Genomic DNA, 72,089 nt, shown 5'->3' on the forward strand with positions numbered 1-72,089 from the left:
CGTTGAACCCAGGCCACTGCATATGCTAGTGAAGCACTCTACCACTGAACCGCCGCTTCCGACTAGTTTTTAAAGCATTAAAAAAAAGATATAGTAGGAATATTACTATAGATTATTTCAGTGGTTTTGAATATTTTTTCACTCTCTGTTACTAATTTTATAATCATGTAAATAGAGTGTGACATTTTTCCCTCTCAAGAAAAAAATTAAATGATATTTTTGTATTTTTTCTTTTCTTTTTCTTTTTGAGAACAGAGAAAATTAAATGTACTGAGGATTAATGAGTATTATGATCCTAGAAAAGGCAGATTCAAACAGTCTGGAAGTTAGGCTCCAGGCTTTCTCCCAATGGCAGCAGTGTTTATAACTAAACCACAGCAGAATGGAGGATCGTGGCTTTGTTAGGTGATATGACTGTTGGGGAAGGGTTCTGTTGAATAGGAGGAGGTCAGCAGAGATTACCAATATGCCAAGGTCATCCACCTGGAAAGGTGGGTTGTGAGTGTCTGTGACCTAGGTTTAAAATGCACTTATGGACTTGTCTGGGCTTCTGGAATCTACTTTCAGTGCCCTGAACCAAGGTGGTCCCATTTTTATTTGTTTCCTTTGACACCTCTAATCTAGTATCTGTATTGAAGTCCCACATTGAAATGATTTATAATTCAGTAATTTCTCATCCTCTTAGGATAAAAACCAAGACTCTTTGTGACCAAGAAGTAAGGTTACAAACTTGCTTCCCTTTCTGGCCACCTCTTCCCTACTTCCTCATCTCCAGTCACATGTAGCTTTTCCTGCTTCTTGACTTTACTTTATTTCTCATTTCTCTCAGGTCCCTCCCCTCAGCTCTTATCTTGTTAGCTCTGACTAACACGATCTCCTGAGTTTTGATCTAAGCAATTGTAACAATCTGTCAGTTCCTCAGAACGTGGGAAATAGCTCTACCTGAAGACCCAGCTATATCACTCCTGGACATATACCCAGAAGATGCTCCAAAATACAACAAGGACACGTGCACCACTATGTTCATAGCAGCCTTATTTATAATAGCCAGAAGCTGGAAACAACCCAGATGTCTCTTAATGGAAGAATGGATACAGAAAATTGTGGTACATCTACACGATGGAGTACTACTCAGCTATTAAAAGTGCTTTTAATAGCTTCATGAAATTTGCAGGCAAATGGATGGAACTTGAAATATCACCCCAAGTGAGGCAATCCAGTCACAAAAGAACACACATGGTATGTATGTAGTCACTGATAAGTGGATATTAGCCCCAAAGGTCAGAATACTCACGTTACAACTCATAGACCATATGAAAGTTAACAAGAAGGAAGACCAAAGTGTGGATATTTCAATCCTACTTAGAAGGGGGAACAAAATAATCATGGGAGGGACCTGGCAGTGAGAGAGGAGGGGGAGGGAAAAGGGGGTGCAGGACCAGGTATGGGCAGAGACAGGAGAGGAGTTCAGAGGTCAGGAAAATGAACAGAAATGTGTAGCAGTGCGAACAGCAGTGGGGAGGGGGCTACTAGAAGTTCCCAGATGCCAGGGAAGTGAGAGGTTCCCAGGACACAACGGGGGTGACATTAGCTGAAATACCCAACATAGGGGAGATAGAACCTGTAGAGACCACCTCTGGTAGATAGGCACGGCCCCCAGTTGAGGGATGGGGCCACTCGCCCATCTCAAAATTTTTAACCCAGAACTGTTCCTGTCTAAGGGGAACACAGGGACAAAAAGGGAGGAGAAACTGAAAGGAAAGGTCATTCAGAGACTGCTCCACCTTGGGATCCATCCCATCTGCAGACACCAAACCCCAACACTATTTCTGATGCCAAGAAGTGCTTGCTGACAGGAGCCTGGTATAGCTGTCCCTTGAGATGTCAACTAATACAGATGCAGATAGTCCCAGCCAACATTGGGCTGAGCCTGGGGACCCCATTGGAAAAGTTAGGAGAAGGACTGAAGAAGCTGAAGGGGATTGCAACCCCATAGAAGGAACATCAACTAAACAGACTCCAGAGAACTCCCAGGAGCCAAACCAGCAACCAAAGATGATACATGGATAGGTCCATGGCTCCAGCTGCATATGTAGCAGAGGATGCTTTATCTGGCATCAATGGGATGGGAGGCCCTTGGTTCTATGGAGGCTTGATGCCCAGTGTAGAGGGATGCTAGAGGGGTAAGAGGAGTGTGTGGATGGGTGGGTAGGGGAGCACACTCTTAGAGGCAAAGGAAAAGTAGCAGAGGAGAGACCAGGAAGGGGGACGACAATTGAAATGTAAATAAATAAAATAACCAATTTAAAAATATGTGAATGGAAATACTGAATCTTAATTTAAGTCTTTATATTATGCTATAACTTCATCAGGATCTTCATCAGGGAAGGGTAAAGGTGAGCAGCAAGAGAGTTAAATCCCCTCTTATAGAACAGAAAGTTGGAGGAGGAAATAGAGATGGGAAATATCAAGGATCACGTTTTGCAAATAAGGAGGTAAACCCCAGGAGAGAAAGCTGAAAAAATTAAACTCTATTTCTCTGAAGAGAGAGGCAGTTGTAGCACAGATGGGCCAAGGAAAGGATGGGTGTATTTCAGTAAAACAGGATGAGCATAACTTTAAAAATGATAGCCACTAACAGACATGACAGGGAAAGGGTAGGAATCAGAAGTGCATCACCATTGTGTGATGGCCCCAGTTTTGTTTGACTTTCAAAGTCATATATTGAAGTCTTCCCTTCTAGTGCTTCAAAGTGTGGTGTATTTGAGACAGCTTTTAAAAGGAATCAAGTTAAAATGGGGTCAGTAGGACAGGCCCTAATCCAGTATGACCAGTGTCCTGTGAAGAATAGGAAATTAAAGCACAGATGTTCGAAGATGTAAACATGAGTTCACGCGAGGAAGATGACCATCTTTACCATAGGTCTCAGAACAAATCCTACCAACACATCCACCTTAGATTTTCTGTCTTTAGAAAACTGCAGGAAAGCAAGCACATTGTTGCAGTCCAAGGTCCTGTGCCCCAGAAGCTTAGGGAGAGCCCACCAGCACACCCTGCTCCTCTAGGTGGTATAGGATAGAGTTGGGTATGCTAAGGCCAATCCTAGTACCAATCCAGGACCTAGGCTTCGGGGGCCATAGCCTTGGGTGCCATAGCTGGGCTGAGCTTTGTTCTTTCACCACCCCACAGTCAACAAGGTACAGGGGTTGGTTTTATCAATACAGCCAGCGGCCTATGGAGCACGGATTTTTGTTACCAGATCAACAGGGCCTCCACAGGGAACGGATTTGCCCAGGTTTCATGCAGCACAGGAAACCCTTCATGGGCCTCTTTGCAGAAATCATTCTCACCCACAGGGCTTCAGTCTTTGGAGGCCAGAGAACACACGGTGAGTGAAAGCCAGCTGTGGTTGTTTTCTTCTGTTTTGATGTCCGGGTTGTCTCGCTACACACAGTGCGGATGCTATGATTCTGAATGAACCTCTGCACAGTCCTGTGGAATGTCAGGGCTTTCTAAGTAAAATCACTGACAGTACAAACATTTACACCAAAAAGAAGAAGGAACTGAAAGTCTTGCAAAAGGTTCCTTCTCACTCCAGCAGTATGATCACTTTCATGATGCCATACGACAGAAGCCAAATCACAAGGGAAGGTGCCTAATACTAGCAAACTCTGCCTTCCTCCTTACAGCTTGTTGTGGGTTCTAGGGACAACAGGTACAGACAGACACACAGACAGGTGAGTGTTCTAGCTCAGCTTTGTCTTCGGCCAGTATCTTAGTGTGAGAATTGGTTGTTTGAGTGTTAGTGCTCTTACAGTATTTACGGTATTTCATGGAGATGGGGGTTATACTTCCAGGCTCACCTGTTGTTTAAAGCATCGGAGATGGCACTGAGGAGAGCCCCGTAGGCTGTACATGTACCAGTGTGAGAACAGGTGCCACTAGTCCTGTCGCTGATGCAAGCTTCACGCTTCATACAACACAAGCATTAACAGGAAAATGTGGAAAACATGGTGGGTTCTGGCTTTGCATTTCTATTGAGATGTGCAATTGTTAGTTTTTGCTGTTTGCCTTGGATTGACGGCTCTGTGTTTCCTAATAAAGTGGCATGTGACATTCTCATGCTTAGGCTTCCAGTGTTACCTAGTCAAGGATGACCCTCCTTCCACACAGACTAAACAGCCCCAGCTTTGCACACACACCGGTCAGACCAGCCACTAAGACACATTGGAGACAGCTTTCTTGATTTGTAAAATTTTTTGCATGTACTGTGTTTGTGCCCATTTGCTTTTCTTGACTGTCCTTCTAATCCATCTCAGTAAGTGGAAGCCAAGGATGGTGGGTGGCAGACTGCCCGCCTTTATTTGCGGGAAACACAGCACCCTCAAAAATGGGCTGACAGCCTCTTTACACATGAGATGTCAAGATCATAGAGAAATAGATAGTTGGAGCCCTAGGTTCGGTACCAGATACGACCTACAGGTACGTGAGTGGCGGGGGGAGGGGTACAAGCACCCGGCAGTGTCACATGACCACCTACAGCTATGTATGTCACATGACCACCTACAGCTATTCAAGTGAAAAAATGACAGGCAACCCACAGTATCACGTGCACATGGCCAAAAGCCACCAGCTTTTCAAATGCCTAAAGTGTGTCTTCTATATATTTGTTTTCTTCATTTTATTGAACTTGCTGTGTTCATTTCATCAGGACTCTAGGAAGTTCCCACCCAGAGCTGACTGAAAGAACCAGCTTTCTTTACATACCTCAAGGATTCAGCTGATGAAATCATTCGTGCTAACCCAGACAGAAAATGCCAAGGTTCTCAGAGTCTATTAAAAAGTAAAATTCGTATTATGCTATGAAAATGTATTAAAGAAACCATCACGGTAAATGACAGTGTTTTTATAGATGATTTGTTTCAATAAACTAACAAGTGGTCTATACTGTTGGGTTTTGTGGAATACTGAAGAAGTAACATCACAGAAAAGCATGTGCGTTTGTGAAAATCTAGTGAGGCTTAAAGATAATTCATTCTTTAAATAGAATATGTATACTATCCTTTAAGAAACTTACATAGCATCTAATAGTCAATGTCATTAATCTGTGGCAATATGTGACCAATCTAGCATAAAACACAGTTGAATCGATTTATATCACCATGCATTTGGTTTGGTAAAGCCTTGCTCCATTTCGAGATTAAAAAACAAACAAACAAAAAAAAGTTATTCACGTTTCAATTGAATATTTTCCATGACAAAATGATTAAAGTCAAAGTGTCATGATTATTTTCATCTAAAATGTAACTTTGAAGAATACTTTCCAATTATTCTTTGAACTTTCATACGTGTATACAATGGATCTTGAGCACAGTCATATCCAACTTCCTCCAGGAACTGTGAACATGACCTCCTCCTACATTCATTTCTTCTCCTTATCCTATTGTGACCAGTTATCCCACTGAGTCCAGTTAGCCCCGCTTGCTGGGATGTTAACCAATCTTGTTCAGGTAACCTGTAGATGTGGGATTGCAATGTCCATATCCTGTTGAGAAGGTAGCATTTCATGGTACTCTCCTCATGCTCCAGCCCTTATGTTCTCCCTGCCCTCTCTCCTCCCATATTCCCTGAGCCCTGTGGTAATTGGTGTCCTATTTGGGGCTGAGTATTGCACAGACAATGATTCTCAGTTCTCTGGCTAGCTGCCCAGAGCAGAAACCTTTTCTGACCCAGGCTGAGAGTGGCGTTAATGTATGGGTACAAACATGAATATTTAGAAGATATTTGCTTGATAACATATTCATTTAGTAAAACAATAGTAATAGGCCCATTTCAGGCCTATGACCTCCCAAATTATGGACTTTGACCAGGCATGAATTTCTTACTGGAACAGGCCTCATGTTCAATCAGAAAGTGATTGGATGGGTTATTGCCATAACGCAACTATTTTTTTGTGGTTTACATATATATTTTTTGTTGTTTTATATATTTTTTTCATCTTTCTTAACTTGAGTATTTCTTATTGACATTTTGATTGTTATTCCCCTTCCCGGTTTCCAGGCCAACATCCCCCTAACCCCTCCCTCCCCCTTCTCTATGGGTGTTCCCCTCCCCATACTCCCCCCATTACTGCCCTCCCCCCAAATAATCATGTTCACTGGGGGTTCAGTCTTGGCAGGACCAAGGGCTTCCGCTTCCACTGGTGCTCTTACTAGGCTATTCATTGCTACCTATGCAGTTGGAACCCAGGGTCAGTCCATGTATAGTCTTTGGGTAGTGGCTTAGTCCCTGGAAGCTCTGGTTGGTTGGTATTGTTGTTCATATGGGGTCTCAAGCCCCTTCAAGCTCTTTCAGTTCTTTCTCTGATTCCTTCAACGGGGGTCCCGTTCTCAGTTCAGTGGTTTGCTGCTGGCATTCGCCTATGTATTTGCTGTATTCTGGGTGTGTCTCTCAGGAGAGATCTACATCCGGTTCCTGTCAGCCCACACCTCTTTGCTTCATCCATCTTATCTACTTTGGTGGCTTTATATGTATGGGCCACGTGTGGGACAGGCTCTGAATGGGTGTTCCTTCTGCCTCTGTTCTAAACTTTGCCTCCTTATTCCCTCCCAAGGGTATTCTTGTTCCCCTTTTAAAGAAGGAGTGAAGCATTCACATTTTGGTCATCCTTCTTGAGTTTCATGTGTTCTGTGCATCTAGGGTAATTCAAGCATTTGGGCTAATATCCACTTACCAGTGAGTACATACCATGTGTGTTTTTCTGTGATTGGGTTATGTCACTCAGAATGATATTTTCCAGTTCCATCCATTTGCCTACGAATTTCATAAAGTCATTGTTTTTGATAGCTGAGTACCATTGTGCAGATGTACCACATTTTCTGTATCCATTCCTCTGTTGAAGGGCATCTGGGTTCTTTCCAGCTTCTGGCTGTATAAATAAGGCTGCTATGAACATAGTGGGCATGTGTCTTTGTTATATGTTGGAGCCTCTTTTGGGTATATGCCCAAGAGGGGTATAGCTGGGTCCTCAGGTAGTTCAATGTCCAATTTTCTGAGGAACCTCCAGACTGATTTCCAGAATGGTTGTACCAGTCTGCAATCCCACCAACAATGGAGGTATTCCTCTTTCTCCACATCTCGCCAGCATTTGCTGTCACCTGAGTTTTTTGATCTTAGCCACTGTGACTGGTGTGAGGTGAAATCTCAGGATTGTTTTGATTTGCATTTCCCTTATGACTAAAGATGTTGAACATTTCTTTAGGTGTTTCTCAACCATTCGGCATTCCTCAGCTGTGAATTCTTTGTTTAGCTCTGAACCCCATTTTTTAATAGGATTATTTGTCTCCCTGCAGTCTAACTTCTTGAGTTCTTTGTATATTTTGGATATAAGCCCTCTATCAGTTGTAGGATTGGTAAAGATCTTTTCCCAATCTGTTGGTTGTCACAAAATGCAACTTTTAATGATTAGTATAAAGCCGATAGGATTTAGGAAATGTTACATGTTTGTTTGATTGCTGGTTAGTTTGAGACAGAGAGTATCTGGAGAAGTTATTCTAACTTTCAGATGAAATACCGATTCTTGTACATCTGCTACCCGAGATACAAAATCACACCTTCTACCCCCTCACTTTTGCCATCTGCCGCATTTACCCTTCAGAACTGGTTTCTAGGTCTTTCTTCTAGGCTCAGATGAACCATCTTGTCTGAACACCAGCATTTAGTCCCCCACCCCCACCCCCTGCTTCACATCTTCCAAAAGAGAACCCAAGGCTGCAGGTTAGCAAGATGGCTCAGTGGGTAAAGGTGCATGCAGTGCACGCCTGATGACCTGAGTTCAATCCCCAGGACCCATTTAAAGATGAAAGGAGAGAACAGATTCTCAGAGCTACCCTTTGACCTCCACAGGTGTGTTGTGGCATGCATGTCCCCCTAATCACACATGTACACGCTCTAGTAATGTCTTTTTAGAAGAAGGAAGAGGGGAAGGAGGAGGAGGAGAAGGAGGAGGAGAAGGAGGAGGAGAAGGAGGAGGAGGAGAGGAAGAAGAAGGAAGGAGGAGGAAGAGAGGAAGAAGAAGAAGAAGAAGAAGAAGAAGAAGAAGAAGAAGAAGAAGAAGAAGAAGAAGAAGAAGAAGAAGAAGAAGAAGAAGAAGAAGAGAAAGTTCAAGGTTCTACTTTGCAAGTCTTAACAATGGCCTCACAGAACAGTCACCCCCACAGAGTATATTTCCAAGGACTGAAGTCAAATTCTCATTGGAAACCCAAGTCAAATACAAGAGCACAGCCTTCAAACAGAGGAGCTGGTGTGTCTCAGAAAGGCAGGACCATTTACATTTCAAAGCAGCAGCAGCACTGAGTGAGTCCTAGACCTGAAGGTGAGGAGGCCCAGCTTCCGAGGATAATTCTTCAGGTGACCACTGCCCCCACATTGCCCTAGAAACCAAAACAAAGGAACAGGCAGGCTATTCTGTGTGTTACTTTTCCAGATTGATAAGGCTGTCATCATGCCTGAAATTCTATAATTGTAGATTCAATTTCCCCTTCTGGATAATGGTTACCTTTGTGGCTGGAGACAAGTGATATGGTGGCTCATGTGCCTTATCCCAGCTCAGTCCAGCTTGTGATTTCATCACCTACTGCCATGCCTCGTCCTCAGGCCCATCTCCGGATGCTCTGACTCCTAGGCACCTTTGCTCTCAAGACTTTGAAAAACAGCTTAGCAAAAGAAAAATTCCTGAACCAAAATAAATAAATAAGGAGAAACTCGAAGCAATTAAAGCTTTAATTTTTCATGACTCATGTGTCTATAAATGTAAATGACTACCAGGCACCATGAAATATTAATCAAGCCAGTAATCCAGGATTCTGTGTGATGCCAAATTGCTCCCTGCCGTCAGAGAGAAAGCTATCTATCAGGCAGTGAGTTCTGCAGTCACAAACACCAGCTTCTGGATGCCCTACTCAGGGAGTGAGAGGATGTGAGGGTTACTTCTAGTGGGGACCAGGCAGTGACATGGAACCCCACGAAATCTACCAAGGCAATGACCTGACTTCAGGATGCCTCTTGGGTTCTGTTTCAGAGAAAAGGTCCTCCCTGCAGAAGACTCAGTTGTTTCACTGTTTCCCATCTTCAGCAAAATCCCCAGTGTTTCTGTCTGTCCAGCATTCCCATAGTTCCTGTTGAAGCCCTTTACCTTTCTGTTAGAGAACATTTCTGTGGTTTCTGTTAAAAACCCAAATGTCCCATTCTCTGAGCTTTCATCTGTCGGCTGGACTGTTTTATGATGCTTTCTGGGGAAATAAAACTCAAATCCATAGCAAAAGGTCATCTTTGTTGCTTCTACGGCTACTCTCTCTACCCTCCCTCTCTCTCTAGAGCAAGCTCTTAGCGAGGGCTTACTTTCATGGGTGGGGTGAGGTGGAGTGGTATAGGGCCTTTGGGAGCTCTGGTGCCACTTTTGAGCTTCATAACCAGGAAGGAGGGCAGGTAGGAGTACTGTGCATATGCAGCCAGGAGAGGCTGTGGATATTGTTCAATCCCTTACAGTACACCAAACAACCCTTCACACCGAGGAATTATCCAAACTGTGTCAACATGCTGACACTCATGAGCCTGGTGAGTGGGAGTGGGATGGAGAACCATCGCTCTTGTTCTTACTGGCATTTTACCTCGACACAAGCCCTTATAAAGAATAAAGATATATAAATTCCACACCTCACTCTAAGCATGTTAATGCGTCCTTAGGAAGGAATAGGGATCAAGTCTGGGCACACTGAAAGAGATACCAAGCAACTGGGTCAGCTCACTAATGAAGTCTCTGAGGCGATGTTCACCTTTGGAAGAGTTGTAACATCCCTGCATGACTTTTTGACAAAAATTTGAAGTGTTATGGCACAAGCAGCATGCCTCCTGTCCATCTACTCCATTGCTGTTGAGCTTTGACGTAAGTGAGAGGGTGAGAGAGACACTGCCTCCCAACATCCTTGGCTCAAGTGGGAGTAAAAATTACCTCCCCTTCAGAGCTTTTATTCCCGATTTTCCTTCACTCTAGTATATCATCCAATGCTTATACAAAATGAAGAGAGAGAGAGAGAGAGAGAGAGAGAGAGAGAGAGAGAGAGAGAGAGAGAGAGAGAGAGCTCTATATGAGGAAAGGGAAAGAAATCAAGCATGTTTATAAATAGAATAGAATCCTCATCTTGCTTGGGCCAGAGTTGTCTGGTTTGAATGACATTTCTGTACTCTTTCCTGAAGTTGCCATTCTGGTAGGAGTCTACAAGAATGGAGGTACAAGTCCAGTTGTGGTTATAAAACCCATCCCAACCCATTGTTTTAAAGAACTTAGGATGCATGTTGGGAGGGAGTTCTGGAGCAGGCGGAGTAGCTCAAACATGTCCAGCGCTCAAACTTCTTTGCTTTATCATGGTCAACATAGAGCTTGTACCTCACTGTCGGGAACGTCTGCACTCTTTCCCACCATCACACCCACAGTCCAATCAACCAGAATGGGCAAAGGACATTCTCGCTGTAGGTGACATCAGCACCAGGCTGCTTTCTTTCATAAGCTCTTGCCAGAAGTTGTCACCCCACTGCATCAAGCTACAAACGATAGCAGCTAGACACTATTGAGTTTGGGGGGGGGGCTGGGGTGTTAGCTAAATTTAGAGAGCGTTACCATTAAACTCTTACTAAGGGCTTGCTAAAAGTTAGATTCTGTATTGGATTTTATGAGAGAGCTCTTGTTTAAACCTCTCAACAGACACACATACTCCTAGATGAGTTGTGCTGGTACATGTTTATGTGGTGTGTGCATGTATGTGCGGGGTATTTGTACACATGTATCTAGAAGCCAGAAGTTGGCATTGTGTGTCCACCTTATTTTCTGAGATGGGCTCGCTCATGCAATCTGAAATTCATTGATTCAGTGAAACTGCCTGGCAAATGAACTCCACGGGTCCCTATTTCTGTCTCCCACCCACGGCCGGGATTAGCGACATGTGGCTAAGCCCAACCTAGGGATTCACATTGAGGTCCTCATGCTCGCCCAGATGGCACCCATGGAGTCATCTTCCTAGCCTCTAAGCACAAATATTCTAGGGCACATCTTACACATGGGAGGGCTGAAACATCAAATTCTCTGAAGCAGACCCTGAGCCTGATGCTTTGTTAGGGGGTGCTGGGTGGTGAGAAAAGGGGAGCAGGGCAGGGGTTTTAAGCTAGTGCACTGTTTAGGGCTCCCACCTTCCTCCTGCCAGGTATCACGTACCCTAGAAGGACTCAAATCGTAGCCCCCCACCCTCTTGCATGCTGCCCATTCACCTGCATGGCCAGAAGAGGCTTGGGGACTGCATTAAGGCTCAGGAGCTGCAGTGGGCCTATACTACGTTTTAGGAGGCGGAAGCTTAATTGGATAAGTGTCCACTTCACTGTACATGAACTTTAAAAGGTATTAGGAACAAGACCACTAAGGAATATTGCCTCTCCTACCCACATTCATGCCAACTAAATAGGCCACACTCAGAGGCTGTGCCCTGTGGTGGGGGCGGGGCTTTATTTAATCACTTAGTTTTAACTGAGCAAGCTCTATATGGATCTGATAAGTTTCTGACTAGGGACTAGGTACACAAAGACTCATGAGGCAGAGTATCCATTGTTTGGAAAGTTCTTAGGACAATACAGACAGGAAGTAATCAGATGCTAGAGCCGAAACCATCAAGCTAATAGAATGTTGCCCCAGTCAGGAAAGTTAGAGGCAAGAGTACAGAAACATCAGAAGAATGAGGGGGTATTTTGTTCTGGACTTTAGAGGGTGAAGAGGAGCCCTCTGTGCAGTGCAGAAGAGCTTGGTCTGTGTGTCTAGGAGAAGTTACAGAATGAATAAGAGAGTGGAGGAATTAATGAATGAAACCATTACATGGCTATGGTCAAGTTTTCAGCATTAAAGAACAGAATAGGGTAGCACAGCAATTTCCTAGATATGATAGTTGTTTAAAGACCCCTATAGGGCTCCCCTGTTGGAGGACACTTACAACAGGGGCCACCACTGTAATGTTCTGTAGAGCTTAGGTGCCTTACCTGGGCATGGTAGCATACACCTGTAATTCCTGACTTGGGAGGAGTCTGAGGCTTACCTGGACTATATGGCAAGGTACTGTCTCAACAACAATATCTCCTCCTCCTCCTGCTCCTCCTCCTCCTCCACAACAACAACAACAACAACAACAACAACAACAACAACAACAACAAAATGTTCTAGTTTGCATTCTGTTGCTGTGAAGAACACCAAAACCAAAAAAAAAAAAAAAAAAAAAAAAACCCAAGAAGGAAACAGTTTACTTCATCTTTCACTTCCTGGTCACCATCTATCATTGAAGGAAGGCAAGGCAGGAACTTAAGACAGGAATAGAGTCAGGAACCATGTTGGAAAGTGGGGATTGCTTGTTTTTCTCTGCTCATGCTCAGTCAACTTTTTTGTACTACCAAGAACCACCTTCATGGGGGTGGCACTGCCCACAGTGGGCTAGCCCTCTCACATCAATTACCATCAAGAAAATGTACCCACAGACTTGCCTACAGGCCAGTCTAACCAAGGCAATTCCTCAATCGAGACTCCCTTTTAAACTCATTTGTGTCAAGTTGACAGCCAAAGCTAAATAAGAAAATAGAGTAGGGGCTTTAGTACCAGGAAGATCTCACTGTTAGCTCTGAGACTCTGGAGTGCTTATCATTGCAAATGAAGGCTGTTTCTTTGTTTCTAAGTCTAATAAGAGGTGTTCTTAATGAATAAAGACATGCGTGTAATGTCTAGTCCACAAAACTCTTCCTGTTGTCTGACCATATGAATTCAGGTAGAGCTTTGAGTCATCTCTGGAATCAAAAACCCAAGGTGACGCAGTACCAGCCACAACTGTAGGGAAGGGGATAGAGTCTGTGAGACCAGTCCCTTCGAAAGAAGCATCATTAACACCTTCCTCCTCCAACACCCCTACCCTTGTCCAGAAAGGTATTCAAGACTTTCTCGTTTTTTTTTTTATTGGATTTTTTATTTACATTTCAAATGTTATCCCCTTTCCTGGTTTCCCATCCATAAATCTCCATCCATCCCTCCTCCCACTTCAGTGAGGGTGTTCCCTCACCCAACCACCTACCCCTTCTCACCTTCCTGCCTCCCCATCCCCACCTTGACATTCCCCTACACTGGGGAGCCGGGTCCACCCTTGGCAGGACCAAGGGCTTCTCCTCCCATTGGTGTCCAACAAGGTCATCCTTTGCTACATATGCAGTTGGAGGCATGGGTCTGTTCATGTGTACTCTTTAGATGGTGGTTTAGTCCCTGGAAGCTCTGGTTGGTTGGTATCATTGTTCTTATGGAGTTGCAAACCCCTTTAGCTCCTTTAATCCTTTCTCTAACTCCTCCAATGGGGACCCCATTCTCAGTTCAATGGCTGGTGGTAAGCATTCGCCTCTGTATTTGTCATGCTATGGCAAAGCCTCTCAGGAGACAACTATATTAGACTCATATCAGCATGCACTTCTTGGCATCAGCAATATTGTCTGGGTTTGGTGGCTGTATGTATATGGGCTGGATCCCAGGTGGGGCAAGCTCTGAGTGGCCATTCCTTTAGTCTCTGATCCAAACTTTGTCTCCATATTTTCTCCTATGAATATTTTTGTTCGCCCTTTTAAGAAGGACTGAAGCATCCGCACTTTGGTTGTCCTTCTTGAGCTTCATGTGGTCTGTGGATTGTATCTTGGGTAATCAGAGCCTTTGGGCTAATATCCACTTACCAGTGAGTGCATACCATGTGTGTTTTTCTGTGATTGGGTTACCTCACTCAGGATGATATTTTCCAGTTCTATCCATTTGTCTATGAATTTTATGATGACATTGCTTTTAATACCTGAGTAGTACTCCATTGTGTAGATGTACCACATTTTCTGCATCCATTCCTATGTTAAAGGGTGCTGGGTTCTTTCCAGCTTCTGCCTATTATCAAAAAGGTTGCTATGAACATAGTGGAGCATGTGTCTTTGTTATATGTTGGAGCATATGTTTGGGTATATGCCCAGGAGTGGTATAGTTGGGTCCTCAGGTAGTACTATATCCAATTTTCTGAGGAACCTCCAGAATGATTTCCAGAGTGGTTGTAACAACTTGCAATCCCACCAAAAATGGAGGAGTGTTCTCTTTCTCCATTTCCTCACCAGCATCTGTTGTCACATGAGTTTTTTTTTTTTTTTTATCTTAGTCATTTTGACTGGTGTGAGGTGGAATCTCAGGGTTGTTTTGATTTGCATTTCCCTGATGACTAAGGATGTTGAACATTTCTTTAGGTACTTCTCAGCCATTCAATATTCTTCAGCTGAGAATTCTTTGTTTAGCTCTCTACCCCATTTTTAATAGGCTTATTCGATTCTCTGGTGTCTAACTTCTTGAGGTCTTTGGATATATTAGATATTAGCCTTCTATCAAATGTAGGATTGGCAAAGATCTTTTCCTAATCTGTTGGTTGCCTTTTTGTCCTAATGATAGTGTCTGTTGACCTAATGAAGCTTTGGAATCTTCTGAGGTCCCATTTGTTGATTCTTGATCTTAGAGCATAAGACATTGGTGTTCTGTTCAGGAAAGTTTTCCCAGTGCCCATGTGTTTGGGGTTCTTCCCCACGTTTTCTTCTGTAAGCTTGAGTGTATATGGTTTTATGTGGAGGTCCTTGATCCACTTGGACTTGAGCTTTGTACAGGGCGATAAGAATGGGTTAATTTGCATTCTTCTACATTCTGACCTCCAGTTGAACCAGCACCATTTGTTGAAAAGGCTATAGTTTTTCCATTGGATGGTGTTAGCTCCTTTGTCAAAGATCAAGAGACCACAAGTGTGTGAGTTTATTTCTGGGTCTTCAATTCTATTCCATTGATCTACATGCCTGTCTCTGTACCAATATCAAAATGTTTTTTTATCACTATTGTTCTGTAATACAGCTTGAGGTCAGGGATGGTGATTCCCCCAGAAGTTCTTTTATTTTTGAGCATAGTTTTTTCTATCCTGGGTTTTTTCGTTATTCCAAATGAATTTGCAATTGCTCTTTCTAACTCTATGATGAATTGAGTTGGGATTTTGATGGGGATTGCATTTGTTAAAATGGTGAATCTGTATATTGCTTTTGTCAAAATGGTCATTTTGGCAGTATTAATCCTGCTGGTCCATGAACATGGGAGATCTTTCCATCTTCTGAGATCTTCAGTTTCCTTCTTCAGAGCCTTGAAGTTCTTGTCATGCAGATTTTCACTTGCTGGGTTAGAGTCACACCAAGGTATTTTATGGTATTTGTGACTATCATGAATGGTATTATTTCCTTAATTCCTTTCTCAGCCTGTCTATCCTTGAGTAGAGGAAGGCTACTGATTTGTTTGAGTTAATTTTATATCCAACCACTTTGGAGAAGTTGTTTATCAGGCTTAATAGTTCTCTGGTGGAACTTTTGGGGTTAATGAAGTATACTCATATCATCTGCAAATAGTGATATTTTGACTTCTTCCTTTCCAATTTTTAGCCCTTTGACCTCCCTTTGCTGTCTGATTGCTCTGGCTAGGTCTTCGAGTATTATATTGAATAAGTAGGGAGAAAACGGGTAGCTTTGTCTAGTCTCTGATTTTAGTGGGATTGCTTCAAGTTTCTGTCCATTTAGTTTGATGTTGGATAATGGTTTGTTGTATATTGCTATGTTTAGGTATGGGCCTTGAATTCCTTATCTTCCAAGACTTTTAGCATGAAAGGGTGCTAAATTTTGTCAAATGCTTTCTCAGCATCTAATGAGATGATCATGTGTTATTTTTATCTTTGAGTTTGTTTATATAGTGGATTACATTGATGGATTTCAGTATATTCAGTATATTCAATATGCAGCCTACTTGACTATGACGGATGATCATTTTGATGTGTTCCTGGATTCAGTTTGTGAGAATTTTCTTGAGTATTTTCACATCAATACTCATAAGGGGCATTGGTCTGAAGTTCTCTTTCTTTGTTAGGTCTTTGTGTGGTTAATTTATACGCATAATTCTGGCTTCATAGAAAGAATTGGGTAGCGTTCCTTCTGTGTCTATTTTGTGGAATAGTTTGAACAGTATGGGTACCATGAGGTGCTGAAAAGATGATATATTCTTTTGTTTTAGGATGAAATGTTCTATAGATATCTGTTAAATCCAATTGGTTCATAACTTCTGTTAGTTTCTCTGTGTCTCTGTTTAGTTTCTGTTTCCATGATCTTTCCATTGCAGAAAATGGGGTGTTGAAGTCTCCCCCTATTATTGTGTAAGGTGCAATGTGTGCTATGAGCTTTAGTAAGGTTTTTTTTTTTTTCATGAATGTAGGTGCCCTTGTATTTGGAGCATAGATATTCAAGATTGAGAGTTCATCTTGGTGGGTTTTTCCTTTGATGAATATGAAGCGTCCTTCCTTATCTTTTTTGATAACTTTTGGTTGAAAGTTGATTTTATTCAAAATTAGAATGGCTACTCCAGCTTGTTTCTTGGAACCATTTGTTTGGAAAATTGTTTTCCAGCCTTTCACTCTGAGGTAGTGTCTGTGATTGTCACTGAGGTATGTTTACTGTATTCAGCAAAATGCTGGGCCCTCTTTATGTATCCAGTCTGTTAGTCTATGTCCTTTTATTGGGGAATTGAATCCATTGATGTTAAGAGAAAGTGATTGATGTTTTCTGCTTTTTGTTAGAGGAGGAATTATGTTTGGGGGGGTATCTTCTTCTGGGTTTATTGCAAGATCCCTTGCTCTTTTCTATGGTGTAAATTGCCATCCTTGTGTTGGTGTTTTCCATCTATTATCCTTTGTAGGGCTATACTTGTGGAAAGATATTGTGTAAATTTCGTTTTGTCATTGAATATCTTGGTTTCTCCATCTATGTTAATTGAGAGTTTTGCTGGATATAGTAGCCTGGTCTGGTATTTGTGTTCTCTTAGGGTCTCTATGACATCTGCCAAGGATCTCCTGGTTTCATCGTCTCTGTTGAGTGGTCTGGTGTAATTCTTATAGGTCTGCCTTTATATGTTACTTGACCCTTTTCCCTTACTGCTTTTAATATTCTTTCTTCGTTTTGTGCATTTGATGTTTTGACTATTATGTGATGGGAGGAATTTCTTTTCTGGACCAATCTATTTGGAGTTCTATAGGATTCTTGTGTGTTTATGGGCATCTCTTACTTTAGTTTAGGGAAGTTTTCTTCTATAATTTTGTTGAAGATATTTACTGGCCCTTTAAGTTGGTAATCTTCACTATTTTTTATACCTATTATTCTTAGGTTTGATCTTCTCATTGTGTCCTGGATTTCCTGGATGTTTTATCTTAGGAGCTTTTTGTATTTTTCGTTTTCTTTGATGGTTGTTTCAATGTTTTCTATGGTATCTTCCATCCCTGAGAGTCTCTTTTCTATCTTTTGTAATCTGTTGGTGATGCTTGCATCTATGACTCCTGATCTCTTTCCTAGGTTTTCTATCTCCAGCATTGTCTCCTTTTGTGAATTCTTTGTTTCTATTCCCATTTTTAGATTCTGGATGGTTTTGTTCAATTCCTTCACCTGTTTGGTTGTGTTTTCCTGTAATTCTTTAAGGGATTTTTCTGTTTCCTCTTTAAGGGCTTCTACTTGTTTACCTGTGTTGTCCTGTATTTCTTTAAGGAAATTATTTATATCCTTCTTAAAGTCCTCTATCATCATCACGAGATGTGATTTTAAATGCAAATCTTGCTTTTCTGGTGTGTTGAGGTATTCAGTATTTGCTTTTATGAGAGAACTGGGCTCTGATGATGCCAAGTAGTGTTGGTTTCTGCTTAGATTCCTGTGCTTGCCTCTCTCCATCTGGTTCTCCCCGGAGTTAGCTGGTCTTTCTGTCTCTGACAGTGGCTTGACACTTCTGTAAGCCTGTGTGTCAGCACTTCTGGAGCCTGGCTTTCTCTGGGTACAGAGAGCTGTGTCACAGAGTCAGCTCTGGGCACAGGCAGAAACTGGAAGAATCCTGTCCCAGACAGCTCCTAGGTTCCTGTGTTTGAGGGCTCCAGGAGGGTCCCTTGGAGCAGAATTGGTTGTCTTCCCTCTGCTCTCAGGTGTGACAGAGCTCCTGGAGACTGGCCTTCAGCTCTGGGTATAGGCAGAGTCCGGAAGGATCATGTCTCTGACTGCTCCTAGGTTCCTCTATCCAGAGGGCTCTAGCCGGGTTCTTCTTGGGTCAGTAACGTAAGTAGAAGTGGTGGTCTCTCTAAGCTCTCAGGATTGTCCACACTTCTGAGAGGCCAACTCTCTCCCCCATGGGATTTGTGTACAAAGAGCTGTGGGACCCGACCTGTTCCAGGCGCAGGCAGAAACCTCTTGAAGACTTTCATTGTGAAGGAAATAAGATGCCTGGTGTAAGATATCAGTGGTTCCTTGGGGCGTTGCAAGGCTACAGCTGCGGCTCCCAGAAGCCTATCAGGTACCACAGACAGCGCACGCAGCCTTACTCTTTCTCCAATTCTGCAATGACAGATTTGGATAACAGCAGAATCACCTGGCTGAGTGCGAAGCTTCTTTCTGACCACACATAGGTCATTAGTCAGCATGTTTCTCACACCTGCTTTGTTTCCTCAGACACTTAGAGAGAACCCTCTCTTTCTTGGTCCAGGTTCCCAGCACAGAACATGCCAAGTCACAGCATGAACAGCATCCTCAGTTTTCAGGTGACCATGTTACTCTTCATGGATGCTAGTGGCACATGGTGTGTTTGGAGGTTGCAGCTTGAGTTTGTTTGAATGTCTTCTCATGAGACCTCAAAGAATTTAGAGGGACAGTGACTTTGTCATCTGAAAGCCTGTGTAAATGGTCCAACCTCTGGATAAACCTCGCTTCCACTGACCCTGGGGAAGGTGAGGAAGCCAGCAGCTGCCCTCAGACTGCTGTTCTGGCACCTGATCCCTGGGATTCTTGTCAGCTACTGTCCCCTAGGGCTGGAGGAGGCAGATCCCCTTCACCAGACTTTTGGCTCCTCTTCCTTCAGATGCCTGGAGTCTGTCTCCCACAAGACAGGTAGCTGCCTGCTGCCATTCCTGCCCTTCCATCTTCACTACATCACTAAGTAGAGAAAACAATTACAGCAAAGCAGAGCCTCCAGGCTTGGCTGGCTACTGTTTCAGAGATGCGGTCTCCAACATGTTTTCCCAGTTTATACCAACTCCATATTGCACATGAGGAAAATGAAGTTATAGCATTCTGAAGGTCAATGGGATTGACTCGAGGGAGGGAGTGGTTGATAAGGGCATGCTGGATGCCGGACATGGTCAATATGTTGACCTGCAAGGCCCAGACAGGGATCAACAGGAAGTGGAAATGAATGAGTCAGAGAAGGGACTCCAGGCAGTCAAAACAACAGTGCACTAACCCTCTGTTTGTCTTGATCACCAAGGAAACTCTTGTCTGAGGTTAGACTGACTCTGTCAGTCTAGAACATTCCAGGGCTAGGGAGTTCCAAGTGACCTAGGAGGCCCAGATCAGGACACAGACAGCAACTTGAGTCTCACCATCACAACTTACCCACTGCTCACCTTCCTCTGCTAGTGTCCCCAACCATGCATGAGCAGAGCAACATAGAGCTGAGACAGGAAAGTCCTTGGAGCCTCCTAAAAATTGCTCCCTGTGGGAAGAGGGACCATTATGATAGAGGCAGGAGCAACAGAGAGGGCAAAGTGGGGTAAAAGTGACAGAAATGGGGCAATGGGAAAACAGAGTAGTGTAATTAGGGAGGGAAATGGGAGACAGAGGCACCAGGGAGGAGGGTCCAGCAATAGTAAGAATTCTTAAAAGTCAAAGGGAATCATATTAACTATCTGACTAAGCATACCTATTTATATACCTGGTATATAAACATGTATTAATACTTTAAATTTTTCCATCTAGATTGACAACCCCTACCTCCATCCCAAAGAGCCATAGACTAGCTAATAAAGCTCCACCAGCAGGCATGAGAAGCCCTCTTCTGAGTTGCAGGTAAGGATTGCCCAAGAGATTCCCCAACCATTACAGGTTATGCTATTCCCCTTGGTTGGCTTTCCGAGGTGGAAGGTAAGTCTTTATGACTGAAGACATCCTGCACTTTGGACACAGGACAAAGGTGAATCAACCCTGAAAACCTTCTCCCTGAGCACTAGCTTTCATTGTACCAGAAACCACCCATGCAATCATCCAAAGAAGGGAAGTCATCAATATTCCTACACAGCTAAGATACTTATGAACCACAACAATGACCAACATGGTACAACAACTCTAATGGTGCATTAGTGACATGCATACCTTTTCTGGTAACCAGCAATCTTTCTCATTGGACATAAGACCCACTCAACAAGAGGGAAAGCATGCCCAGTACTGGAAACTTAGTCAACTACCCAGGGTTAGTAAAATCATAAAGGAGAGCCTATAACTGCCACTTTACTAAACCATCTTAATAACTAACTACATGCTAAATATTTGCCCTTATACTCACAGATAAGTTCCCTCTTCAAGAACACCTCTCACACATCCAGAGCATGTCCGATACAGAGGTCAATGCTGGCAGCAAACCACTGAACTGAGAATAGGACCCCCTTGGGGGGAATTAGAGGAAGGATTGAAAGAATTGAAGGAGCTTGCAACCCCATAAAAGCAATAATGTCAACCAACCAGAGCTTCCAGAGACTAAACCACTACCAAAAGATTATATATGGACAACCCAGGGCTCCAACTGCATATGTAGCAGAGAATAGCCATGTTGGGGCACCAGGGGAAGGAGAAGCCCTTGGTCCTGCCAAGGCTGGACCCCAGTGCAGAGGAATATGGGAGGGCAATAAGGGAGATGTATAAGGGGAATACCCGTATAGGGGAGGGGAGGGAATGGGGGCTTATGGACAGGAAACTGGGAAGGGGAATAACGTTTGAACATTTGAAATGTAAGTAAAGAAATATATCTATATCTATCTATATCTATATCTATATCTATATCTATATCTATATCTATATCTATATCTATATCTATCTATCTATCTATCTATCTATATATATATATCACCTCTCTTTGCAACAGATGGAGACCATTGGAGAAAACACAACTAATAAAGATGCAGAGTTGTGGAACACAGTCCCACCTGATACATCTACCACACAACTGCTGCTCAGGGAGTATGTGGAAAAGTCATAAAGCTAGAGGAAAAGGTACATTTTCTGTGAGATTCTGTCTCCTAGGACTGTCAGAAGCCATACCTATAAAATCTCACTCATCTCTATCTAAACTTGGGCTGAACAGTTCATCAGGTCTCAATCCTATACAGAGAACTACAGGCAGTAACTAAGGAAAGCTGAGAGCAGAGAACTAGTTCCCCCCAGAGAAGAGAGCACCAACTGGTTATTCAATACCAAATGGCCAGGCCTGAAAACACTTACATGTAAGTAACAGTATACAGACTGAGCATGCTGTGTTTATGTATTTAGGAACACATCACACACACACACACACACACACACACACACACACACACACACACCCCAATATGTAAAGAAAAGGAGGCCATAAATTTGACAAAGAGCAAAAGGGATACATGAAAGGGGTTGGAGAGAGGAAAGAAAAAGGGAGAAATAGTATAATTATAATATCAAAAGTATTTTTAAAAGTCCTGATTCCTGTGAGTCTGATCACCTTCTATAGTGGCCACAACTCCCATACATCACTTCCTCCCCTCTCTCTGTGATTCACTAAGATTGCCACTTGGCCTTCCCGATAGGGGGCCCATTTTTAAGCAGTTTGGCAGGAGTAAGGCTTACTACCAAGCCTGGCCACACACGAGTCTGCTCAGTTCCTGTGTCTATCTTCTGCCTCCCAGGGACATTGACTGTGGTATCTTACCGCTTGGATTGCTTCCCTTCCCGTGCTATCTTCTCTGCTAACCATGGGAGAGCAGAGGTGTATGGAGGGCTCAGAGGTGACTTCTGTACAAGCCCTGATCTCTCACCAGCTCCACAGGAGTCCCAAGCTGGAAGCCATACGACAGCCCTATGCTCCCAGACTCCCAGTCCATTCATAGCATGAACTTGTCTTGCTTCAGGCTAGTCAGTGGCATTCTCAAGAGAACATCTCTCAGAGCAATCGATGGAGGTAGGAAACATACAAAGGAGACAAAGGGGACAGAGCTTTCTTTCCCAGGGAGTTTTGGAGCTACCTAATGGCAGTGGAAACTTTTAGGGAGGAAGCATCAATAAAATATAATTAATATTAATTATTATTGAATCATGGGAAATCATAATGCCTTGGTGATTATTCTCCCCAACACAACTGAAATGCCCTTGATGGAAATGGATTTTCATTTCACGCTCAAATCCTGAGTCAAATATCTTAGCCAGGGAAAAGAAATACACAGTAGCATTGCCAAGGATAAACTACCACTGTCTGCCATGAGCCAACAACAAAAGTCTCTTTCCAAGGTCATTTGGGATTAGGGCTGACTCTTAACAATTGTTGAAGTTCCAGGAGATCACACAGTCATTTGATGTAAATTAACATTCCAACTTCTCAACTGGCCAAACAAACAAACAAACAACAACAACAAACAATATCTGTCTAGAGCAAAAGATACCCAGTTCTGTTGTCACTATGGCTACTTTGGACTAATTCATCTTCCCCCAAATAAGCATACCCACTGTGCTTCATTCAAGTGATGGGCAGTGAGGCATACATCTGTAGTCCCACACTGTGAGGGCTTCCATACTCACCTCCCACCTTCTAGCTGGCATCATCCATGTAGCTCAACATTGCCACGGAAGCGACTCAGGAGTGGAAAGAAGCTGAACATAGAAAGGGGCTGGACTGGTCAGAGAGGGAAGAGATTGCTGTAGACACAAGATGGGTCTTTGGGCCATCAGAACAGGAACTCAGGGCAAGAACCAAGAGGCAGGAACTGAAGTGAAGACCACTGAGAAATAATTACTGGTTTGGTCCCCATGGCTTACTCAGTCTGTTTTCTTCTATGCCCCACACCCACCTGTCCAGAGCTGGCACCACTTGCAATGGGCTGGACTCTCCCACAGCAAACACCAATTAAGAAAATGCCCACAGGCTTGCCTATGGGTCAGTCCTATTGGGGACATTTTGTTCACTGTGGAATCTTCTTCTCAGATAACTCTAGTTTATGTCAAGTTGACAAACAACAATAAACCTCAAAAACAAACAAAAAATAACCAGGTAAACACTGTTGTGAGTAACTTTTGCTACCCTGCTTTAAGCCCTGGGGTAGACCATGCTACCAAGCTCCACCCAGAGAATGTTGGATCCATGGAAGAAAAACACAGGCACACACAGTTGTTCAATTTCAAATCGCCTTAGTAAGTGCTGGGCACCTCCAATGTACCTTGGCTAGCGTGTGCTTCCTAGTACTCCAAGCTCAGCACCCTTCCTCCTTATTCTGAATCTGGCTGCCTACCTGTGGGGACTTGAAAGTTCTGCCTATTCCTTCCACTCAGCAATTGGCCCATGGCATCTTTACTGACAGATCAAGAACCAATTGGGGAACAGGATCTTAGCATCAGAACCACCCCTACACAACCCCCTTCTGTTTGATCTTTTATGTTGTATCTGTGTGCCATGGGTAGAATACTGTTCCTAAGACACCTACAATCTCATTGGAGAGAGAAAGCCAAGGCAGAGGCAGAGTATCTAAGCCCAGGCCCTCCTATGTACAGCATAATGGTCCTTTCCCTGGTCTTCACAGCCCTTGCTATTGCCACATACTGTCCCTATCTTAATCTGTCCTCCTGGTGGCTAGCAGGGCATCTTATTGAGAAATCTTTCTGTGAATTCAAGGTGTGTGCACATCAAATTAAATGCAAACCCTGAATCAGTGGCATATCTAGTTCCTATAGTCCTACCCAATGCCAAGGTGTGGCCAAAGCCATTGATCCATTAAAGTGTAAGTACCTAGAAGTTAGCTAAAGAGTTGGGTGTGTTCTCTGAAGCTATAGAGATCCCCACTTGCCAGTAGTTGGCCATAAAAATCCCTCTATCTCTGCCATTTCCTTCTGTGCACAATTGGCTGTGATGACAGCAGTGGTGGGCTGTGTAGTTTAGTGCCTGCTCTGAGGTGTGTATGTCAAGGGTGGGAGTGGGGACATGGAGACAGGGGACTGGGGGTTGCTGGCTGCCATGGCCCATTGCTGCTGCACTCTACTTCATGCTAATACTTGTACAATAAAACCTAAACTCTGTAGGAAGGTGGTTACCTTCCAACCCTGTTCTGCATATCAACCATCTTCCATGGGACAGTTATTCTGGTATCCAGTCTTCTCAAACTTCCACACCTCCATGTTTTCCTTGACCTTGAGTATCCTCTGCTTTCCTCTCTATATGTAATCCTCATGTGGTTCTGTGTTAAGATACCTGGATTCCCTTCTATGAAGATTCAGCCTCTGTGGTAGTTTGAATATGTTTAGCCCATGAGAAGTGGCACTAGTAGGAGATGCGGCCTTGTTGGAATAGGTATGGCCTTTGTTAGAGGAAGTGTGTCTCTGTAGGGGTGAGCTTTGAGGTTTCCATGCTTAATGTTTGCCCAGTGTGAAAGATAGGCTCCTCCTGGCTACTGCCTTTGCATCAAGATGTAGAACTCTCATCTCTTGCAGTCCCATACCTGCCTGGATGCTGTCATGTTTCCCACCTTGATGATAATGGACTGGACCCCTGAAACTGTAAGCCAGCCCCAATTAAATGTTACCCTTTATAAAAATTACCTTGGTCATGGTGTCTCTTCACAGTAATAAAATCCTAACTAAGATAGCACTGCTTGGACTGCAACCCCTAGTTATCAGGAGATGCCTTTAGCTTTCTGTATTCCTAGCACTGTGCACTGCCTAACACAGGTTCAAAAAATGAAAAAAAAAATCGGATGAATGAATCAATAAGACAAAACACCCTTCCCTCCTTTCTTCTGTCCCTGCTGTGATATGACCTAGCTCAAGAGGATTAAGTCCTGACTAGCCTTACCATCTCTAGTGTATAGTTTTGTTTGTCCACTTGGAGTCCTGTTATGTGCCAGCCTTGGTCCTTAGCTCACTATCCTCCCATCTTAGCCTCCAAAGGGCTAGGTTTATAGCCAGGAGCCACTTGGTACCAGATGTCTGTAGCCCACTCCTAGCAGCAGCTGTGGCAGGGCAGAGGGCAAGCTTTGTTTCATTTTAATAAGAGAGTTTGCTTATTGATTGACTCGTTAAGCTAATTGTCAGTGTGACTCTGAAGTTCTTATTTTACGCAAGAGTGTGAAATCTATTACTGACATTAATTCTGATGTTCAATCCTAGATTGAGCCTTCAAGCTGTCCCCTTTGACCCAATCAGATTGCCAGTCTCTGAGTCATCTCTTGCTTTCCTGTAACTAAGACCGTGTGGTCACTATGTGGCTTGTTTATCCCTGACAAAGTGCAGCAAGTCACGCTGATGCACACCTGTATTGGGAAGCCAGCCGCCACCTAGTTGCTGAAAATGACCAAGAATGTAATTCCACATCTATCCCTTGCACAAGAGAAGCTGAAACAGGAGTTGGATGCAGGGAGGGAAGCATCTCATGGTCCTCAGTTCCTCAGGTCCTCAGGTCCTCAGGTGGCTAACATCTGGAAGATACCTTCTGTGGGATTAGGGAGGAGGCGACATACAATTTGGTGTTCTGGAGTTGAACATATCCCAAGAACTTGTGTCATTATCACCTGTAATGGGGGGCACAATGGTAGTCACAAGGCCAGAGTTAGCCCCTGGAAGTTCTGTTATTTAGAAGAGACTTGTCCCTCTCAGTAGGGAACATCACATGCTGTTAGCTGACATCACATGTAAGCTATATTCTACAGTATCTTTTCTGAAAAGCACTCAAAGCAATTATTTGTCCTCAAACTTGGTTTGTAGTTATTATGACCTTGAGCTCCTGATCCAACCTCACAAATGCTGGGATCACAAACCTCCATCATCATATCTTGCTTTCAAAGCACTTTCACATGTTTCGATGTTTTGAAAAAGACATTTTTTAAACATGGAAAACATTTACAACTTCAGCCATAAGTAGGAACTTTTTGTTTGTTTGTTTTTGTTTTGTTTTGTTTTTAATTGGCACAACTCTGTATAACACCATGTATATAACTTTTCTATAGAAGTAAAGTTATTTAAAAAATAGTTTATAAATAAAAAATTTAAGATCATTGGCAAAAAGCTATGACTGGACAGGTCCTAGGCCCTAGGGAGAAACTACTGCTATTGTTTTTCTAAGTGGATATTTTAGTAAACTATTTATCTTTACTTCTAATAGAGAAGCTTCTATTTGCTACCAATGATGACTAACTGAGACTTACAGATGATCAAGGTGCAAAAAACAAGAGACTGTTGGGTTCTCAATCCTAAATAGAAAGTTTTTGTCACATCCCCTCCCCCCTAGACTCAGAGATCACTGCAGGAGAGGAGGTGAATAGAGTGTAAAAGACAAGGACAGTGAATTGCTACAAGAAAACGGTGTTTTCTGAACACAGCAGGGCAGCTGTGCATATGAACTCAAATGTTCACGCATAAGGACCACGCAATCCTGGGACAAACCAAATACCAGCCTGGAGACTGGAGATGGGCACAGAATCCTACCCCAAGCAGTGGAGTTATTGGCAATTTTTAGCTTCTGGAAGAGAAGAGACAATTTTCTCTAAAACTGTAGACCTTGGTAAGTCAACTACATTCCGGTGGAAGGCCACACATTCAAGAATATTTGGTCAGCACAAATTAGTCTTGAAGAGTTAAAAGAGAGGGCACACAAAGTTGGGTGGGTCTAGATCTGGGAATAGTTGAGGATAAATATGACCAAACACGACCAGTGAAATGCCGAAAACTCTAATGAAAACTAAAAATGTTTACATTTTTATATGTGATCATTTATAGTAGAGTGTTAGATGATAGGGTCACAATAGTCTGTCAATACACTGCTCTGTGTGATTGTAGAGAGTCGGTGTGGTGGAGGACTTTGATAAGGAAGGTGATCCTGGGTTATGTGGATGGGCCTGAACTGATAGTGTCAATTTTTATGAGAGAGCAAGAGGGTAAAGTGAGGAGGGAAAGAGAAAGAGAGGGAGGGGGAGAGGGGGAGAGGGAGGGAAAGAGAGAGAGGGGGAGGGAGGAGAGGGGAGAGAGGAGAGGGGAGAGGAGAGGAGAGAGAGAGAGAGACTATTTTTGTCCTTTAAAATCATAGAAGAGGCCACAAGTCAAGGAATCCAGTGGTGAGACCTATTCTCCCGAGTCTATCAAAGGCATGGAGCCCTGCTGATTCCTTGATTTTAAATGCTCACTTTAATTCCCTTAGTTTCTCACCTATAAACCTGCAAGCATTAACTGAGTATCCATTCTGGTGCAAGATATGTGGATGTTTGTTACAGCAGAAATAGGAAACCAATAACAATCTTATTTTCAATTTTCCCACATTTTTGTTCGATTGCTTTCTGTCTCAAGTTCACTTTTATACACACTCATTCACCAGCTGTTCATATGCAGACACAGCTACAACTACAGTGTGTTTTTTCCTTCTCCATTCACCTTCTCTTGTTCTTGCTGTTTCTGCTTTCTGAATCTTTGTGTGTGTGATGCATGTGCATGGGTGTGTGTGTGTGTGTGTGTGTGTGTGTGTGTATGTGTGTGTGTATGTGTGTGTGTGTGTTGTTGTTGTTGCGCATGCCAACTGGAAGTCAGGGGAGTTGGTTGTCACCTTCTACTTTGCTTGAAACTGGGTCTCTTCTTGTTCATCGCCGTGTATACCAGGCTCCCTTGTGCACTCGTTTCTGGGGTTTCTACCATCTCTTCTTTGGAGCGCTAACATTACTAGGTGCTGCATAGGTGCTAGAGATCTGAACTCAGGTCCTCAGGCTTGCACAGCAAGCGCTTTACCCACTGAGCCATCTCTCCCAGGCCCTGAGCCATCTATCTTCCCCAGCACGGATCCCTCGAGGCTGCTTCTGTAGTTTAAGGCTTCAGTTTCAGCAGAGTTTCTCTCCTTTGTTGTTGCTGTAGTCGCTTCCTTTTCTATTCGGAGACAAGATCTCTCTGTGTAGCCTGGGCTAGATTTCATGGTCTATAAACACTCTACCCCAGCCTCTGCAATTATAGGATATGTCATCTGCCAAGCTTAGCCTGCAGTTTCATGGAGTGTTGTAATCGTGCTCTCCTTGTCCTGAGTTTGCATTCACATAAGCTGGAAGCCTTGCTGACTGCAGGCTTTCTGTAAGGCTTCCCGGTGCAGATGGAGCATGGATCCTCATTCTACAAGCTGCCTAGCTCCCCACAGGAAGTTTTGCAGAAATGAAAGTGCCGATACACCACCCTTGACCTTGAGAATGACTCATAGTTCAAACCCCACTATTCCTATTAACAAACAGCCATTCAGAAGCTGCCTCAGTGTGGGCACATCTGGGATGCTCCGTCAGCTACTGGCTGTAGGGCCGTGCCCAGGTGGAGTTGACAGGGTGGCATTTCTTGTTCATGTCATCGTCACTTTCTTATATGTAAGCGATCTGATTTCCCATTCATGTATCAATGACCTAGAGGGCTCCATGCTTGGGGCACAAGAAGGGATGGACTTCAGATAAGTAACACACAGAGGCCTGATTAACAGCTCTCATTGAATTACAAGGCTGTGGCCGATCCCATAATCCAGAATAAATATGGAGTCCTCATAGAATCATTGACTTACCAAGGATGAATCGTGTCTCCTACGTTCACTTCCAGGTGCTAAGACCCATTAAACTCCAGTCAGATGGAACTGTGGAAACTGTTCATCTGCTTCCCGGTGACAGAATCTTCTTTCGTGCTATTGATTGGCCAAATCCGCACACTACCTTGTTGTCCTTCAGTGAGCTCTGGAGCACTCAGACATTCAGGCTCTCCCCTCTAGCTTGAAGGGTGTTTCTGTCCAGGCTTCATGTTGAAAGTCCTGAAGATGCTGGGAGGTGAACTCTCAGGAGGACCATCCAGTCTGTGGGATGGTCTCCAATTCCATTGCTTTCCCATCTCATCTCTTGGTCTGTCTGAAGGGTACTCTGTCTCTGGGATGGTCTTGTTTTGTTTTATTTTTGGCCTTAGATAGGTGTTGGTAAAAATGTTCAGGACAAAAACAACTTAGAAAAGGAGAAGTGTGATTCATGGCGTCAACTTGACAAAATCAAGAATCACTGGGGAGAATGGCCTCTTGGCATGCCCGTTGGGGAGTGTCCTGGTTACATTCACTGAGGCAGGAAGAGCTTCCCACTGTTAGTGACACCGTTCCCCAGGTGGGATTCTGGACTGCAAATGGAGAAAGACAGCTGAGCAGCTGCATGCATTCGCTGTTCTGTTCTAGGGTATGCACAAGACCAGTTGTTCCAAGATCCTGTTGCCTGGCTTCTGTCTCATGATGGACTGGCTACATCTTGAATTGTCAGCTAAAACAAACCTTTTCTCCCTCATGTTGCTTTTATTGGGGATGTTTTCACTTTTGCTTTTCCTCCTTTTCTGTCTCTGTGTCTGTGTGTCTCTGTCCCTGTCTCTGTCTCTCTCTCCTTCTCTCTCTCTTCTCTCTCTCTCTCTCTCTCTCTCTCTCTCTCTCTCTCTCTCTCTCTCTGTGTGTGTGTGTGTGTGTGTGTGTGTGTGTGTATCTTGCTCAGTGGCCCTTGCTAGCCTAAAAACTCACGCTATGTAGACCAGGCTGGCCTTAAACTCATAGAGATTCTCCTACCTCTCCTCAAATGTTGCAATTAAAAGCAGGAGCCACCATGCTTAGCTTAGTCGGGGTATTTTATCACAATAACAGACAAGGAGACTGAACAAGAAATCACAAGCCATGCTGTACCGTCTGAAGGACTTGGGTGACACTGTGCAACTGTTCAGTGCCTGCCTCTTTACTCTCATACAGACCACCCAGCCTGGCCATTAACCTGGAACCCATTTGTTATTATGAGATGTTTCATAAAGACAGTTTCGGGGGTTGGGGATTTAGCTCAGCGGTAGAGCACTTGCCTAGCAAGTGCAAGGCCCTGGGTTCGGTCCCCAGCTCCGAAAAAAAGAAAAGAAAGAAAGAAAAAAAAAAAAGACAATTGCTTGGATAAGAGAAAACAAAATTTTCCCTGACAGAGGAACTGTGAGGGATTTTAAGAATGTCCGGTCTTCTTAGGGAAGCCATTGTTCTGATTTTTAATTATTCTGAAGTCATTATTAGTTTATCCTAGGATGGATGAACAATTAGGGATGAATTCTCTGCCCAAGGCTAACTACATACCATACTGGCCAAAGATGTGAAGATGTGAAATTCACTGGCCAATTTCTTCTCGTGTCTAGGAGAGGTAAGTTATGGTGGTAGATCTCATTAGGCCAACTGGACCACAGAAGGTGAAGGATTGCCAAGAAGCAGAGAAATGGTCTGAGTTCTTGGTTATGACTACAGCTTGAATAAGTTTCTAGATGCCTTTAATGGATGTAGCATCCTATGAGCAACAGGGCAGTCAACATTATATCCGATATCAAGGCAATGCTGGCTGGCTGGACTACTTGAAGTCTGTATTTCCTGGGAAGCTAGTCACAGACATTAGTTTCCCACTTGAAAGCAGGGTTGCCATTCCATGAGTTTTATCTGAGGATGCTCATAGCCGTAGAGCCATGATGGTGACCTACCATCTACCCGAGCTGCCTGAAAGCTCAGCAACCACAATCCAGATGGGCCACATGCTCTGTGTCCTTTAATCTTGACATGTCCCCATACCCACCCTTATAAATCAGAGTACCCAAGAGAGGAGGTGGGTCCAGGGAAGTGCTCTGGCCATCTTCCTCTGGCTGTGACAGGAGTGGTCCAGCAGGGAAGTCCCTCTTACCTAGTTACCATGGTACAATGAAATGCAGAAACAATGTAAGGAAGCTATTCTTCTGAAGGGGCAGTCAGGTATCCTGGGAAGAGAATGAGATACCATTTATCCACTGAGAGCTCTGGGGCTGTGACAATGTAGAGTCCAACCTATAGCATAACCACATACCTAAGTCAATGTCTAGGGCAACACCTTTTAAGCTTTTGTTGTCAGCCCGCCTACCGATGCCTGCACTTCCTCATATAGGCCAAAGGCTGTAAGGTAAATATCAGGGTAAGTCCCAGAAGACCCTCTGCTGGTCTCCAGACATGGATATAGTGCCACATCGCCAGCTGTTCCTCTGTTCCTGTACTCTTCACTATAGATTGTGAATTCCATGCTGCTACTTGCCTTGTCTCTCACCATTGCCCAGCTACATCTGGGAAAACTATGGGTTGGCTCCTAGAAAGAACTGAGATACCAGCAGTTTTCTGGGCCAGCAGAAAGATTCTGAACCAGGATAAGCTCTACCCCTCAAGCCAGCATTATACTGGGGAAGCCTGGAGACAGACCTCATAAGCAAATGTCCTTTCTGACTCAAGTCCCAGCCCCCTTGAGCCTGACCTTCCTCTATCCCTTGCCGTCCTCTGCTCCTAAGGCAACCAGACAACAAGGACAGGACCTAGGGAACCCGAGAGGCTTGACCTCAGACAGTTGTACTTTGACTCTCCCAGGAGCTTTTGACATTCAACATTAGATTAAGGCCAGATGCAGGCAAATCAAGGGCCCCCCCAACTATACACCCCGGGGTGGTTTTGGTGTCATTTGCATGTCAGACTCAAAGGCAACAAAGATGGCTGCCTACCCAAGTTTTCTGGTCCTACCAAAAGTGGAATCTCTATGGCTGATGACAAGCATGTGGTATATTTCAAAAGCTGATGGGAGTTCTAAAGAGGACCAATGAGTAGGATGGGTGTGCGGGGATGAGGTCCCATGGAGTTGTCCCTGAAGTATAGTCAGTTCAGACTGTCCCTCACATGTCTATTCCCTCAGGCTGAATTCTCAGTTCTCTGCCTGGCTTGAGTGTTACTCTCCCCTGACCACACTGCTCTCCTCACCCTTGTCTCCCATCCCACCTACCCTTTCACAGCAGTGGACATTGTTCCCTTCCTCTTCTGTTTGAGATATAATCAGAGAGGCCTTAGCATAGTCCGAGTCATGCACTCTCAGATTTTGTTTTCTGCTTATAACTACCAGAAACCAGGCTCTCAGGAACCTCTTTTGGGAAGACAAAACCCCAAATTTTTTTAGCATGTAATAAGGTGCAGAGCAATTATTTATTCTCCTGTACACACAGCAAGCTATCTCATCCGCATTCCCATGTTCTCAGAAAAGCTGGCTGCATGCTCTCGAACGTCTTGTGTTTAAAGAAGAACGTGTGTGAGCGTAAGTATGTGTGGGCCTGTGAAGGTGTGTGGCAATAGCATGCCTGTGAGTGTTCATATATATGAAGATGTATGAGTGTACATGTTTACAAAGGCGTGGCAGTGTGTTTCTGAGTGTATTTGTCTGTCAATATATGTAGGTGTATATGTCTGCAAAGGTGTATGAATTTACGTGTCTGTGAGGGAATATATGGGAGGTTTGCTATATATAAGTGTGTGCATGTGGGAGTTGAGCATTGTACACGAGTGGATGTATTTGTGTGTATTAGCACCACATATTGAGATTTGTGAGTCTCTGAGGTCTCATTCCATATGTGGGTTAGATCAAGCACTTCATAGAAGGAAGAGAGTTGAACAATAACTGATGATGTCAGGGCTTTACTGCAATCCAAAATTAGGAATGGACAGGATGGGCCATCTGACTTCTGTGTGACAAACAAAAGGAACACTGCTGAGTAGGCTGGGCACCTGACAGTGGCTACTCACTTCCACATGGATCTCCCTTCTCCCTGGGGTTGTTAGCTACTAGCCCACAAGGATGAAGTGTTTGGACATCCCTGGGAGTAAAAATGGTAATAATGACATACCAGACCAGCTTTGGGGAGACTGGTCAACTTTACCTGGGGTGATTCAAGGATTATATAGTTTTGGGCTAAGGGGGTAGGCAAAGGTCCTTGGCTGAAGGCTACTGTACCACATTAGCATGGGGAGGCATTTCAGGAATCCCAGGTGCTAGCTGATCAGGTTCTTATCAGGAGAAAGGAAGCCAAACCTGTAGTCTAACCAAGGCTACATGACATTCTGCAGGTATAGGGTGTGGTGTCTGGGATCCCCCAGGTTAAGAAGAGGAGGCCTCATTGACAAAGAGAGTCAGCCATTTTGTGCCGAGCTCAGAAGGCTATCCTCAAAATGGTAGACTTTGACCTTAATTATCAAAGCAACACACCCCATGCCCTTCACTCCCTTCCCAACCCACCCCGCCTCATCCTGCCCCATCTTATCTGCTTTTTCTCACCATGTAACAGGTGGTCATTTTCATTCCTTTTTGTTCCAGACACGAAATCAAGTCCTGGTCAAACATGCCAAGCAGCTTGTCAAGAACACGTGCTGGTGAAGAGTGCTTCCTATGTCCACCTATTTCCAGACCTACTTGCCACAGAATTCACTCTGAGGACTAAAGGGAGAATCCACACAGACAAAGCCAGGGTGAAGTCTGCCCGTACAGTTACAACTTGGCTCCCCATTACATTCTGTCCTTGCCTCCCTCCCCACTTCTCCCTTGATTTTCACTGAAAATGGAAAATTACCTATGTAGCCATTGACCTCCAGCTTAGCAGTGGGGCATTTCTTCCCCTGCTGCACTGTTGCCCTTGAACTCTTGACTAAAGAGTTTAGAGGCAGCTTTTAAGAGTGACCTCATATATTATGAAGCAAATATGTGTCAGTGGCCCTCCAGCTTCATCCCTCTGAGAACACTTTTGTCTCTTTACTGAAACTCACAGAAAAACATTTTAATAGAATTATTTAAATAGCACACACGAAGTGGTTAAAATTTTGCCCTTAGGTAAAGTAGTGCTTTGGGCCAACTAATTTTAATGTGTTGGCCATCTGACTGCCACTGAAACACAGCTGCTTTTTTTTTTTTCTGGGTAAAGTGTAAAATAGCTGTCAAGCTAGCTCTTTAGGTGATAATAAGCATCCAATTATTACTAAAAGTGGACCAGGCGAGCAGCCAGTCTTCTGAGAGACATTCATAGAGCTCTGTGTAGGATACAGCTGGGTTCAAGGGGAGAAAAGTGAAAACATATTATTACTGTTTATTGTATAGCTACACAGCAAGCTGTCCCCCATTGTCATTCCCTTTTTAAAGAGGAGGGAACTGAGCCATCCTATAGGCTTGTAGGCTTCTGGGATGTCCAGTTCTCCTCTTCAGCGTAGGGTGGGATAGAACTTTCCTGTCTCTTTGATGTTGATAACATGCAATTTCCACGTGCAAATAGTTTCCTCATCAGCAACAGAGGGGAAACAGTAGGAAGCTGGGAGAATCTAATGCAGTAGTGTGCACAGTGCGGAAATGTGCACAAAGCTGAAGGGTACAGTGTGCAGTGAGTGCCTCCTGCTAGCTGCCGTTATCCTCATGGTGATGGTGGTAAGTTGAGGCCCCTGATTCTCCTCAGTAGCTCTTGTTACAGAAGTCTTGGTCAAACTTCTCAGTTTGCTATGTATTTCAGTCTCCCCACCCCCACCCCCACCCCCACCCCGGTGCTACTGTCATGGCTCAAGGAAACTGTGAAATGAGGCCACCTAATTAGCTTCTGGACTATGCAGAGGAATATAAGAAGGTAGAAACAGAAGCCAAGACAGCAGAGAATGGGCGGTGCTTAGCCTCCGGTCACCTGGTCCCAATCAGGGTGGAGCCCGCCTCTACTGACCTAAGTTAACCCCATAGGCTCCATTCAGCAGGGAGAGCTCAGCCATGGAAGGCCAATTGGATGGCAGTACTACAATTAGCATTTGTCATTGTGCCAATTGATTGTTGGAGGTCTCTCCTATTCATTCAGCCTTGGGTGAAATTGCAAGGAGAAGGCAAGCTTGCCCATCTCTCTCACTGAATGCAACAGTATACACTGGACAAGATGCATGGTGCAGTGACGGACAAAGGAAAGCAGCAATAGGTGGATTAGAAGGAAAAAGACGGAAATTTGAAGTATCACTAAACCCACGTTGCTCTTGTTTTCTCCATTTTATATCATTCGGCTCAACCATCTGGACTTAACTAGAGTTTATGAGCATACCAAAAGCAAAGAGAAAACAAAAGCCCTTTCTTTTTCTGGCCTAAGGAAAGAGGAAAGATTCCTGGAGTCATACAAAATGAGGAGAGCCCTTGGCTGGTAAATCCTTTTTCCATCTTTCGTTATTGCCACCGTGTGAGAATAAGACCACTACTACAATTTTGAGCCAAATTTAAAGCAAGCTTTAATTAAACATTGGCCAGGAGGATGGACTCATGCCAGGTCTGTTTCAGGGTTCCCAGAGAGAGACCATGGTGTTTCTAAAGGCAAACGGTACTTATAAAGGCTTACAAAGGCAAACCCACAAGGCTACAGACTTCTCGCCTTCATCAATGGGGATGAACATACTTCCTGTCTACATACCATTAGCCTACATGTGATCAAGCATGTTGGGTGCACTCTGGCCAACCAAACCTGCTTAGGGAAGTAAATGCACGTGGCTTCTTATAGGACCTGAACAACAGCCCCCAGGGTCTCAGGACGGATCTGTCCTTGGGCAAGAGGCTTACAAATTAAAGACGTTTTCGTTCTATGGGTCTCTTAGGCACAGTAATGAAAACCTAAAACATAACCTTGTCTTTCACATGATCCCACCCCAACATCCAGGCAATATCAATCACAGTGTCATTAACAATGGTGACAACGGCTACTTAGAGCTCTGGGACTGGGAACTCTTCCTATGGACTAGAAAAGCGTGACACCTCCTGTCAGCTATCACTTGGCCTGACTCGGTCTCTGTTTCAGTCTGTTCTTAGTTACTGTGTAAAAACACTTGAGGCAGGCTAATTTTATTTTTAAAAGTTTACTTATTTGTGCTTTTACTTGTGTGTGTGTGTGTGTGTGTGTGTGTGTGTGTGTGTGTGTGTGTGTGTGTGCCTACATGCCCATGCATGTGGAGGTCAGACATTGATGCTGGATGTCTTCCTCAGTGGTTTCTAACCTTATGTTTCGAGATGGGAGCTCTCACTGAACTCGGAGCTCACAGACTAGCTAGGTTGACTGACTGGCTAGCGGGCTGGGGCCTCTGGTCCAGCAATCCATCTGTTTTTGCCCCTCCCGTCCAGCAATGGGGTTATAGACTATGCCACCTTGCCTGGCATTTTTATGTGGGGATCCAAACTCAATTTCTCATGCTTGCACAGCAGGCACTTTACAGTGGGAGAGAGAGGGAGAGGGAGAGGAGGGGGAAGGGAAGGGAGAGATTATTTAGTTTAGAAGATGAAAGTCTAAACAGCAAGGTATACACTCTTGAGGGGGCCATCCTTGGCTCTGTATTTCATGCTGGAGAGCCTTCTGGTAGACAAAGTCCCAAGGTGACACATGGCAAAGGCGAGGAACTTGCCTGTCAGACTGCCTGGCCTCTTGCCTTTTCTTGTAAAACGTACTAGGATTCCAGCTCTATCCTAATGGCCTCACTCATTCTTAATTTCTTGCCAAAAACCTCACCTCTATATATCAGAGTTGGGTAGGGTTTTTTTCCCCTCTTAATATCTAACCATGGAGATTAAAGTCAGATTCTCTCCATTTACATTAGCCTCACGCTCTGCATCATGGAGATTGTGCAGCAGAATAGAAAACCAAACCAAAGACAGCTTTCCTTTCGAAAGTATATTGATATTTTTAGTTAACATACAAGATAATGAGTTTTGTTACATTTTCATATATGCAGTTATAGTTTATCTGTATTTACCCCATCACTCTGATGTTTGTCTTTTTCTTCCCTCTTCCCCTAAAAAGAAAAATATTCTATTTTTTTTTAAACAGCAAACAATGGCTGCTTTAGGTACTACACTACTGGTACTCGAAGGAACATTGCTGTCCTAAGAATTGGTTAAGTTCTGACGAGGTCCTCTGAGCAGTGTGAGAGACAAGCTGTTAGCATCTCACCAGACAGCAACACCAAGTCTGTAGGAACTGACCTGACATCAGAACTCCAGGGAACAGAGACGAACCAGAACTCAAGGGCGGAGCTGGGCCAGGCGGAGCTGGGCCAAACTGGTTATGTCTTGCAATAGAGCTAGCAAAGTACAAATTTCACTCTTGGACTCAGCTAAGACATAAATTATACGCAATGTTGGAAATACCCAGGATGCAATCCAAAACAACTTGACAGACAATGAAGAGTATCAGTGGATGAAGGAAAGGCCAAAGAACAACTGCCAAGTCCAAGGTGACACAGAAACCAATGGCACCTGGTCATGCTCTATTACAGTTATTATAATTTTCAGTTTCAAAAAAATAACTTGCCTAATTCTTTCCTCTACTGTCGGTTTCTTTAAGAAGACATTTAACCTTTTCACTGATTTCAAGAGAATTTGTCCTTATGTCTTGGAATGTGGTTATGAAACCAGACAGCATTTTATCCAGTAGTTTTAACCTAGGGCCTTCTTTTTCTTAACCAGCTGTTTCAAAGAAAAATGGCACTTGGCCTGCAGGCCTTAGATTACTAAGAGCAGGACCTGTGAAGAAAAGGGGAGAGTGGGGGGATAATGCTGTGAATCAGAAATTACTCCATGTAGGGAGTGTCACTGGGAAGGAGTAAGATGAGACTTGAGGGGCTGGTGAGGGGGTGGGGGGGTAGAGCTCATCCTGCTCTTGCAAAGGACCTGGGTTTGTTCCCAAGCACATTAGTCAGGCGGCTTACTACTGCCTGGAACGACAGCTCTGAGGAATCTGACACCCCTCTGACACCCCTTTGGCCTTCATGAACATACCCATACACACGCACATACACACTCATGCACTCACACACACTCAGGATCATGCACACATACAGCATATGATTAAAATAAGCAAATATATAAATGAAGATGAGATTTAAAAGAATAGGAAAGCTTTGGTTCTGCAAACCAGTCCCCACTTCCTGGATCTGTAATGTTCAAGCTGGCTATTGACAGGCACCTGACACCAGCCTTCTGCAATGGTCAAGAGAGATATTGTTCTGAAGAGCATTATATCAAGGGAATCACTTTTATTCGTGTGACTTGGACAGCACATCTGTCCCTTGTACTACAATGCTCCCTGTGTTTGAACTAATGAAAGTCCAGACATCCTCCGAGCTCTGGAATATTCTATATCCGGTCTGTTCCACTGCAAGTCATGCTATGGGGTGACAGAGTGACCACTGATACACACCAGGACAATGTCAACAGAAGTTCCTGTGACCTTCACACTTGGTCCTGGAATCTGCATGTAGACATTCGGGGTGAACTTCAAGTAGCAGCAAAGGGCCCCACATCTCTGACCTCTCTGTCACAGCCCAACCTGAGGAGACTGCCTGTTCTCCCAGTGAGCCAGCCTCCCAGAGTCCTCACTACACCCCTCTCCCCATGTGGTGGAACCCAGCAGCTGCACTGGAGGTGCCCAGCTCATCTCAAGGAGAGGTCACATGGAGGAGAAAAAGCAGCCCAGCCCACTCACTTCCAGGCCTGGCTCTGCAAGTGAGGTTTATGGAGCCTTCGCCCAGTCCAGCTGCAGCAGATGTGCCCGCAGGAAGAGCTCAGTAGAGAGCCAAGGGCAGAGAGGCCCAGGCACCCATAGGTTATGAGAGGGGACAGAGGTCAGAAGGCAGTGCACATCACAATGGCCCCTCACAGCATGCTTACCACAGTCTGTGGCCCTGGTCTTGTTTCCCAATAAGAGACAATAGCACAGCTCCCAATGCAGCCCTGCTCTGTCTCTCCTCTCTTTCCCTCCCCTTCCCCCTCTCCCCCTCCCCTCCCCCCTCTTCCCCCTCCCTTTCTCTCCCCCCTTCTCCTCTCTTCCCCTCCCCCTCCACTCTTCCTCCCCTCCTCCCTCCTTATCTCTCTCTCTCTCTCTCTCTCTCTCTCTCTCTCTCTCTCTCTCTCACACACACACACACACACACACACACACACATCTATCCCCTTTCTCTCCAGGTATTAGTTTCCTTTAGGGATGCATCTCACTGCTTTTCCGTTTGCTCACAAGATGATTGTCAAGAGCTGAGGGTCTTCCCCATGAAGAGTGGCCCGTGAAGGTTCAGTGACAGCTGTACCTGTAAGAATAATGTGCCAGCTCTGAGATGAGAACCATGGATTTGTTCACCCTGTGGGTTCTGAATTTCCTATAGGACACAGACATAGAACACAATACAGAGAGGATTCAAGGGAGGGAGGGAGACAGAATGCGCTGTATCCTCTGACCAGACAGCCTCTCCCTGCCCCTGGGCAGCTCTTCGAAGCTGAACATGTAGTTTGAGAAAATACTTGTCATGGAGGAGCTAGGTGTCCTCTCAACCAAAGGTGGCTGAGCTAAGCTCTGGCCAGCTGTGCAGTTCCCACCTCCCCAGGTGAGCCAGGTGTGTACAGGAGCATGGGCTCCCTGCTCTCTCCACGACAGCTGTGAGCACCCATCTCCCACCTGTTGTCTGTACTGTCAGGCTCAGTTTTGGGGTTTGGTTGGTTTGGTTTGGTCTTTTAGGTGTTTTTTTCTGCTTTGTACAAGTTACTCAGTTGATCTTCACACAGGCTTTCTCGTGTTTACCATGGTCTCATTGCCCCACTCTATGAGGTTTCCCATTCCACCTCTGCATCCTTTTTTTAAAAAAAATTATTTATTTATTCAATTTTTTATTTACATATTCACTTTATATCCCACTCATGGCCCCCTCCTGGTTACCTTTTCCTAAAGCCATTCCCCCAGACCCCCTTCCCTGCTCCCCTAAGTGGGTGAGGGCCCCCAAGTATCGCACAACCCTGGCACTTCAAGTCTCTTTGAGGCTATGGGCTTCTTCTTCCACTGAGGTCAGACAAGGCAGCCCAGCTAGAAAAACATTCCATGTGCAGGCAACAGCTTTCAGGAAAGCCCCTGCTCTGGTTGTTCAGGATCCACATGAAGGTGAAGCTGTACATCTGCTACATGTATGCAAGGAGGCCTAGGACCCACCCATGTATAGTCTTTGGTTGGTGGTTCAGACTCTGAGAGCCCCAAGCGTCCAGGTTTGTTGATTCTGTTCATCCTCCTGTGGAGTTCCTATTCCCTTTGGGGACTGCAGTCTTTCCTCCTATTCTTTCATAGGAGTCCCCACTCTATCCCCTGCTCAGCTGGTCGTGTCTGTATCTGTCTGAGTCAGCTGCTGAGTGGAGCCTCTCAGAGGAGAACATACTTTTGGGACTGGGTTGCCTCACTCAACCTAATATTCTCAAGTTCTATCCATTTGCCTGCAGAATTCATGATGAATTAGTTTTTACTAGCTGTATAGTATTCCATTGTGTAGACGTACCACATTTTCTTTAACTATTCTTCACTTGAGGGACATCCAGGTTGTGTCCAGTTTCTGGCTATTATGAATAAAGTTGCTATGAACATAGTTGAACAAGTGCCTTTGTGAGATGTTGAAGCATCTTTTGGGTATATGCACAGGAGTGGTATAGCTGGGTCTTGAGGTAGAACTATTCCCAATTTTCTGAGAAAACACCAAATTGATTTCCAAAGTGGCTGTTCAAGTTTGCACCACCAGCAATGAAGGAGTGTTCCCCTTGCTCTACAACCTCGCCAGCATGTGCTATTTCTTGAGTTTTTGATCTTAGCCGTTCTGACCAGTATAAGATGGGACCTCACAGTTGTTTTGATTTGCATTTCCCTTATGACTAAGGATGTTGAATATTTCTTTAAATGCTTCCTGACCATTTGAAATTTCTCTGTTGAGATTTCTCTATTTAGTTCTGTACCCCATTTTTAATTGGGTTATTTGAGTTGTTGGTGTCAAATTTCTTGAGTTCATTGTAAATTTTGGATATTAGCCCTCTGTCAGATGTAAGGGTTGTTGAAGATCTTTTCCCAATCTGTGGGTTGCCAATTTGTCCCATTGACAGTGTCCTTTGCCTTACAAAAGCTTTGCAGTTTCAAGATGTCCTATTTATCAATTGTTGATCTTAGAGCCTGCGGCATTGACGTTGTTCAGTTCAGGAAATTGTCTTCTATACCGATGCATTCAAGGGTATTCCCACTTTCCCTTCGAAGAGATTTAGTGTACCTGACTTTATGTTGAGATCCTTGATCCTCTTGGAATCGAGTTTTATGCAGGGTGATATTTATGGCTCTATTTTCATTCTTCTACATGTAGACTTTCAATTAGTCCAACACTATTTGTTGAAGGTACTTCCCTTTTTCCTTTGTATGGTTTTGGCTTCTTCATACAAAATCAAGTGTCCATAGGAGTGCAGGTTTACTTCTGGATTTTTTTATTTGATTTCATTGATCCACATGTCTATTTCTGTAACAATACCATGCAGTTTTTAATCACTACTGCTCTGTAGTACAGTTTGAGGTCAGAGATGGAGATTCCTTCCCAAGTTCTTGCATTGTTCAGGATGGTTTTGGCTATCCTGGGTTTTTGTTTTCCCATATGAAGCTAAGAATTTCTCTTTCAAGGTCTATAAGAAATTGTGTTAGAATTTTGATGAGGATTGCACTGAATTTGTAGATTGCTTTTGCAAGATGGTCATTTTTACTATGTTAATCCTACTTATCCACGAGCATGGGTGATCTCTCCATCTTTCAATGTCTTCTCTTTATTGCCGTGAGATGGCTGTCCTTAGAGGAAAGTGAAGACCTTCTCAATGGCCCCTGTTGTGTGGCCAGAAAAAAAAAGTACGGGGCGACAATAATTAACAAATTCTTCTGCTTCATTCTCTAGAGGGGACATAGACCCTCCATGCTGCTCACTGTGGTAGAATTTATATCTAGACTCAGAAGGGAGCTAACTGTGCTATTGGATATCTGCTACAACTCTTGGTCCTCCTGAGGCTCTGATTTTCTGTGTTGTTTTATTGGAATTGAGATGTTGATGGCAGGCATGCTGAAAGTCTGCTGGAGTCAGCAGAGATCTTATCTATATCTGGTAGAATAGAAAGGAAGTGTGGCTGTTGATAGAACCAGCTAAGTGGGGGGGTCTCTCAAAGTAATAGTGGAGTCCTTCCCTCTTCCCCAATAATGTGGAGATCCCGAGCATATATACCAACGTTTTGTCCTGCTGCTGGACTGATGTAGGCTCTAAATCCTTTCCTCTGGAGAAGCCACTGATTTAGTCTTCTTAACTTCTCTGTGCCCAGGGAGTAGCTTCATCTGAGTCTTTAGTTCTTCCTCTTAGCCACATCTACCCACAGGTCCTTCATGACTCCCTCTAAGAAGCAGCTTTTGGTGGTGGAGGAGGAATAATCCCCATAGAAGGTCTTCCTCCGCCCTTACACAGATTGGCTTGATTGCTAGACCGTGAGATAAAAGCCTGTGTCTTTCTAAGAGACACTCCAGAGTGCATGTCACACAAGACTTGATGTTGCCAGCCCTTCAGGTCTTCGCCATGCTGACAGGTGTTTTCATTCCCATTCCCATCACCCCGTTGGCATTTGACAGAAGAATCTTTTCACATGCCATTTCATCATGTGTCGTCTCATGTTTTTTTTCAAATTTAGGTTGTTTGATTTTGTATTGCTGTGTTTTAAGGGTTCTTTGTATACTTGGGTAACTGCCATGTATCTGAAATACCTGTGCAAATTGTTCCTCCCAGTCTTTAGCCTGACTTTGCAAAGCCTGTTTCCCATTGTAGTGGAATCTCGATTGGGACTGCATCGAATCTAATGACCAATCTGTGTGGACCATAAATTACTAGTCTTCTATGTCTCATGGAGAACAAGCTGAGAGACAGCAAAAGATCTATGTTGCTGGGCTAGGAAGGATGACTGAGTCGCATCATGCATGACACATGTCATATCTTCTTTCACTCTTCTTACATGTCTGAGTCAAAGGGGGCCAAAGGCAGTTATCAGACCTTCCTCTCTCTATGAGGCTGTCAGCACACATCTCTGCACAGATGTGTCTGCTGGGGTCTTTGACCCTACACAACAAGCAATGTTGATATTCTAGGCCTCCTTCCTGGTCAATCAGATGGATTGGTTCTTTCTTCTTTGAAGTCCAAGAGAAACCTTATTTTATTGCAGAAACTGAAGCTACATAACAGTATTGTAGCTGTCACAGAGATGGTATGCTCTTCCCCAGCACTGCGTAATGCAGAAGCCAGGCAGTGGCAGAAGACATGGAGACCAATAGCCTTTCATTTCTGTCACCAGCAGCTCCCTACCTACCCCTGTGTTCTCCCCGGGGCTCACAGGGCTGGGTTCCATCTACCTCCTACCAATAGAGGTTTCTTCACATTTTCTTCCTAACTTAAAATTCTCAAGGATAAAATTAGGCCAGAGATCTGATGTTTCCTGGAAACTGCTTCAAGAGTGGGTGGCTATGGGCCATTAATGGCAAAGATAAGTTAAAATAAAACTAATAAAATAGATGATGAGTGTGGGAAGCAGAAGCCTTCTTGCTGATTATCTCAATGTCTGGTTATGTCTTTCTGTTTTGCTACTTGCTTCAGGCCACACAGTTATATTTAAACTAATGTTTTATTTTTCTCACCTAAATCAATCCTGGTCTTCTCTAATGGCTTTTGACAAATGACAGGTGGCTATGTGGCCCAGCTCCTGCTACCCTCTTTGGAGGATGCTCTAGGTACAGGGAAGCCCCTCATGTCCTTCTGCTTGCACTGTGTTCAAGCCTCTCTGGAGTAGTCAAGCAACGTGATCTGAGCTCTCCCTCACTGGACAGCAAGTCCATTCTTGGCACCCACTGAGCATGCTCTTGTTGTCATTCTAGAGCCCGTGTCTAAGAAACAGTCAAGTTAGAAGACCACGTTAGGGCACTGAGTCAGAACTTACAGCTCCTCTGTATGAACCCTAACCTCCACTAAGGGAAGTGGTAGCTTAGGAAGTCCAGGCTCTTGGCAGTTGATTATTTACAGTTTCCACCATCAAGAAAGAATGGGGTGTTCTGTTTCTCGATTTCCTCATCTGTGAGATGTAGTGAGTGACATCCACCTTCTCAAAGATGTCCTTAGAAATGTAAGTTGATGTCTATTTTCTGGTTGAAAAAACAAAACAAAAAACAACAAACAACATGTTGAAAAGAAAACCTAGCATTTGGATGGGCTGTATTGTGAATAGTTGTGTGACCTTAGAGACTGCTGATCTGATTGGTGAGTCAAATTCTGTCTTGACAAGAGGTACAAGTGGACAGGTCTATAAACTAAGTTTTATGTTTTTTGTTGTTTGGTTTTGCAGTAAATAGGGTTGATTCTTAAGGACCTAAGGACTTGAGGCATATTCTGGGCAATTACTCTACTATGGAGTTATGTCCCAGCTCTTGGAGAATGTGTGTGTGTGTGTGTGTGTGTGTGTGTGTGTGTGTGTGTGTGTGTGTTTTAGTATAAAAGTCTTGCAAATAAATAAAAGCACCATGCAACAAATTAGCAAGACTCAAAAATCTATACAGCCCAGTGAACTGTACAGTTAGAACAGGAATTCAGAGCAAAACTATGGAGTTTCACAGTCAGTTTTATTATTATATTTTCAAAATGAAGCATCTTTTGCTTGGAAATTTCAGTGTGTGTGTTTTCAGTAGACACTTAAAAAAAAAAACAAAAAACGGTGACCAAATACCTGACCACAAAAAAAGGAAAGAAAAGAAAAAAGAAAGAAACTTAGTTGAGGAAGGGTTTATTTTGGATCACAGTTCAGAGGAATACAGTCTGTCATGGTCGGGATGTCGTGACATGAATCAGCATGGTTTGTGTTAAGACCAGAAAGCTGAGAATGGAGAATATTAGTGCTCATCAGGCATCCCCTCAGCCATCCTTTGATCTCTTTAGGACCCTAATCCATGGATGGTACTTCCCACATCGAGAGTAGGTCTTTCTCCTTCAGCTAATCGTATGAAAAGACGCTGTAGACACATCCAGAAGTGTGCCTCCTTAATACTGTGGATACTTGAACCTCCAACGAGGTTGAGAGACGAAAATTAATCATCGCAGCATTTAAAATCAGTCACCGAGAACATGGAGCATCAGTTTTTCAGGGGTGGAGTTTAAATGTTGGAGTGGAGACAGAGGTCCCAGTTTCCCTGTTCCTTCGAGGTGTGCTAGAGGGCATTCATGCTATCAAATTCACATGCGTCTTTGCTATGCCTTTGTAGACCAGTGACCAGGCAGAACAAAGCAGAGTGCTAGGGTAAAAAAGTTGGGAATGGGGGTGTCCAGAATATCCAATGTAGGAAAAAAAAACCTTTGTGAAAGTTAGGCTTTCTCCTAGAGCCAAGGTACTTTCAGTTTCTCCAGACGGTAGAACTAAAAGCATTACTAGGAAGTGCTTACTGTTCTCTATCTGTCACAGATAAGAAAAGGACAATTCAGAAGGACAAAGTGGTGTGCCCGAGTCTCCCCACCTGAGGCCTGTCCCTAGCCACAGAAACCTACTTCTTTTTCAGTTGGCTGACACTTCACACGGAGAAACTTTTGTGTGTATTTTGGCCCTAATAAATGTCAGGGCTGGTTTTCTTTAGAAAGCTCTCTTCATGGGTGCAGTTTTAATAGAAGATCGTGTTTCTATTTTCTGGTACTGTTACTTAACCATGAGCACAGACTTTCATTTTTAATGCCGCGTGATTTGTAGCAATGCTTGCTTTTAAAAAAATGAGAAAAAAAATTCTCTGGTAAAAACTGCAAGACAAAAACTAACTGAGGATAGAAAGCAAACATTTCTAAAACATAAAGGAGAAGTTGGTTATCATCCAGAAGTACTGTTATCATCCAGTTTCTGGACTTTGGTCTGAATATTTTCTGTACTCTTGACTTCTGTCTCCATTCCGGAGCAACGAAGGACCTGGGTGCAGGGAAGGAGCGAAATGGCAACCGAGAAGCCCTAGGCATCTGTTAGTAGAACGGACAACCCTTTCTCCTTTGGGAACACGGAGCTGCAAAGCCTATTCTACCATCCGTTCTCACTCCCCAATCTGATTGATTCGGATTGATTCAGGCCTGAGGCCCTTCTCAGAGAAGGGCTCAGCCCTTCAGTCACCTGCCACAGACACAAGCACCATCTATGCTTTATCCATGGGAGCCCCAGCCACTAGCAGGAAAGAGGCTAAGGGTAGTGTGCCCAGGGCCCCCTAAGGACCTCTTTGGAGGCCTCTTTATGTCCTCGTGGAATACCCAGGAGAGCCCACATTTATAAATGGTAACTACACACCATAAGCCTAAGAGAACGCAACTCTGGTTCTTTCTTATTCCCACTTAGCAGATGAGGAAGCTGGGTAGACGGCTTCGTTTTGGGAAGTTGGCTGATGTCCTAGATCCATTGAAAGAGCAGAACCAGGAAAACAATCTGGGCCAGCGGCTCTCAACCTGTGAACTTCGAGCCTTTCAGAGTCGATGCCGCTTTCACAGGGGTCGCCTAAGATTTTTGGGAAAGGCAGATATTTACACTATGATTCATAACAGCAGCAAAACTTCAGTTATGAAGTAGCAACGAAAATAGTTTTAAGGTTGGGTTTCACCACAACGTGAGGAAATGTGTTAAAGAGGAACTGAATTAGGAAGGTTGAAATCTACTGATTAAAGTCCATCCTTTCATCCACTGCCCAGGCTGCTTCAAAAATGGTACACGGGAGGAGGGGTCTTTTCATCTGAAACAAGCTTTGTTAGAGAAGAGAGAACAAACAGCATACTAGAAATGGAAAGAGAAATCACTCCATCCATGTTGGACAACTTTTTGCTACTCGTATAAGGATACACATACATCTGTGGTACAATCCAGCTGTTCTACTTTAAGTCACACATGAAAGAGAAATCAGAAATCCATGCATGCATGCATCCAAAGGACACACACAAGGAAGGTGGCTCTCACAGTACTACTTACACCCACGCACTGGAAACCACCCATATGCCCATTAACAAAGAATGGACAAGTTAATCACAGGAGAGCTGTATAGTGATGTGCATCAAGGTGTCAAGCAACCTTGGGATTGGTCGGACTTGCACTTTGGCCTGCTTGTGTGTTTCCCGCTTTCTGTTGTAACCCTTAAATGCTAAAATGTGGATTTTTAGACTCAACTAAAGACAATCCATCGATTTAAAGCATGCAAGTTAGAAAACAGAACTCAGAGGCCTTTCACACTGTTGGAAGTTAGAGTGTGTGTCATTAGGGTGTGGCTAGACGCGGGCACAGCAGGTTTCTGGGGATGCTAGTGGAATTGCATCCATCGGATAGGCCCTCTTTAGTGATCCGAAGAGTCAGAGAGTAAGAGGGGAACCTTGGAATGGAGCCTCCTGTGCACAGCATTTAACACCAGCCACTTTCTCTCTTCTTGGAGTTCCATGTTCCTCCAGGGCCAGGCTCTGCTGGCTGATGCCTAGGCCTTACTCCTGAAGGTGGACCATGAGGTTTCTGTAAATCCCCATGGAGAAATCAACAGCCCATGGAATCTCCCAAGTCTGGGCTTACAGCAGGCTCCTCCCAGAGTTTTGCTTCCTATGATTTCCTGTCAGTGCTAAGAGTCCTGCCTTCATGAGAGGGCTCTCAATTAGCAGACATCTCAGCTTCTGAATGTGTTGCTTGTGGATCCCACCTACTACAGTGCACCCTCCCTGTAGTCTTTTCTGGTTCTGTGTGAACATCTCCAGTGATAGAGAACTTGCTACATTGCACACAATCCCTTTAATCAAGAGATCTTGTAAAATTCATCTTTATGTTACTGTGGCATGAACATCAGAGATTTGTTAGGAGCTCAGCTTCGGTGCAAAGGGACACTCTGAGGAGTCACATTCCTCTCAGCCTTGCTGACATGGAGAACCTAATGTCCAGGAGACTCTTTGCTAAGAATTCACTCCTGGATAGGGTGAGATGAGGCCTGACTAATGTTCCACTGTAGTTCATAGCTTTACAGCAGGAAGAAGGCTGGGCAGTATGTGGACAGGTGATACCAGAATGGCCACTTCCAACTTCGCAGTTTCAGAACCTCGATAAACCATGAGAGATTATTGACTACCCTAAAGATGTTTCTTGAGCAATAACAATCAATATCAAAAATCAAAACCGGGGACCGGAAAGATAGTTCATGAGTTAAAATAACAAACCATTCATGCACAGGATTTGAGTTCAGTTCCCAGCACCCACCTTAGCTCTAGGAAGATCTGATGCCCCTGATCTCGGTAGACTTCTAGACATTCCCCTCCCCTTATACAGAATTCATAATATATTTCGTTTAAAAAGAAAAATCAAACTATGTGTTTTTGAAGCATTTATTTGATAATTTATTTCACTCTAAATCCATCTGGTTTTCAACTGGAAGCAGTTTTTAAACTGAATAACGGCAGCGACATTGGTTTGCATTTCCACGTATTTCCATATCACCTGTTTTTCAGGATGATGGACTCACATGCCATGAAGCCACTGAAAAATGACACTGTAGACCTAACTGGAGATAAGAGAGATGGACTAATGCTGTGAAAATAACTTTACTTTGTGGGCTGTCAAAGGTCCCAAGGGCACCAAGGACAGTTTGAAAATCTCTGGTTTAATGTTTTAGGAAAATATATTTTGTCATTAGACTGGTTGTATGGATTCAATCCTATTTCCGTCATCTCAGAAAGCAGTCTACACGTTAAATGTGGTCATCCTTGCAGCAGGTACCCAATGTGTTCTCTCACTTTGTCCTAATTAAATAGTGGGCTAATTAATATTGCTTGACTGATATTCAAGCAATTCAAGCAGAATATGTGAACGTCCCGCAGGAGAATTCAGAACAGTCAGTAATGGAGACATCAAGCCACTGGAGTATGTCATTCCTGTTTCGCTTTCACGAGCAATTCACATGGAAGAAATCTTGCAGAAGCTTGGGACTTTGCTATCAAGATAATGACTTGCTGGTCAAAAGTCAAGTGACTTCATCATTTTGAGACTTGGGCCCAAGTGACTCCATAATTTTGAGACATGGGCTGATTTCCCTCTTGGCTCCTTTTGCCTCTTCTATAAAATGAGATTCCAAGGACTCTCTCTCATGGATTTGTCATGGGGATTAATTAAGATAAAGCTGGAATGCACTCAGCCCTCTAGCTGGTGGATAGCTAATGTCTGACAAATGTTAGTTGTTCTCTCATAATTAGCTCTCAGTTAATCATGAGATGTTCATATCGTATGGCGAGATTCAGCAGCAAGAATGACCAAAGTAGATATTTTTTCTAAAAAGACTTATTTACATTATTTAAAACAAAAACAGTAAAAGAACAGAGTCAGTTAAAACAACAGTAAGTATGTCCCAAAATGTCATAAGGAATCATATTATCAACTCCCTACCTAAAGATATCTATGATAAAGGTAAATCGGGGTATAAATATTTCATATAGTTTCAATGAAAATTTCCTATCTTGGTTTCCAATGCTCCCTCTTAGAGCCAAAGACCTTCTAACAAAATTCCAGCAACAGGCAGGGGAAACCCTACTCTGGGCTGTTGATCAGGATTGTCTAAGAGACTCCCAGAACATTATAGGCAATCACTATTTCCTTGACTGTCCCCCAGACTTAAATAAGTCCCTTTCCATGCACTTTCAGACACAGTGCCCAGAGGCCCCTGGAACTGACCTGGGTGCCTCCTCTCTAGGACTAGATTTTGTGGTACCAGAGGTGCCATGTAAGCTTCCAAAGGAGTAAACAACCAAGAGTATTACCCACCTTTGATGCCTATGCACCATAATAATGACAAGCATGGCTTGATGGCTCTAAGGATGCTGTAGTGGTACACACTCCTTGGTGGTAACCAACTGCTCTTTAATTGTACATAAGTCCAGTCAACATGGAAGAAGTCATTTCTGGTTCTGGAATCTTAACCAGCTACTCAGGGAAAGCAAAATCATGGATCTCAGAGGAGAACCTACAACCACCACTTTACTAAAATAGCAGCGTTACTAACTATAGTCTAAACATCCGTCCTTATCCCCACAGAGTAGTTCCCACTCCCCATCAAGAAAAATTCTCTTTGCACAGGACAGAGACCATTGCAGACAACCAGTCAAAACGCAGAGTTGTAGAATCTAGTCCCAACTGATACATCTACAATGCAACGACTGTACCTAAGGCTCATTAAAGGGATCATTGCAGAAGAGGAAGCAACACTGTATGAACCAGAGGATCAGGAAAGTTTGGTTTGAGCCTGTGTCTCCTAGGAGTGTCAGAAGCTTCACCCATAGTCTCACCAACATGGTTACCTAAACATAATCTGAATAAGGACAAGGGCAATAGACTTTTGTCTTAGGGTCTTATTGCTGTGAAGAGACACTGTGACCAAGGCAACTTTTATTAAGGCGGACATTTCATTGGGGTTGGCTTACAGTTTCAGAGTTTCAGTCCATTGTCATTATGTTAGCCAGCAAGGCACTGAATAGGCAGACAATGCTGGAGGAACCGAGAGTTCTACATCTTGATCCAAAAAGATACTGTTTCACATGGGGTGGAACTTGAGCATGTATGAGACCTCAAAGCCCCATCTCCACAGTGACATACCTCCTCTAATAAGGCCGCACCTCCTAATAGTGCCACACCCTATGGTCAAGCACTCAAACACATGCAAGTATGGGGGCCACACCTATTTAAACCACCACAGTATGCTAATGTGGATAAGGGGAAAACCACCAGGCCTCAACCTTATACAAAGAACTGTAGGCAACAAAAGAATACTGAATGTGAGAGGAATAGTCTTCTCCATGGAAGAGTACATCAATTGGTTATCCAATACCAAATGGTCAGCCCTGAAAGCAGACATACAAATAACATCATATAGACTGAGCAGGTTGCATTTCTGTATTGAAGGGAAAGAAACACATATATGTATTAACAATTAATTAAAAATAACATATTAATTTGAAATAAAACAGGGAGGGTTATATGGCAGGCTTAGAGGAAGGACAGGGAAAGGGAAAATGGTGTATTCATATTATAAACTTAAAAACAAAAAATATTTTTTCCTTTTTTGTTAATTATTTTATTTAGTTATATTTCAAATGTTGTTCTGCTTCCTGGTCTCACCTCTGAAAACTTCCTACCCCCTCCCTCCTCCCTTTGCCTCTAAGAGGGTGCTCCCCTACCCACCTACTCCTGCTTCACTGCTCTAACATCCCCCTTTGCCTCCACAGGATCGAGCACCTCCCCTCCCTTTGATGATAAGGCAGTCCTATTCTACATATGAGCCATGGACCTATTCATGTACTCTTTTGTTGGTGGTTTAGTCCCTGGGAGCTCTGAGGGTTCTGCTTAGTTGTTGTTCTTCCTATGGGGTTACAATCCCTTTCAGCTACTTCAATCCTTCCCCTAACTCTCATTTAACTTTCATTGGGGTCTCTAGGCTCAGACCAATGGTTGGCTGTGAGTATCTGAATCTGTCTTAGTCAGCTACACCAGGCTCCTGTCTGCAAGCACTTCTTGACATCAGCAATAGTGTCTGGGTTTGGTGTCTGTGGATGGGATGGATCCCAAGGCGAGGCAGTCTCTGGATGGCTTTTCCTTTAGTCTCTGATCCATTTTTGTCCCTGTGTTTCCTTTAGACAGGAACAATTGTTAGTTAAAGATTTTGAGATGGGCGGGTAGCCCCATTGCTTTACTAGGGGCCATGTCTTTCTACTGGAGGTGGTCTCTTCAGGTTCTATCTCCCTGCTGTTGGGTATTTCAGCTAGTGTCATCCCCCTAGGTTTTTGGGAGCCTTTCACAAAATTTCCAAAATTAAGATGTACATATCAAGAGACCAGAAAGATAGCTCAGCTGGTAAACTTCTTGCCTTAGGACCTGAATTCAACCCCCATAATCCATATAAAGGTGGTTGGGTACATTGGCATGGATTTGTAATCCTAGAACTGGGGAGGTAGAGGCAGGTGGAGCTCACTGGTCCGCCAGTCTATCCTACCTGGTAAATACTTGGTTTATGAGAGATACTGTCTCAACATAAGGTAAGCAACATGAGAACATCAAATGCACTTGCACACAGAGAAACACACACACACACACACACACACACACACACACACACACACACACACACACACAGTACACATTGTATGTCTATTTACAAAGCTTTTAAAGCTTGTCCATGCTGGAGGAGAGCAGAGTAACGAGTACCATGGGAGGAAGCACTTCAAAGTGAGCATTGCTGTTGCCAAGGCTGGACTCAAACTCAAGGGCTCAAGCAATCTTCTTACTTCTGCTTCCCCGGTAGCTAGAACTATACATGTACACCATTGCATCAGTCACACATTGCATTTTATCTTTCCTTTTTACATTGACGTTTTAATCAAACAACTCAAGTTTTTATATATCTATGGGGTACCATGTGATCTTTACCAATATTTCTGTTTTTAAATTTTTCATTCTTTTATTTCAGTGCTGAGTTTCAGTTCCTCATCATCTGCTGGCAGAGTACCATGCTAAACTCGGAGAGTCTTCTAGAGAATAGAACAGAGTTTCCAAGCCATTCTAAGTCTGCGTAGCAGTGGCTTCTTGGAAAAGGCCGATAGAATCAAGAGCAGATGCACGAAAATGTCATGGTCATCAGTGTTCAAGTCACTGTCTGTTCCTGCCTCTACAATTTTATGGCTGAGATCCTTTGTGACAGTTATTTTTCACTAAGATCCTTGGTAGGCAGCCCAAGCATCATTCCTTCTGGTTGGCTCATGGTTGCTTTGTTCTCCCCCCCCCGTGTGTGTGTGTGTGTGTGTGTGTGTGTGTGTGTGTGAGAGAGAGAGAGAGAGAGAGAGAGAGAGAGAGAGAGAGAGAGAGAGAATGAGAGAGAGAGAGAGCGCCCAGGGCTTAAGCACACATTCTACTATTCTGCTACGGAACTGCTTCTCCACCACAGGATAGCTTTTTTTTTTCCCATCAAAACACTGAGAATCTCCGTAGACTGGCCACCAACTTCCTTTTTGTCGGCCAAGTCACTGTTATTCAGTAATGCCACAAGCAGGTACTGAACTCCACCTGCTTTGCAAACATTGCCAAGTAGACACAAGGGGAAAGGTAGAACATGCTGGGCTGGGCTCAGACAGGCAGGTCTCAATGACATGGAAACAGCTATACAAACAAATGGCCGTAGTGCAGGAGGGTTGACACTTGGGAAGGACGTCTGAGGTGGCCTCCTATCAGCAGGTTTCAGCTCAATGTCACAGAGACATTTAATCAGAGTCCATCTGATATGTAACAGTCCGCTTGTCTCCATTTCATGTCACATGGTACTCTATTTCCCCCCGCCCCACAATATTTATTTCTAGAAACACATTGTCTTGTTTCTCACCTATAATTTCTCACCTCTACCCCCAGATACACAGTGAGATTTCCTGGTCAACAAAAATAATCACAGAATGATTGAATGAATTACATACCCTGTGTATATTGTTAAATTAAATCATTAGTCTATAATAATTTGAGAGGAATGGGCAAAATGGACTAATGTGATACACATACATCACTATCTTCAACATATTAGAATTTTTAATTAGACTAGAGGTCAGAAGTCATCTATGAATACAGTGTAGACTAAAATTAACATTAAAATTTTGTGGTAAATCCCTAAAATACAGACACAGAGACCCTATTTAGTTCTAGACACTTAGGAGACGAATGAGTACTTAGTTTGCCTTGATGTGGGTGACGCTGCTCTGTGGACTGATGTCCTGAACTCAATAAAATGGCAAAAGCTATCTGAGGATGAGTGTTCATTGAGCTCTGCTTCCTGATTGCTGACCAGAGGCCTCATGCTTCTGCTACCGCAGCTTCTCTGCCATGGCGGATTCTGTCTTGAATTATAATTGATTACTGATCTTAAGTTGCCTTGGTCTGGAATTTTGCTGCAGCAACAAAGAAAGTAACTAAAACATCCATCTCCTTCTCCAAGACAGAATGATTACCCATTCCCAAGGCCAGAATAAAATTTCCACGCAGCTAGGCCCTAAATAATAACCTTTAAATAATATCTTCAATGATGTAGAAATAGATGTGTACAGAATAGAACTGCAGGCAACTATCTGAATATACACATGTATTTCAGCCACTTACAAATATATACAAAGAACTAAATGCTTGGGAATGGTAGAGATATGGGGCAGGGATTTTTCAGCTGCAAACAGAATGCCCCTGCTTGTGCAGCCATTGTCTCTCAGTTCTAGGGCACATCTGCAATGGCATTTTCTGGGACAGACTTGTCACTAATGAGCTCACACGTGTTCAGGACATTGCTGCAAACTTGGGCCATCTCTTCACCTTTCTGGAGATTAGTGTACCCAGGCAAATCCTGACCGAATGCTTGGCAGAGGCATGTGGGAACTTGTACTAAAGATGGCATCAGGAGAGTAAATGTGAGAATACCTGGTCTCTGTGCAGAGGGTGCTGCGGTGTTTGGAAGATTTCCTGAAGAAGGTTCCATGACCCAGAACGTGTAGGTTAAATAGAGGCTGGGAGTTAGCTCGGTGGTAGAACATTTCCTTAACATACTCTATGCCTAGGTAATTAAAAAAATAATAATAAAAGTTTGCCAAGTATAGAGTATAATGGAGTCAGGCTCATGGATTGAACCCCACCTTAGTGTATGAGGCAATAGGAACAGTATGTGCAGTAGTGAGGACAGAAACAAACCTTGCTGATAATACAGGAAGGAGAGCTGGGTCCCGATGCTGAGCGGCAGAGCCTGCTGGGGCCCTATGGTTAGGGAACACATTTGGAGCCAGGGAGTTTCAGCAGTGCCTCGGGGCATTGGTGCAGAACTGCCCTTTAGAAAGAAACCCTCAGCATCCCAGTGGGAGGAAGCTTTAGGCCTTTAGCCACAGTCTGGGTAGGGCAGGAGAAAAGCAAGTAGGAAGACTGCCCCGAGAGAAGGGATGATGATTTGTTAGGAGGGCAGGATGTCATTGGAGAGGTGCAAGGACAGAGGACTCGATGCGGGTAAGAACTGCTGGGATCTGGCTTTGGGACTCAACTGTGAGCAGAGGGAACTGATATCACTGCCTTTATCGTGCTGACAGAAATAAGCAGGTTGTCACATAATACGTTAGCCAGCATCGACTCTTTAGGAGAAGCATGAAGGTAGCTGGGAGGGTAGCATTGTCAGACAGGCCAACTGTGAAAGCTAGCACAGTAAGGACACTGAGAGACCAGACCAGCGGCACTGGGGCAGGGCTCAGGTCGAGTAGGAAGAACAATGACTGTGCTACCGGGTGGGGTTAAAGAAAACCAATTCAAGAACATTGAGCCTGGCGTGTTCTAGAAACATCCAGGTGTCTATGCAACTGCAAGGACCCTGGAGAAGAAGAAGTGATGAACCAAAGACAAGCACAGTCAGAGCAGAAGATGATGTAGATTGTGAGACGCAAGAATGGCTGCCCTCGAGCTGGGCATGGTGGTGAGCACCTTTGATCGCAGCACTTGGGAGGCAGAGGCAGATGGGTTTCTGTGAGTTTGAAGCCAGCCTGGTCTACAAAGCAGGTAGCAGTACAGCCAAAGCTACACAGAGAAACCCTGTCTTAGAAAATCAAAAAACAAAACACACACACACAAAATCAAGTCAGAACAAAGCAGAATTACCAAATCCACCAGCAACAAAAAAGAATGGCTGCCACCTGAAATCAGGGAGACCTGCAGGGGGATGACTGCCACTGTCTGAATTCAGAAAGATCTGCAATAGTGAGGTGGGAGTTTTGCAGGTTTGAGTTGAGAGTGGTGAAGTTGTAGGTATAGGTAGAGAGATCCAAATACCAGTGAATCCCTGTGGCCTGGGCCACCCTCGTCCTTCTGCTGAAGCCATGAGACAGGGTAAGTAGGAGGGCCGGGTCAATGGCCCATCACAGAGTGTGCCAATCGGATAATCCCTCTAGTTCTTAGGGTGTCTCAATATTGGTCCTTAGAGTCATGCTTCCTGTCTCTCCTCTCCAAGAAACCCCGTGCCCAACAAATGAACTACAAATGCAGAACCCAGACCAAAACAATTTCAAGGGAAACTTAAATTTCACATAAAACCCCTGTCAAATGATTTTACTGAACACCACTGTTAAAGTAAGATTTTCCGTGCTATGCAGAGCTTGCTGTTGGCTTCATTACCGCTTTAAAGCCGAGAAAGGGTGAAAGACAAGACACAGATAGGAAGTCGGGTATGGTGGCACATACCTCAAATGACTTTAATTGAAGCACTCAGGAGACTGAGGCAGGTGGATCTATGGGTTTGAGGTGAGCCTATTCTCCTTAGAAAACTCTAGGTCAGCCGGGGCTACACAGTGATACCTTGTCTCAGAAACTAAGATAAACAAAGCCACCAAAAAGGTCTGAACCACAGACTACATACAGGTAACAGGTATTCTACGCCATGTAACATCTGAGCGGGAAAAGCCAGTAGTTAGATTCCACTGTACACCTACCTATTAGAATGCTTTCAATCCAAAATGTGGACACCCTCAATGGCAGCTGAGAATGTGGAGCAGCGGAGACACCCTTCATTGCTGGTGAAAAGGTAGAGTGAGAAGTCCATGCTGGAGAGCAGTTTGCTGGTTTATTACAAAACTAAATACACTCTTATTATATGACGATGCAATCACCCTCCTCAGTATCTAGCCAAATGAGACTTCTATTTACTCGAAAAAAATCTTAAAAATTTGTTTGAGTGTTTCTAGCTGCTTTCTTGATGCTTGACCATCTGGAAAGCAATCAAGATGTTCGTCCATGAGTGAAGGATAAACTGTTTCATCTGCACAGACTAGTATTCATTGCTAAGAGATAGCGAGGTCCTGGCTAGTGTCAGTAAGAACAACTTGTATAGATGTGCCCGTGTTTATCACTGATGGGAATGTAAAATGTGGAATCAACACCACTGGACGGAGAACATTCTGCTAAATGAAACAAGCCAACCCTCCAAGACAAACATTGCATAATTCCATTTACATGAACTTCCTAGAGTTCTCTAATTCACAGAGAGCAGGTGGATAGGCAGTGTCTTAGGTTAGATGTTGCTGGAGTTTCCAACCCCAATAAGCCCATACAGAAACTACACAATCCAGTTATAAGCAATAAACTTAGGTTGAGCAGATCTAACACCATAATAACTTTTTCCCAGCTCTAAGACCTCTTGCTGCTTGCAGTTTCTCCTGGCTATGATGATTCTGTTCCATCATGATTTCTTCAGTCCTCTCTCTTTCCCCTCTAATCCTCTTCTCCCTTCTACCTGTCTCTATTCCCACTCTCTAACTTCCAGTCCCACTTTTCCCCTTCTCTGCCAATCACAGGCTCTAGCCTTGATTGACCAGTTAAAATAGGGAGAAAGATCACATGAGATCACCTGAGTACATGATGGGCTACCCGCATGTCAGGGTCAACCCCTCTTGAGGAACAGAATTAACATCAGAATACAAGCAGCATCAGGAAAACCCACAACAGTTAGAGATAGGGCATTCTTGTTTAATGGGCACAGAATTTTATTTGGCAAAGATTAAGTTCTGGAGATGGACAGTGGTGATAGGTGGACAATGATGTCACCAATTATCTTAAAAGGATAGAATTGTGTGTTACAGATATCTTACCACAATTTAGAAAAGCTGGTTAGGCTAGTCTGTAAGCAAACCAAGAACTGTTTTCAGGTTGATTGTGTGTGTGTGTGTGTGTGTGTGTGTGTGTGTGTGTGTGTGAGAGAGAGAGAGAGAGAGAGAGAGAGAGAGAGAGAGAGAGAGCGCATGCATGTGAACTGATACTATAGCTGTTCAAGGGAATGGCTACTCTCAAAAATGCACACCTTGCAGCGTTGGTGGAGGCTGGCATCCCACATTGGAGGGAGGGAGGCCGGTTCAAACCCACCTTCTTCTCTTTGTGTGGTCTATTGCTCTCCTTTGTTGTCCTCTGTCTCAACTTCTTATTCAAGCTCTGTCCACCCCCTGACTTACCAAGGCCCAGTCTAGGCATCCCTTCCTCACTTGCAGCATCCTCCAGTCTGTAGACACTTGCCCACTGCTTCCTTATTTCAGAATCCTACCGTTGAATTTTGAGGGAATCAGACTGGCTACTCCACTTACGTGGCACAAGCATTGTACCGTGGTCTAGTAAAGTTGTGAGCTGGTGTCCCCTGTTCAATCTTTGTCTTATAACCAGCCCCTCTGGCTATCAGCTGTCCTTAGAAGGGGCCAAGGGGCAGCAGAGGTGCCAGCTCATATAACCATAGCACCAGGGACATAACCTAAAATCTCAGGATATCTGGTTCCATATTCACCCAAAGCTATAGCTTCCTTCTATTCCTTTCTCCACAACTTCTAAGTTATGTGTTGCTTCATCAAATATTTATGTGGAAGACAGAAAATGATATATTAGGCAAAGCTTATATTATTCATTTTATTAGAATATTAGTATACAGTATCATGTAAACATTGATCCATTAATTAATTAATAGGAAAAGAAAAAAGTAATTTAATTTTTTTTTACTTATTCACTTTATAGCCCACTCACTGCCCCCTCCTGGTCACCACCTCCCATAGTCCTTCCCTCATCCTGCCTCCCCTTCTCCTGTGAGTGGTTGGGGGTCTCCCTAGGTATCCTCCCACCCTGGCATTTCAAGTCTCTGCAAGGCTAGTCACATCCTCTCCCACTAAGGCCAGACAAAGCAGCCCAGTTAGAACATATCCCATGTATAGGCAACAGCTTTTGGGATAGCTGTAGATCCAGTTGTTCAGGATCCACAAGAAGATCTGTTACATATGTGCAGGGAGGCCTAGGTCCAGCCTGTGTATGAAGAAAAGGAAATTTAAAAGCATCAATTTTTGGAATCCAAATACACAAGTCCACTATCTGAATAACCTTTTGGGGGAAAAAAAAATCTAAACTCTCTGGTTTTGCAAAATGACCTGGCTGGATTGTATTAGGAGGTCTCAGCATGCTCTGCTGGACCCTGAAAAAAACTGGAGTGAACTTCCTTACTGATAACTGTCTCAAAGGTCCTCATAAGGACCCTGTGAAAGGGAGCTGGAAGAACAGAACACTTCCTAGGCTTGCCTGAAATCCTTGCCACCCAGACCATCTGAAGGAGCTTGGATGGGAGAATCTCAGAATACCTGCACACCTGTTTGACGCTTCTTGCTTGACTCAAACTAACTGACTTTATGTGATCTTGTGTCCCTTCAATTGTTTCCTGTCTGTACTGCACCCCTGGCTATCTGAGGTGCCTTTTCCTTTATCTCTGACCTGCAAGTCACCAAGTCCGTTGAGTCATAGTTCACTGAAGTTGATTTTTTATCTCAGAGATTGATATGGTACCTCCTGTTACAGAGTAAGATAAAGCACAATTATTTTCCTCCTGCTAGGCATCTGAAGGAGTCTGAGTGGGCAGCTGTCACATGGACAGGCCTTGTGCTGTCATTTCACCAACCCATGATTGCCTCACCTGTGTGACTAGTTGGAGGCACAGTCTAGCCTTGAGGTTATTCTGCAACTTTATCTGTCATGGCTCTGATTAATGAGCAGACTGAAGACCAGAAAGCAGCAAAACGTCCTTCAATGCAGAATCTGGGCACGGTCTGGGCTTCAGGGATCCCTGCTGTGCCCTCCCAGAGCCATAAGGTCACAGAAATGGATTCCAGCAGGATTAGAGGCTGGAGGTCAGACGGCCAGTGCTGCTGTGTCCATGCACTTACTGAAGCCTGGTATTAGGTTTCTGGTTTCCCCTGTCTTCTGAGAGCTTCGGGTGTTGCTTCACTCCACCTTTGCCTCTATGTGTGCAGAGCTGTCTTCTGACTGTGTCCCTATCGAGGGCTATGAGTGTGAGAAACACAGAGAGAATGCAAAAAGCAGAGTAAATCAAGCAGGTGGATATATCCAAGGGGAGCTTCTGTCCTATTTCTTTCACCTCTCAGCAACAACTGAGCAGGCTTTTGTTTAGTTTTGTTAGGTTTTGACTTCATTGTGTTTTTTTGGGGGGGGGAGAACAGAGTCTCACTATGTAGCCGTGTTCGGCATGGTATTCACAGTGTTCTACCTGCTTCAGCCTCCCAATTGCTGGGATTAAAGGTGTGTCCCAGCATGCCTGACCAAACTAAGGGTTTGCAATTCTAACTTTATGAGTGAGGACAATTAGACTCTCAAGAACATAGAGTCTTACTCCTGTGAGCGTACAACTACCATTTGAATCCAGGTTGTTCTGGCACTAAGCCCAAGACTTTTGGCTGTTCCTCTCTGATCCATGTCTTTATGGCAACAGATAAATGCACAAGTCACAAATCCAGCAGAGAGGATGCAGAGGATGCATATAAGGATGAACAAGAAACCTGCTGAAAACTGAATATCCCACAAGATTTCTAAGAAGGCTCTGCCATTCTTTTTTTTATTTGTTTGTTTGTTTGTTTGTTTCATTTGGGTTTAGATTTGAGGTGGGGGCGTTTCTGTATAGTCATGGGTGTCCTGGACTCATTCTGTAGACTAGCTGGCCTTGAACTCGCAGAGAGTGCCTGCCTCTGCCTCCCAAATGCCACCACATCCAGCATGCCATTGGAGTCAAAATTTTGAATCCTTATTCATCCAATAAGGATTCAAAATTTGGACTCAAGACTCTTGATTTTCTGTAGGCTTAGTTTTGTTTTTTTTTTTTTAAAAAAACCTATCTTTTTGTTACATTTTTCATTTTTATTAAATTGGGTATTTCTTATTTACATTTCAAATGTTATTCCCTTTCCCAGTTTCCAAGCCAACATCCCCCTAACCCCTTCCCCTCCCCTTCTAGATGGGTGATTCCCTCCCCATCCTTCCCCCATTACTGCCCTCCCCCCAACAATCCCATTCAATGGTGGTTCAGTCTTGGCAGGACCAAGGGCTTCCCCTTCCACTGGTGCTCTTACTAGGCTATTCATTGCTACCTATGAGGTTGGAGCCCAGGGTCAATCCATGTATAGTCTTTGGGTAGTGGCTTAGTCCCTGGAAGCTCTGGTTGGTTGGCATTGTTATTCACATGGGGTCTCAAGCCCCTTCAGCTCTTTCAGTCATTTCTCTGATTCCTTCAACAGGGGTCCCGTTCTCAGTTCAGTGGTTTGCTGCTGGCATTCACCTATGTATTTGCTGTATTCCTGCTGTGTCTCTCAGGAGAGATCTACATCCGGTTCCTGTCAGCCTGTACTTCTTTGCTTCATCCATCTTATCTAGTTTGATGACTGTATATGTATGGGCCACATGTGGGGCAGGCTCTGAATGGGTGTTCCTTCAGTCTCTGCTCTAAACTTTGCCTCTTTATCCTAAGAGTATTCTTATTCCCCTTTTAAAGAAGGAGTGAAGCATTCGCATTTTGGTAATCATTCTTGAGTTTCATGTGTTCTGTGCATCTAGGGTAATTCGAGCATTTAGGCTAATATCCACTTGTCAATGAGTGTGTGTTTTTCTGTGATTGGGTTACCTCACTCAGGATGATGTTTTTCAGTTCCATCCATTTGCCTATGAATTTCATAAAGTCATTGTTTTTGATAGCTGAGTAATATTCCATTATGTAGATGTACCACATTTTCTGTATCCATTCCTCTGTTGAAGGGCATGTGGGTTCTTTCCGGCTTCTGGCTATTATAAATAAGGCTGCTATGAACATAGTGGAGCACGTGTCTTTGTTATATGTTGGGGCATCTTTTGGGTATATGCCCAAGAGAGGTATAGCTGGGTCCTCAGATAGTTCAATGTCCAATTTTCTGAGGATCCTCCAGACTGATTTCCAGAATGGTTTTACCAGTCTGCAATCCCACCAACAATGGAAGAGTGTTCCTCTTTCTCCACATCCTCGCCAGCATCTACTGTCGCTGGAGTTTTTGATCTTAGCCATTCTGACTGGTGTGAGGTAGAATCTCAGGGTTGTTTTGATTTGCATTTCCCTTATGACTAAAGATGTTGAACATTTCTTTAGGTGCTACTCAGCCATTCAGCATTCCTCAGCTGTGAATTCTTTGTTTAGCTCTGAACCCCATATTTTAATAGGGTTATTTGTCTCCCTGCAGTCTAACTTGGTGAGTATTTTGGATATAAGCCCTCTGTCAGTTGTAGGATTGGTAAAGATCTTTTCCCAATCTGTTGGTTGCCATTTTGTCCTAACAACGGTGTCCTTTGCCTTACAGAAGCTTTGTAGCTTTATGAGATCCCATTTGTCGATTCTGGATCTTAGAGCATAAGCCATTGGTGTTTTGTTCAAGAAATTTTCTCCAGTGCCCATGTGTTCAGGATTCTTCCCCACTTTTTCTTCTATTAGTTTGAGTGTATCTGGTTTGATGTGGAGGTCCTTAACCACTTGGACTTAAGCTTTGTACAGGGTGATAAGCATGGCTCGATCTGCATTCTTCTACATGTTGACCTCCAGTTGAACCGGCAGCATTTGCTGAAAATGCTATCTTTTTTCCATTGAATGGTTTTGGCTCCTTTGTCAAAAATCAAGTGACCATAGGCGTGTGGGTTTATTTCTGGGTCTTCAATTCTATTCCACTAGTCTATCTGCCTGTCTCTATACTAATACCATGCAGATTTTATTACTATTGCTTTGTAATTCTGCTTGAGTTCAGGGATAGTGATTCCCCCAGAAGTCCTTTTTATTGTTGAGGATAGTTTTAGCTATCCTGGGTTTTTTGTTATTCCAGATGAATTTGCAAATTGTTCTGTCTAACTCTTTGAAGAATTGGATTGGTATTTTGATGGGGATTGCATTGAATCTGTAGATCGCTTTTGGTAAAATGGCCATTTTTACTATGCTAATTCTGCCAATCCGTGAGCATGGGAGATCTTTCCATCTTCTTCTGAGATCTTCTTCAATTTCTTTCTTCAGAGGCTTGAAGTTCTTTTTTTTTTTTTTTTTTTTTTTTTTTTTTGAAGTTCTTATCTTACAGATCTTTCACTTGCTTGGTTAAAGTCACACCGAAGTACTTTATATTACTTGGGACTATTATGAAGGGTGTCGTTTCCCAAATTTCTTTCTCAGCTTGTTTCTCTTTTGTGTAGAGGAAGGCTACTGATTTATTTGAGTTAATTTTATACCCAGCCACTTTGCTGAAGTTGTTTATCAGGTTTAATAGTTCTCTGGTGGAACTTTTGGGATCACTTAAATATACTGTCATATCATCTGCAAATAGTGACATTTTGACTTCTTCCTTTCCAATCTGTATCCCTTTGATCTCCTTTTTGTGGTCTGATTGCTCTGGCTAGAACTTCAAGAACTATATTGAATAAGTAGGGAGAGAGTGGGCAGCTTTGTCTAGTCCCTGATTTTAGTGGGATCGCTTCATGTTTCTCTCCATGTAGTTTAATGTTAGCTACTGGTTTGCTGTATATGGCTTTTACTATGGTTAGGTATGGGCCTTGAATTCCTGCTCTTTCCAGGACTTTTATCATGAAGGGGTGTTGAATTTTGTCAAATGCTTTCTCAGCATCTAATGAAATGATTATGTGGTTTTTATCTTTCAGTTTGTTTATATAGTGGATTTTGTTGATGGTTTTCCGTATATTAAACCATCCCTGCATACCTGGGATGAAGCCTACTTGATCATGATGGATGATTGTTTTGATGTGTTCTTGAATTTGGTTTGCAAGAATTTTATTGAGTATTTTTGTGTTGATATTCATAAGGGAAATTGGTCTGAATTTCTCTTTCTTTGTTGTGTCTTTGTATGGTTTAGGTATTAAGAGTAATTGTGGCTTCATAGAAGGATTTCGGTAGTGCTCCATCTGTTTCAATTTTGTGGAATAGTTTGGATAGTATTGGTTTAGGTCTTCTATGAAGGTCTGATAGAATTCTGCACTAAACCCTTCTGGACCTGTGCTCTTTTTGGTTGGAAGACCTTTAATGACTGCTTCTATTTCGTTAGAAGTTATTGGGTTATTTAAATGGTTTGTCTGTTCCGGATTTAACTTCGGTACCTGGTACCTGACTAGGAAATTGTCCATTTCCTGCAGATTTTCAAGTTTTGTTGAATATAGCTTTTGTAGTAGGATCTGATGATTTTTTTAATTTCCTCTGATTCTGTAGTTATGTCTCCCTTTTCATTTCTGATTTTGTTAATTTGGACACATTCTCCGTGTCCTCTCATTAGTCTGGCTAAGGGTTTATCTATCTTGTTGATTTTCTCAAAGAACCAACTTTTGGTTCTGTTGATTCTTTCTATGGTCCTTTTTGTTTCTACTTGGCTGATTTCAGCTCTGAGTTTGATTATTTCCTGTCTTCTACTCCTCCTGGGTGTATTTGCTTCTTTTTGTTCTAGAGCTTTTAGGTGTGCTGTCAAGCTGGTGACATATGCTCTCTCCTGTTTCTTTCTGCAGGCACTCAGAACTATGAGTTTTCCTCTTAGCACAGCTTTCATTGTGTCCCATAAGTTTGGGTATGTTGTACCTTCATTTTCATTAAATTCTAAGAAGTCTTTAATTTCTTTCTTTATTTCTTCCTTGACCAGTTATCATTGAGTAGAGCATTGTTCAACTTCCATGTATATGTGGGCGTTCTTCCCTTATTGTTATTGAAGTCCAGCTTTAACCTGTGGTGGTCTGATAGGACTCATGGTATTATTTCTATCTTTCTGTATCTGTTGAGGCCTGTTTTGTGCCCTATTATATGGTCAATTTTGGAGAAAGTACCATGAGGTGGTGAGAAGAAGATATATCCTTTTGTTTTAGGACAGAATGTTCTATAAATATCTGTTAAGTCCATTTGGTTCATTACTTCTATTAGTCTGTCTATGTCTCTGTTTAATTTCTGTTTCCATGATCTGTCCATTGCCGAGAGTGGGGTGTTGAAAACTCCTACTATTATTGTGTGAGGTGCAATGTGTGCTTTGAGCTTTAGTAAGGTTTCTTTTATGTATGTAGGTACCCTTGAATTTGGAGCATAGATATTTAGGATTGAGAGCTCATCTTGGTGGATTTTTCCTTTGATGAATATGAAGTGTCCTTCCTTATCTTTTTTGATGACTTTTGGTTGAAAATCGATTTTTTTCAGTATTAGAATGGCTACTTCAGCTTGCTTCTTTAGACCATTTGCTTGGAAAGTTGTTTTCCAGCCTTTCACTCTGAGGTAGTGTCTGTCTTTGTCTCTGAGGTGTGTTTCCTGTAGGCAGCAAAATGTTGGGTCCTCATTACGTATCCAGTTTGTTAATCTGTGTCTTTTTATTGGGGAATTGAGTCTATTGATGTTGAGAGATATTAAGGAATAGTGATTGTTGCTTCCTGTTATCTTCGTATTTGGAGGTAAGATTATGTTTGTGTGCTTGTCTTCTCTTTGTTTTGTTTTGTTGCAAAACGATTAGTTTCTTGCTTTTTCTAGGGTGTAGCTTGCCTTCTTGTGTTGAGTATTACCATTTATTATCCTTTGTAGGGCTGGATTTGTAGAAAGATATTGTGCAAATTTGGTTTTGTCATGGAATATCTTGGTTTCTCCATATATGTTAATTGAGAGTTTTGCTGGTTACAGTAACCTGGGCTGGCATTTGTGTTCTCTTAGGGTCTGTATGACATCTGTCCAGGATCTTCTGGCTTTCATAGTCTCTGGTGAGAAGTCTGGTGTCATTCTGATAGGTCTGCCTTTATATGTTACTTGACCTTTTCCCCTTACTGCTTTTAATATTCTTTCTTTGTTTTGTGCATTTAGTGTTTTGACTGTTATGTGACAGAGGAGTTTCTTTTCTGGTCCAATCTATTTGGAGTTCTGTAGGCTTCTTGTATGTTTATGGGCATCTCTTTCTTTAGGTTAGGGAAGTTTTCTTCTATGATTTTGTTGAAGATATTTACTGGTCCTTTGAGTTGGGAGTCTTCACTCTCTTCTATACCTATTATCCTTAGGTTTGATCTTCTCATTGAGTCCTGGATTTCCTGTATGTTTTTGACCAGTAGCTTTTTCCCTTTTACATTATCTTTGACAGTTGTGTCGATAATTCTATGGAATCTTCTGCTCCTGAGATTCTCTCTTCTATCTCTTGTATTCTGTTGATGATGCTTGTATCTATGGCTCCTTGCGTCTTCCTTTGGTTTTCTATATCCAGGGTTGTCTCCCTTTGTGCTTTCTTTATTGCTTCTATTTCTATTTTCAATTCGTTCAACTGTTTGATTGTGTTTTCCTGTAATTCTTTCAGGGATTTTTGTGTTTCCTCCCTAAGGGCTTCTACTTGTTTACTTGTGTTTTCCTGCATTTCTCTTAGGGAATTCTTTAAGTCTTTCTTGAAGTCCTCCATCATCATGATCAAATGTGATTTTAAATCTAGATCTTGCTTTTTTGGTGTGTTTGGATATTCAGTGTTTGTTTTGGTGGGAGAATTGGGCTCTGATGATGCCATGTAGTCTTGGTTTCTGTTGCTTGGGTTCTTGTGCTTGCCTCTTTCCATCAGGTTGTCTCTGGTGTTAACCTTGTTTTGTTATTTCTGACAGTGGCTTGACCGTCCTATAGGCCTGTGTGTCAGGAGTGCTGTAGACCTGTTTTCCTGTTTTGTTTCAGCCAGTTATGGGAATGGAGTGTTCTGCTTTCAGGCGTGCAGTCGTTCCTGTCCACTGGCTTTCAGCTGTCCCTGTGGGCGGGAACCAGAAGGGCCTGCCCCTACGTCTCCTGGATCCTTGTGTGCAGATGGTGCTATGTGTTTTCCTCTAGAGTCAGAAATGTGGGCAGAGAGTAGACTCCTCTGGTTTCCCAGGTGTGTCTTCCCCTCTGAAGGTCTCGCTCTCCTTCCCACTGGATTTGGGTGCAGGGATCTGTTTGACCGGGTCCATTCAGATCCGGGCACAGTCTGGACTGCAGGGCTCCTGCAGCTTGACTGCTTCTATCTTACTCTGCCCAGATGCCCTATACAGTTTCCTCTTGGGCCAGGAATGTGGGCAAAGGTGGGTAGAAGTGGCGGTCTCTACTGCCCTACAGTCTCAGGATTGCCCACATGTCTGGGCCATCAGCTTTCTCTCCCATGGGGTTTGGGAACAGGGATTTGTGGGCCTGGATCAGCAAGGTTCATACACCAGCTAGAAACCAGAAGTGTCCAGTCCCAGAGGAATTTTGCCTTTGTGTGTCCTGAGTCCACCAGGCAGGTCACTTGGCGCAGAAAAGTTATTCTTACCTCTGGTCTGGGCCTGAAGTCACTCCTCGGAGCTGGATTTCAGCTCTCTGTAAGGGCAGCAACCAGAAGGGCCTGCCCCTGCTGCTCTTGGGTCCCTGTGCACAGTGGGTCCAGATGGCGCTATGCGTTTTCCTCTAGAGTCAGAAATGTGGGCAGAGAGTAGTCTCCTCTGGTTTCCGAGGCGTGTCTGCCCCTCTGAAGGTCTAGCTCTCCCTTCCACAGGATTTGGGTGTAGGGAGCTATTTGACCAGGTCCGTTCAGATTCAGGCGCATTCTGGACTGCAGGGCTCCTGCAGCTTGACAGCCCCTATTTTCCTATTAAAACCTAATTTTAATAAAGGTTCTCAAATGTTTCCACCCCCCCCCTTTTGGCTCACCCTCCAAGAAAGAGAGAAAAGATGGTACCTAGGACAAGAGGATGTGGATCCGTTTAGACGTAGTTCCTTGGGGCAATTTTAATTTTTGTCAGTAATACTAGCAATGCAGTTCAGTAGTGCCAGGATACCAACCACAAATCAGTAACAGTGGCATGATCTAGCAGAAACTGCCAGGCTTCATCCAAATCGGCAGTCAGTGGGGAGTAACCAAAACCAGTGGGGATGCCAGGAGAAGTTTTCTGCCATGCATCACTCAACGAAGCAAAGCTCAACAAAGACGAAGATGAGAGACCAACAAAATATGGCAAAGCTAGCTATACAATGTAGCGATCACTGTCCATTGAGTCCTATTTATACTCTCTCCAAACATTATGTGTCCTCCCAAGGGTCTTGTCTCAACAAAACACCACATGAGTCTGCATCACGTGACATATCCAAAAACTTCCACTTCAGTTTTCCCTCTGGAGATCTGTAGCTGGACTAGTCTTTCCCTGCAGAAGGCATGCAAAGTCCCTTAATTAATCACCTCTTGTCCCCAACGACATGGAGCTGAGCCTGGAGAAATGAAAGTATATACTTGTAAAGTTTCTGGATATGTATCTGAAGCAGTATGTCACCACCTGAAGGCAGACGATTTGTTAAACATGCAGACTACAAACTCTGAAATAATCACAAAAATAATGATATAAAGGAGTGAAATGATACCCTTAAGAAGCCAGAGAGAAGTTAGGATGAAATAAAAACAGTCTACCAAAGGAGGATACAGAAATTGTCCATGAGATCCTGGAAAGGTGCTCAACGCTTTTAGCTATCAGGCAAATGCAAATTAAACCTCCAGTGAGATACAGCTTGATAACCAACAGGATGGCTGTAGGCCAAAAGATGAATACTAACAGATGTTGAGACAATGTAGAGAGGTAAGAATACTCAGACACTGCTGGAGGGAGCATACAGTACAGGCAGCAACTTTGCAATAGCGTGGTTACTGTTCATGTCATTCAGCAATTCCACTTCCAGTTATGGTCTCAGGAAAACTAAATGTGTCTACACGATGCCTTAGACATCAATGTTACAGTAGTGTCATTTGGAGTTATCAAAAATTCAAAGCCAACCCAAAAGGCTGCCAACTGATGAATGCATAAATAAATATGGTGTGTGGTAGAATTCCTTCAAAATAACGAGTGAAGTGTTGACATATGTTATCACATAAACGAAACCTGAAAATCTTCTGCTAAATGACAGAAGCGAGTCACACACACACACACACACACACACACACACACACACACACACAAACTTTTCTATAAGATTCCATTTACACATACTGTCTAGTATAGTAACATTGTAACATTTACGGAAACAGAAAATAGATTAGTATGTGGTTAGGGCAAGTAGGGGGTGAGAATAGGGCTGGGGGAATCAGTGGCATCAGCCGAAGAATCCACTTAGGAAGTAGTAAAGTGTTTTATAATTGATGATGATAACTTCACAACTTTTACATACCTTAAAATTACCAAAGTTAGTCAGGCGTGCAGGCACCCGCTTCTATCCCAGCACTCAGGAAGCAGCGGCAGGTGGATCTATGCCAGTTCAAATTGAGTTCCAGGGCAGACAGGGCTACACAGAAAAATTTTGTCTCAAAAAGCTATGTATGTGTATATTTATCTATATGTATTAAAGTGAACATCTTATGTAGGTGAAGTTCACAGCATATGAACTATAACAAAAATTGTTATAAAAGCGCAGTGAGTTCAAAAGTCCCAGGAAAAGAGAACAGAGAGAACAAATAGAAGCAACTAGGGAAGAGTTCAACGTAAATCTCACCGTATCAATCACCACATTACATTTAAAAGCATCTGTGCTTCTGTCCGAAGACATAAATTGAAATACTGGATGAGCAACAATATCAGAAATACAAAAAGGTTTCCTTATTCTGTTCTCTGCTGCTATAACAGAATACCTGAGACTGTATATATCAGACAAAAGAGGAGAGAGGAAAGGAAAGGGCTGTAGTCAAACAACAGCATGACTATTGTTTTTCCCATGACGAACCCAATTTAAATCAAAGACATTAGAAATGAAATGAGAGAGAAGGATACCTCTTACTAAGACTACCTTAAAAAATCTGGAGTGGATATATTAATATTAGTGTAGATATGAGAGCAGAAAATATTACAATAGACAAAGAAGGTATTTCTTTTTCTTCTCTCTCTCTCTCTCTCTCTCACTGTCTCTGTCTCTCTCTCTCTTTCTTTCATTCTTTCTTTCTTTTTCAGAGACAGTGTTTCTCTGTGTAGCCCTTGATGTTCTGGAACTCACTCTGTAGACCAGGCTGTTCTTGAAATCAGAGATCCGCCTGCCTCTGCTCCCAAGTGCTGGGATTAAATGCTTTCTCCATCACTGCCTGGCCCAAGGTAATTTCATGATGATAAAATGGTCAGTGTCATCAGGGGGATATAACAAACGTAAGTACCTCTAAGTTGAATAATACCAGAGCTCACATCTACATAAAAATAAACCTTAAAAAACCCTAAGGAAGTAATGAAAATGCTCTTGACTATATCAGATTTTAATTTTAATCTACCCCCTTGTCTTATAATAACAAAAGATAATTGGGCAATTGAAGGTTCTCTAATCCAGCCCGCTCATTTTCTACGTGAATTAAAAGGGACCTGGCAGTGTCAATTGACTTGTCTAAGATGTCAGAATTAATTAATGCCAGAGCCTGACTGTCTGCTTTGTGTCACTTGATGTTCTCCCACTCCTCAATTCAATTTAAAGGTGTGCTGAGATCCTTGCAAGAATTCCTTAGTAGGAACCCCACTAAGTAAGTATGGGTGTTTGCAGGAGACAATCCTTTACCAATCTTTTCATAAAAAGGGGGTTAAAGCACTGCTGGAGGTTATGAGGATGCATGACATTCAAGTGTCTTCCCTCAGAGGTTTAATGCTATAATGAGGAAGAGAAGAGAGTATATGATGCCTAAGAACCCACCTCCAGTAGACAGACAGGGCCTCAAGGGGTCAGGGGTGGGGTCACTACCCCACAGTCAAAATTTCTGACCCAGAATTGTTCCTGTCTAAAAGAACTGCAGGGACAAAGATGGGGAAGAGACTGAAGGAAAGGTGGTCCAGTGACTGGTCCAACTTGGGGTCCATCTCATGGTGGGGGGTGGGGAGCACCAAGGCCTGACACTATTACTGATGTTATGATGTGCTTACAGACAGGAGCCGGCATGGTTGTCCTCTGAGAGGCTCTACCAGCAGCTGACTGAGACAGACACAGATACTTAATAGCCAACCATTGGACCAAAGTCAGGGACCCCTATGGTTGAATTAGGGTAAGGATTGATGAAGCTGAAATGGAAAACAATCCCATAGGAAGACCAGCAGACTCAACTAACCCAGGCCCCAGGACGCTCCCAGAGACTGAGCCACCAACCAGGAGCGTACATGGGCTGGACCGAGGTCCCTGGCACATACACAGCAGAGGACTGCCTGGTCTGGCCATAGTGGGAGAAGATGTGCTTAATCTTGAGAGACTTGAGGCCCCAGGGAACAGGGAAGTTTAGTGGGGAGACACCCTCTTGGAGGCAAGGGGGAAGAGGAATGGGATGAGGAACTATTTGGGAGCAGGGCAGAAGAGGGACAATGACTGGAATGTAAGTAAATAAAATAACTTATAAAAAAGAAAAGGAAGGTAAGGAGAATAAGTGGGTTATAATGTTTAGAGATTGTGACCTGTTGTAGACTGGATCTGAATCACCCCTACCCCCAACAACCACCACACACTCACACACAAGACTCCTGTGTTAAAAGCTTACTTGTTTGCTTGTGGCATAATTGAGAGGTGGGATTATTTGAATCATTAGAAGGATACCCTGAGGGAAGAAGTTAGCTAGTTGGGGGAATGCCCCGCCCCTTCCTTTGTCTTTCTGTGTATAAAGAGGTAAGCAGAACTCTGCTATGACGTGCTGTCAAGCCACGGTCCCAAAGCAGTAGAGCCAAACAATTAAGAACTGAAATCTTTGGAACTATGAGCCCAAGAAAACCTTTTCTCCTTGTAAATTGATTGCCTCGGGCGTTTTTTATCACAGTAATGGAAATCTGACTGTTGCAAGGAAAGTCCACCACCATATGAAAAGTCTTCATGAAAGTCTTCATCACTGGCTGGTGGCTCCATGAAGAACTTTCCAAATAATGTACCCCTTCACAGTTCTTCGTCTTTTATTTATACACGAAAACCACATCCTGGTGGACACACCTCAGTTACCAAGTACAGTTACTGAGAAACAGAACTGCAGGAACCAGAAAGTAACATTTGTACATTTAGCAACTTTCTTGGATCTGGCACTCCAGATCAAGCCTTTGATGGATTAGGTCTTTGTCCGTGTTTTGGCAGGTGTTAGGGTTTTGTGCTGTGCTTTATGGTCAGTGTTGTCTCTAATATGGTGGTGTCAGTTGTGCTGAGGTATGGGGTTCTGTTACATGGCTACACGCATGTCTCAGTATTTTTCTAAGGGATTGTGGTCATGTGATGTGTTCCAGGTAACAGTACATAGATGCTATCTAGATGACCTCCTTTTGGAGATCCTCTGTGCCCGTGAATAAATTACAGACTATGAGAAGTTTTATAGCAATGAAGTGGACTTCATAGGTTTAATCCAACAC

The sequence above is a fragment of the Rattus rattus genome, chromosome 8 (assembly GCF_011064425.1).
Source record: "Rattus rattus isolate New Zealand chromosome 8, Rrattus_CSIRO_v1, whole genome shotgun sequence".
In the NCBI taxonomy this organism is placed as follows: domain Eukaryota; kingdom Metazoa; phylum Chordata; class Mammalia; order Rodentia; family Muridae; genus Rattus; species Rattus rattus.